A 71664-nucleotide genomic window follows, 5' to 3' on the forward strand; every position below is an offset into this window, starting at 1 on the left:
ACTGTCCACTCATCTTAATAGCTGTGTCCCCTCCTAGACTATGAGCAAGCTGCAGATGGGTAGGAGCTGTGCTTTGTGGCTCTTGGCTGTCTTCTCATTCTCTAGCATGAAGTAAATGTTCAAGCTGTCCAATAAAGAAGCCAAGGAGTAAAATCTGTGAGTCATGTGCTGACTCCACCCTAAGCATTGTGTGTGTGTGTGTGTATGTATATGTATGTATATATATATGTATATATACATACATATATACACACTATATATACTATACTATATATGATATATATATGTATATGTGTAATATGTACATATGTATACATATGTATATATATATACATATGTGTGTGCATATTTTTTATGGTGGGTGGGGTTCTGCTGTTCCTATTTGCCTCACTGTCTTGACATTGCATCGTAAGCGTGCCTTTGGGCCACCTGGCCAGCAAACTCTTGGGATCCATTTCTCAACTCAAGGTTACAGACATATGCATTCATGCCCAGATTTTTAGGTCAGTTCTCGGGATTCAAACTTAGATCCCCATGCTTGCTCCTACCCACTGAGCCATCGCCCCAAATCCCACCATGACTGTTTGCAAAAGACCTAGTTTGTTGAGGTCATAGTTTCCCCTACCCAAGATAAAACACTGACTCTTTGGAACAAGGCATGGGTCATGTTCCATCCCAGCATCCCTCACCCGATCATTCAGTCCTGACCTACGTGGGTCAGGAAGCCCGTGAAACTTGGCCTTGAGCTCCAAGCCAAACCACCCTTGAGATTTCTGAAACTTCAATAGGAATAAGAGAAATCATGCCAACTGTCATTCCAAGTTTCAACTAGATGATAAACAAAACAGCAAAAACCCAAGAAATAAAGGCAAAACCCAAGCCATGTGTGTCGATGCCCAGAAGCACTGGCTCTCTCTCTTCATATTACTTCTTCCAGGGACCAGGAGAGCCACAGCCTTGGGAGAATCAAAAGGCAGCAATCCTGACAGAGAAACTGGAGCCATAGCCAGTGTGTATGACCACTGATGCAGGTCACAGTCCTCAGCCAAGAAGAGCCGAAGCAGAAGACAAGAACGGGGCGGCCAGTGAGTGAACAGTGCCTACACCTGGCACAGCCACCACAGAATTTACCTCGGAGATGCTGTGGGGCCAATGGGGACACAGATTTGAACTCTGCATGTCTCGTGCTGTGACTTCTTTTGTATCTGTGAGATAATGATCAGCAACCCTTAGATGACGCCAGGAATGAACTCCAAGAAGAAGGACAACAGGAAGTTCAGAATACAATGAGGGAGAAGTGACAGAATCTGGACAATTAAGAATAGCAGCAGCAGCAGCAACAACAACAACAACAACAACCTCTTGGAGACAGGATCATGTGCGAGTTGCCACCATGGGTTGCAAGTGTCAAGAAAGAGCAAGAACTGAGAAATGAATTCTGGGACAGCAGGCAGCAGCAGACCTGACAGTGGCCGGCAGTGCCAAAGGCTTGGAAGCTTTCTCAATCCTCATTTAATCTCCTGGGGAAAATTTTCTCCACTGAAATGCATACTTAAGTCCACAGTGAGAATGAAGACTCAGACAGACTTTATATTATAGCCCCTTTACAAAAGGCCATCTATTCCATTAGTGAGCAGACATCTGTATTTATATAGGAAGGATTCCCTGGTCATGGTTGTTTGATCCTTGAGGAAATTGCTTCTGATTCATTCATCTGACAAATATTTATCAAGTAAAGCACCCTTCTAGGTGCTTGGGTTACAGCAGCGAACAAAATCCTGTGCTTTTCTGGAGTTTTCATGCTAGGGAGGACAGGCAGAGAATTCACAAGGGTTGTAAGAAAACAATGAAATCAGGGAAGAGGTCTTGGCAGTTGGGGTTGCTACCAGGAGGCCTCCCAGAGAAGGTGACACTGATCCTCTCCTCAGGGCCTGCTTACACTGAGACTGGAGAAGGGAGTGGTGTGGCTGAAGGGAGTGGCAGGGATCAACAGGAGAGTCCCAGGCAGAGGGGACAACTAGCAAGGGACAAGCATTCCTTGAAGTCTCCAGAAACCAACGCTCTACTTTGGGCGGAGCATGGTGGGGAGAGGTCCAGGACAGAGATGTCCTCGTGTTGTGTAGGCCGTGGCCTGAACAAGAGCCACATGGCAGCCATGAAATGAAGACTAATTAAGACTTCTGAAATGAGAGCAGGTTGTAGAGGCCCTCACCTTTAATCTGAGTACTTGGGAGGCAGAGGCAGGAGGATTGCTGTGAGTTCAAAACCAGCTTGGTCAATATAGTGGGTTCCAGGGCAAGCACAGTGCAACATAGTGAGTAGTGAGCCCCACCCCCTCTTCTCCCCCCTCAACTGCCCCTCCTCTCCAAAAAAGCAAAACATCCCTACACATCCACCAACTCACCTCACCCAGCATTCCCACTAAAGTTTTCCCAGCCGAGCTGAGAGATCATTTTCCCAAAATGCACACCCAGCATCTCTGCCAGAGATGGCCAAGACAGCACAGGTTGAAAATGAGGTGTCCCTTACCAATGTCAGGCTCTACCTGGATCTTAAGAACTACAGATTCTAGACCAAATTCAGAAATCAGTTGCAGTCCAGTTAAAAAAATTTGGGGGGCCCAGTGAGAACATGAGGGGAGAAGAAGGAGAAGAAAGGGCAGGAGGAAGGCTAAAGACTCGAAGACTGACTCAAGCCAGGAAAGAAAGCAGATACCACTTCCCCAGACTAATGCACACCCTGCCTGACCGGGCATAGGCACAGCCTGCCTGAGCTGTAAAACAAGGCCCTCTCTTAAACAAACAAAAACAAACAAACAAAGAAAAACAAAAGTTCAGGTAAAATTCCACCAAGATGTAAACTAAAAACATTGTAAATTAAAATCATCGGAAGTGTCTGCCAGAGAAGATAAAGAAACAAAGAAGATGGTTTTCAAGGGTGAAGAGGGAGAAAGGGAACTTGGGAGACTTGCAGGAGTCAGGGCTGGGACGGCTGCCGCTGGCCTGCTGGGCTGGCGTCCTCTGGCGTCCTGACAAGCAAGGTAATGTCAATAAAGCACTCCATACTGTCCCATGGCTCAGAAAGGCTAGGTTCCTGTCCATACCTCTAAGCCGCCCACTATCATTTTTTGAAAGAAAGAAGAAAAGGGGGGAGGCTTTGGACAAGCTGTATGATAGAATTCCATATTTGCTAAGCATGTAGACACATGAACTTAAAAAAAAAAAGGCAGCAAGGGGGCTGGAGCGATGGCTCCGCGGAAGAGCACTGACTGCTCTTCCAGAGGTCCTGAGTTCAAATTCCAGCAACCACATGGTGGCTCACAACCATCCGTAATGAGATCTGACCCCCCCCCCCTCTTCTGGAGTATCTGAAGACAGCAACAGTGTACTTAGATATAATAAATAATCTTTAACAACAACAAAAAAAAAGCAGCAAGATGAATGCAAATCCAAGTGTTGATGGTCACTGTCGTCCATGAATAGTGGTATTATGGGTAACGTTTTGTTGTTGTTGTTGTAATTTTGTATTTTTCTTTTTGGCCTTTCCACAATGAACTTGGACTCCTCAAGTTTTCTTTTGAAGGCAGGGAAGTGTAACATTGTAGTGAGGTTTGTCACTTTTCAGAAAGTCCCCATGAAGCTGCTTCCTGCTCCTGAATACACCTGGGAGCAGTTCCCAGGCCACTGGTCAGGCGTGCAGGCCGCCACTGGTCAGGCGTGCAGGCCGCCGTGGGTCAGGGAATCTATAGCCAGCCAGCAGGTGACTTAAGCCCTAAGTGGACTGGGTTGAGCACAGCGCAGGCTTTGGGGATCAGAATGTATCTTCTAATCTCCCTAACAAAACATGCTAAGCCCTCTGTTGTTCCATCATAAACTGCCAATAAAACCGTGTCGAAGCGGCCTACCTAGCTAGCGGCCTATGGATTCGTGTGTGCTTCCTCTGGGAAACCCTGCCAAATACAGCTGGGTTCACCTGTCACCAAGCACCAAATCAATTACCAAAGCAGAGGGTCCCTCCACACCGTCCTGTCAGAAAGACGCCTGCCAGCCTGCTTTTCACTGAGCCTCATCTCCCTGGAGCGAATTCACCTTCCCTGCCCACTGAAAAGCTTGGGGTGTACAATGGGGTATCAGATGACGTTAAACCATTTATCAGTCCAGGCCACCCTTAGACAGCATCTCACCAGCACCGATTGTTGCTAGACAGATTCATGGAATTCCCTGGCAACAGAACATAAATAAAGAAGTGTGCCCTGGAAAAGGGGCACCGGGCCGTGGGGTGGGGTGGGGTGGGGTATGGGGAGGGAGTTCATAGCTCAGAGGAGACCGGCATTTTCTTGCTACCTCATAGAACCTGGCACCTGACAGAAGAGCAACGTGACAAATATTCAGAGTGTAGTCTCTCACCATAGGAATTACCAAAGAAGCTAAAAACAGCAACAAGCACTGCATAATCTCTAACCTCAGGGGACAGGGAAACAGAAGCGCTGTGTCAATCTCATTTCCTTGTTAGGCGCATAATCATAAGAGGGGCCTCTTGTTCTGAGCACCACACTTCACTACCGTTTACTGGGCTCGGCCTTCTGAAATATTGAATTCCATAGCAATTTTATTTTTTGCTTTTGATCTTTACAGTTGTACTCATTTATCTATAAACATGAACTACTGAACCAATCTTATTAGAGGTTAAAGCCCCAGGCCATCCAGACAGAACTAAACCGGCATCAAAAAGGACCTCCCTGTGGACCTAAGGAAGGTTAAATCTCCATTACCTGCCTGAGATCCAGATTTCATTTCTCTTGTTACTCCAGTTTAGGGAGGGAGATTTAGGCAATTTCTTTTCCTGGGAGGGGACAGCAGAGGAGTTCTCCTGAGGTTAATTTTATAAGTCCTCAGCTCTTGTCAAAACATTGTCCTACAGGACACTTCTGTGAAGGAGACTTGTTAACTACCCTGCAAAGCAGTGCTTTTTATCACTTGACTAATTTTTAAAAGTAGCTAGTTCAATCAATTTTGGCAACTGAACTATTTTCTGAAATCCAGACTAGCAAAAACTTAGGAGTTAGACAGGGACAAAATAAGAGATTCGGAAGTCTCAGTGTAGGGAGACTGTCAGTCATTCACTAAGACACTGCCAGAGAGGCAAAGTAAGACTGGGGTGGCCCCTGGGAGGTCCCACCTGCCTTCCCTGGGCAGCAGGCGTTCACAGACTGCTCATCCCCCTAGGAATCTGGAGTGATCATTCTGGTTCTGGTAAGAAAAGTGGGCATGGTGCCGCACCTACCCCATCCAGGGGCGGAATGAGAGTCTGGATCCAGGGACTTGTTTCAAAGTTTATGCACTTTGTGTGGCTTGTGGAAGGGCCAGCAGCACGCGATGACTGTCGGAAACCCTAGGATACACACCTAGTACTCAGTCTGAATCTGTCAATCAAGAGCAGGGTTGGGGGAGCAGGAGGGGAGGGAAGAGCTAATCTTTACCCAGCACTCTCTGTGCTGAGCACTGGTCAAGTACTCAGAACAATGCTGCCCAGTGGACACCAGCATGTCCCCCTTCACACAGACGTGGAAACCAGCCCACGCAGGAACGCAGACCTGGTAAGTGAAACAGCCAGTGCGGCTCCGGGAGGCCTGGCTCCTAACCTCTCTGTAAGATCTGCTCCTCACAGTGTGTGCTTAGCACACTCCATGACCTGTCCCACTGGACTTTACTCCCCAACCCCCCAGGCTTGCAAATGAGATGCCTGGGACTTACCTAAGGGATGCAGGGGTGGGAGGGGGACGCACTGCTCTCAACTTTACTCTATAGAAAAGCAAAGCTGTATTGGAAAGCAGATTTGTGAAGTCCGGGACACTTAGGCGTGCTTTGCCAGCATCAACAGTGAAAGGCCTGTGTCCTCATAAGTTCAAGGACCAGACCGTGCTTTCCAAAAAAGAGGTACTCCCCATGAGTCTGTCTTCTCTTCTGCAGCCACAGAAGACCTTCCCTGAAGAGTGTGGACACCCGAGTGGGGGTGAAAACTAGGCTTCTTCATTAAAGAAGAGGGAACTGTCTACATGTTCCAGTGAAGGCGCGCCTGGGTTACAGAGCATACAGTCTGTGTGCACTGCTGCATCTGTGAGCAAGTCTGGATCAATCCCTCTGAACTTCCCCAATTAGAAGGAGAGATAAAGAGAAAGCATATCCTGAAATCAGCAGCCTATCACTTTTGATATTCATGGACTTTGCCCATTGGCTTTGCCTTACACGGTCACAGAAGGACATCTACTTGACTCTGGGGACATTTTTATCACCCCCAGAAATGGTTTTTATTCAAGTCTGAAAAGAGAAACATTTCTTTTCTCTGGAAGTTGCAGGAAAAACAGGTGCTCTTGTCTCCCTCTCGTTCCTTGGTGAAGGGATCACGTCTCCCCGTGTGCGGTTCCAGGCCTGTCCTGGGGACCCTAGCAACCCCACAGAATGACTTCAGTCAATAATGAAAGGGTCCAGGATGACATGGGGCAGCTCTATTTCTGTGGTGGGTCATGGCTGCTGCAAATTGAGAGGTGAGAATAGATGAAGAGAAAAAAAAAACTGCAACCGGCGAGCCTGTTTCTAATCCCAAGGATAATGTCTCCCTTCCTTCCTTCCTTTTTTTCTTTCTTCCTTCCTTCCTTCCTTCCCTTCCCTTCCCTTCCTTCCACATCAAGAAGACAATAAATTCCCTCTACCCTAAATCCAGTTTGACTTGGATTTCAGTCCCTTGCAACCAAAAGTAATAATATTCAGGACTGGAAGTTTAGATTGCTGCCCTGATCTCCCACAAAAGGCACTCACCTGTGCCGCATGCATTCTACTCTTAGAAAGGTCTGTGCCTCCTTTAGATGCAATAAACCTGTTGCTTAGAGCCGCAGTCCTCTGGGTTAGGTCCATGTCTTTCTTTTCTTTGTCCCTAGCACAGATGTGAAGGAAATGTGATTGCTCTCTAATTGCAGTAACTTTGTCCCCAGAGATGTGTATTTAGTCACAATGACAATGTGCTCAGGTATCTCGAAGGCATCCCTGTCTTCTCAGTGATCCGCCTATACTGTGATATGTACAATGCTGTTACTTCAAGCAGTGGTTCTGAAAATAACTATATAGTCAAGCACGATTGCTCATAGCTATAATCACAGCACTCAGAAGGCTGAGGCAGGAGGCTGGCCATGAGTCTGAAGCTACCCTAGGCCATACAGTGAATTCCAGGACAGACATAGACAGACAGACAAACTAAAGAGTTCTAGTTTGTTTTTGAGACAGGTCTTGTTTTGTAGCCCAAGCAGGCCTCAAACTCACGGCAACCTGCCCTTCCTTACAAACTGTTGTGAGTATAGGTATGAGCCACTCTACCTGGCTTCCTAGACAGTTATTTTAAGCTAGTAATGCCATGGTCTCATCCAGAGATTTGTTTTTAATTTAGAAGATGGGTCTGATTATCAGGATTTCCAACATTCTCCCCCCAGACAGTTAAACTGGTGACTCATTATGCTCAAGTGTGTCTTTAGTGATTTTTCTGAGTGCCAAAACCTGAAGAAGTTTGCCACCCATGATTTCTGACGGTGGGACTACAGAAAAGTGGGGAACGTCCTTAGCATCCTGTGGGATGCTCTGTACAGCTTATGCTGTGGGATATCATGATGTCTGTTGGTAGTGGACACACGCACTGGCCTTGTGAGTTACTGAGAACAGAAAGCTGTGCCCAGTGCCTCCGAGTCGTCCATGCACACAAAGACTCCGAAAAGCTTAAACAATCAAGATTTGACCTTTTGCCATGATTCGTTCTGCTAACTAGCAAAGATCATATAGTCTAGTCAATGGGACTATGTCAGGACTATATAGTAAGAAAGTACTGTAAGTCGAGGGACTTAAACTTGGACTCAGAGAAAAGTTTCCAGTGGGGAATTTGAGTAAAGGTAAAGGTGGAAACTAGGTAGGAACCCCAGAGATTGCCAGCAGCCAGCCAACCAGCAGGAGGTAGGAAAGAAGCAAATAGATTCTCTCTTAGAGCTCTCCCAAGAAACCAGTCCTGCCGAAGTCCTGGGGGTTGGGCACTGGGATCTTGCCTATTTCATTAGACTGAGAAAGGAGTAAAGCTGTGTCTGCAATGCTTTCAGAGAAGACTGCATAACAAGGGGGCTGACCCAGTGAATGGGTTTATCCTTTGGTGGGCTACTGATGGGCGTAGGATGGAGGTGGAGCCAGTTGTATGAAGTCAGTCAGTGTTCTAGTGGGCCTTATTTCACTCTCCAGTCTTCCCACTGCCCAGCATGAAGTTACAGCTCTCTCTCCTCACACATCACACATGCTCTGCGTGTTCCAACAGCCATGGTGCTCTGCCCAAGCAAACATGGTCAAGCAATTACAGACAAAACCCTCTGAGACCCTGAACCAGAATAAGCCCTTCCTCCTTTTTAAAGTGTTCTGATCGAGTATTACGTTCAGAATAAGGATCAAAGTAAATAAGACAGACAGGGTCTTCCTATGTTCTCCAGACTGGCCTTGATCTCTTAGTCTCTAGTGATCCTCCTGCCTCAGCCATTTTGTGTGGTTGGACTACAGGTACAATACAGCACTCAGCTCGACCTTTGGACTTCTAACCTCTTGAGCCTAAGGAAATACATCTCGCTCAAGATGCTGTTTGTGGGACTTTGCTCCGGCAGCCTTAGGAAGCTCTAGGAAGTGTCTGATAAAACAAAGCAGCTACGCCCTGTGGTCAGTCACTTCTGATGCCACCACAGCAAGGACAGTCTCCCAGAAGTTCAAGTGGCAAGCAACATTAAATCACTATTAAATATTTATTTATTTATTTATTTATTTATTTATTTATTTATTTAAAGTGTGTGAGAACAACTCGCTGTAGTCAGTTCCCTCCTTCTGCCACGTAGGACCTAGAGGTTGAACTCAAGTCATTACGTTTAGCAGTCATTAGGTTTAGTCTTCACCCACTGAACAATCCTTGACTGCCTAGCAAGTCATTATTAATCTTTGTGCAATCCATGAAATTAGCACCAGCTGCTTTACAAAGACAGAAGAAGAAATTTAAAATAAAATGACAACAACAAAAGAACCTTTATTTCCCAGCTCAGACGATAAACCCAAAGCATCTAGCAACCTAGATGGTGGAAAAATTAGTTAGAAAAAAAATATTTTTGAACTAAAGACATTTTTCTACTGGTTTCCAAAGCCAACAGAAATATAACTGTTCAGAGCAAATTTGTTAACAAGCTATGAAATACCCCAGGCACCCAGACAAATCCAGTTGCTTTGGGGGCTGAGGGACTGATGATACAGATTAATTTGGATATTCTGTGTGTTGTTACAAAGCCTAAAGTTGCCAATACCGAGGACTGTTTCACTGGCTCACTTCAGGAAACTCTCTGTGGAAGGCCAGGCTCCTGTGGTACTGAGATTAAACCTTGGCTTAAACACTAAGACACAATATCTTAGCCAGGGTTTTCCTGCTGTAAACAGACACCATGACCAAGGCAACTCTTATAAGGACAACATTTAATTGGGGCTGGCTTACAGGTTCAGAGGTTCAGTCCATTATCATCAAGGCAGGAGCATGGCAGCATCCAGATAGTCATGGTGCAGAAGGAGCTGAGAGGTCTACATCTTCATCTGAAGGCTGCTAGCAGAAGACTGACTTCCATGCAGCTAGGACAAGGGTCTTCCAGCCTATGCTCACAGTCACACAGCAACTCCAACAAGGCCTCATATACTCCAACAGAGCCACACCTCCTAATAGTGCCACTCCCTGCAGAGCATATGCAAACCATCACGGGCTGGTCTTTCCCTTACAACATAGTCCACAGGCAGGGAAAGAGGCAGCAGAGGCAGCATGGAAACTGATCTTGTCATAGTAACTAAAGCCCTGGACCACACACATTCCGTCTCTCTGCTATCCATCTTCTACGCGTTCTTTCATCCCATTTTGTTTTCTTAAATATCTCAAATATTTACTATTTCCATCTATGGTGATATCTGCTCTCAGGAGGTGATTTTTTTTTTCCTTAGGCATTGAAGGGAAGTGAAGAATAAGAAACTAAATGGTTAGATTTTCAAAACTTCAAAAGGGTCACTGGCTACGTTGGTTAAATCCGAGAATTTTCAGTTGAACTTTTTAAAATGAGCTGTGGGTGTGGGGAAATCTCTTCAACTCTTTGTTTTTTCTCTTTGCTTCAAGGGAAATGCTACTCACATTGTAATATCGGAAGTGTTCATGGGTGAAAGCATCCATCATCAAGACCCAATTAGGCAATGGTGCTCAATGCTGACACCTTTGAATCTGATAAGAAATAGACATTCTGCACACGGCTGACAACCTCTGGGGCCACGTGGACTAGCAAGGAACAGGCAGACTCCAGCAAAATGGATGGACATGAAGACTAGAACAGGTGGGGGGGAGAGTGAAGGGGATTGCTAATAACATCTCAGGAGCATGCATGTGTTCCCTGCACCACAGACTCTCTAGTCCTTGTGGATATCTCGGGGTAGGATCCTTTATGACACCCTGTAGTGAGATTGTCTCAAAACACACACACACACACACACCACATACACACACACACCACACATACACACAGCTTCCTTCTTCCCTCCATTGTCTCCCCCGCTCTTGGGGGGTCTTTTACTATTTACAAGACGTCTCATGAATCTAGAATACTATTGGTGAAAAGAAACAGTAATTCAATTTTTTAAAATGACTGCCTTTATACACTCTTTAAACGGATATCACTTGTCCAAACAGGTTCTACAGACCCTCCTTTACAGAAAGGAAAGGAAACTGTCACAGACTTCATTTGGAAGAGAGAATGACGAGAAGATTTGAGTCTCCCTTCAGTAATCTTAAGGCCAACAGGTAAGAAGAGCAAATGATGAAATTTAAATTCCAAACAAAGTTCCTTTCCTCTGCTCGGAGCTGACTGGGATAGGGCAAGGCTTCCTGAGACACTCTGCCTGTGTTCTCTCCCTCTAGCTGACTGCTGCCTCTCTGTCTCTGTAATCTTAGCCCTTCCTCCAGCTGCTTCCACAGCTCTTAAAGCCTCTCCTCACCCAGCAGGTTCACGGGGCCTCCACCATGTGTTAGGCACTAGTCTACATGCTGACTCAGCAGAAGGGAGTTATAATCTCACCACAATGGCACTTCATAGTATGACAGACAGTGACAGCACTAGGTAGGAAGGGAGGCGTGTGTGGGCAGGGTTGGAGGGGAGGGGTGACAAGAGAGGGACAGGGAGCCTAGAGACAGCCTCATTGAGACAGGGATACTACAGGAAAGCCTATGAGAGATATGCAGAAGAGCTGTGTATACACTCCAGGGGAAAAGCACGTCAGCTAAAATACCTTTGGCCTGTTCAAAAAGATCAGTGAGGTTGCAGTGGAGAGGAGAGCATGCTCTGAGAGGAAAAGGGTAGCCACAGAGGGGGAAGACAACGAAGGGGGGATTAGAAACTGATGGGCTGACTGTGTGTGTGTGTGTGTGTGTGTGTGTTTTGTCTTGTTTTGTTTTAAGACACAGTTGGTCTCTCTTCAGGGTGTCACAATGTAGCCCTATGACTGCCCTAGATATCACTGTGTGCACTGGATTGGCCTTGAACTCACAGAGGTCTGCCTGCTTCTGCTTCCCAAATGCTGGGATTAAAGACATATATCACCACACCCACCCAAAAGAAGCACAATTCTTTTTTAAAAGGATCACAGGGCTGCTGATTTGAAAACTGTCTCTCTGTTGCCAAACAAATCCTGTAAAAAAAAAAAAGTAATTAGAATCATTAAGACACGGCAGAGCACCCAACAACCCATTCTTAGCCACTTGGCCCCAGAGAATAAGATACCTCACCACGCAGTGGTAAGCACAGGCCTTTAATCCCTTTAATCACAACACGCAGGAGCCAGAGGCAGGCAGGTCTCTGAATTTGAGGCCAGCCTGGTCTACAGAGAAAAGTTCCAGGACAGAGAAACCCTATTTGGTAAAACCAGACCAAACAAAAAAACCAAACTAAACTTACCTCAACACAAAAAACCCTGCACAGTATTGTTCAGAGTGGCTATACATATGTAATTACCCCAGACTGTTCACAGCCATAATGTCCCACACAAAAAAATGACTGGCTAAAAGCATATGCCATCCATACCAAGGAGTACTGTGCAGTCATAAAAAAGAACAAACTATTGATGCGTGCCGCAAACATAGGTGGGTCTCAAAGGCACTGAGTTAAGTGAAAAACTTCAAAGGGGCGTTTATTTGATATAACATACATATTAGACAGCACAAGGTGTGTTCCTTGTAAAAACTAGATACAAGGCACCTGGAACTTCTCTATACCATCTTTCCAACCTCCTGTGAATTGAAAATAATCTTTAAAAAGAGTTCTTTTGTTTTTTTTTAAAAGCACAGCAGAACACACTGTTTCATCAGACACTCTGTCATGCCTAGTGACTCTGCTGATGGTCTCTTGTTGTCTTCCACTGGTTTTAGTTTTTGTTGTTGTTGTTTTATTTTATTTTATTTTGTTTTCAACTTTTCAAGCTCAGATAACTACTAGACATCCAAGTTATTCTTTCTGGGAAAGGCTTCTCCCTTCCTTGCCTACTTCCCATGGAAAATGAATGTATACATTTTGTTAACCTTCCTTTCTTCTCTTGATACTAATATGCGATTTCCTCTGAAACCAAAGTAAAGCCAAATAAAATCTCCAACACTTTTGCTTTATGTCTTGTTTTGTTGTTGCTGTTTGAGACAGGGTTTCTCTGTATAGTCCTGGCTGTCCTGGAACTCACTTCTGTAGACCAGGCTGGCCTTGACCTCAGAAATTCACCTGCCTCTGCCTCCCAAGTGCTGGAATTAAAGGCATGCGCCACCACCGCCCAGCCGTTTTATGTCTTTATAAGAGCCATGATTGTATCTTTTCTGGAAATGATCATCTCTGTTGTTTTGTTTGGTTTCTTAAGACAGGGTTTCCCTGTATACATAGCCCCAGTTGTCCTGGAACTAACTTTAGGACCAGGCTGGCCTGGAACTCAGAGAGATCCCTCTGCCTCTGCTTCCCAAGTGCTGGGATTAAAAGCATGCATTACTACTGCCTGGCTGAAAATTAGATTTTAAAAACATGAATCTGGTCATGTCACTCCACAGCTTTGGTCCACCCTGCAGGTAGATCAAGTCTCTGGGATTCTTTCTGCAAACCTGGGCCTGCGCAGCCTCCATCTGCCCTCAGCCTTTTGTTCTGCCTTTTGCCTGACAAGCCTAACCTCTTGCAAATCACCTCACCTAAAGGCTGTCTTCACTCTTTTCAAGGTCACCTTCTACCTCTACCTTGGAGTAGGTTAGAAGCTTCCTGAGCTATACGAAGAGGCTAAACAAGAACACCCTTTACCCACTTTTCTCAATAATTACGGCTCTCAAAAATTTGCAGGTTGGCACTAATTTATTATCTTCTCCTCATCCCCTCAACGGACTCTGGTATGTTTCGCCATCATATCCCTCCATGCCCACAAAGATACCTAGCACATAGTAAACACACAGTGAACATTTTTTATTAATTTCTGGGTGAATATATTTGGAGGCAGTGAGATCTGCATCACTCCATTTAAGCATGGTTTGTACAACCATGTAGTGGAGTTGTTAAAAACTACAAACATGGGTTCGATCAGACCGCAGCATTTCCTCTAGGCCTGCATGTCTACGACTCTGTAGCCACCACGCCCTTTCAGCACGCAATAAATAAAGCAAAGGCGTATTTCTCAGTCACTTCCTATGGAATGACTACGCACACTCCGGTGCCTGCCGCAGTATCATCTCGGCATTGAAATGTTGAAGCTAATCAGACATTTAATTTCAAAGTGGAAGGTCATTATCTTGTCACAAAATTTTATTCCAATTACTTTTTTTTTCTATTATACGAAATGAATTAAAAGTAGCACAAAACATTGGGAGATCAAACAGTCAATCAGAAGCTCATTAAATATCATTGAAATTGGTGCAATAAAAAGCATTTCCCATGGCTGAGTTATTATTTAAAAGCTATATTCTAGATGGCTCAAGGAATTGACAGGCTGCCAATCAAAAACTCACCCTGTCCATATATAACCCCTTGGCTTTCAAAAGGTCACTGTCTTGTATTTTTGAGATAAGAGTAAATATCTTTAAAAAAAAAAAGCATGAGTGTAATTACCATCTGATCGGTCTCTGTGAGGCCCCCAAAAAGTCACTGTCCTGTGGTTCAGACCATGGAGCAGAGCAAGATGTTTACTGTTACTTATGACTTTGTTAAATGCTTAGCTCTTTTGTTAAGTGCTTACCAAAGAGTTGTAAAGCAACAACTCGGCATTCAAGGGGAGAAGAAACAGCTTATTCTTAGGCAAAGACAGTGACCATGGGCTAGGACACAGATTCCAGCTTCTCTGAACAGCATGTTCCACTGTAGAAGAGGCTTTGTTCACAGCCACAGAGCATAGAAGGTGATAAGCAGACACATTTCAAGATCACTGCTAGAAAACTTCAGAGAAACTACTGCATGGCAGAAAGGAAGTCTTCTCTACAGGCCAAGATGTCAGAATTTTTTTTAGCTTTAGATGTGGCCACAGGTCCCCTAAGGTTAGTGACTCACTGTGAGATCTTAACCCGCTCACAAGGATGTTAAGACAGATACAGGGTTGAAAGTAAAGGACTAGTAAACGGCCTAAGGAGCCCAAGGTAATTTTGGCCCTGAGAGTCTGTCCATCAATCCACAATCACAGTGTTCTGGCCAGCCAAGGTCAAGCGGTTTGTAGGATCTTTAATAGAGGCTGCTTCTTCAGGGAGCTCTGCTCCACACATTCACATACAGTTCTGGGTTCAGAATAATCCATGTGGGAGGAGTGATAGTCACAATTAAAGGGGTCTACTTGGGAGTGAGTGCCCATGTTATGGTCTAAGGAATAGGTAATTAGAATTTTTTTCTTTCCCTCTTTTTGACACTGAACTCAGGAGGACCAGAGCATGCTGGGTAAGTACTCCACCAATGAGTTATACTGCTGGCAATTTTTAATTCTATCTTGAGACAGGGTTTCACTAAGCTGTCCAGGCCTTGAAGTCATGATTCTCTTATCTCTGTGTCCTAAGCATTTGGATTACAGGTGGTCTCAGCTAAGAAAGCCATTCTCTGTGACTCAGGCTACGAAGCTGCCTGTGCGTGGACATGAAAGGTGTCTGCTTTACATTTCTAATATGTTTCTTCTAGGAGACATTTTATAGGAAGCAAAGCTAAGCCACTGTCTTAATTCACTTCTGTGATACTTTTAACAGAATTCCAGAGAGGATCATTTATAAACACTAGACAGTTGTTAGGCGTTTAGTTCTGGAGACTTGGAAGTCCAAGGATGCAGGTCATATTGGCTAGGACTTCCCTTCTGTTTTATAACACATCAGACAGTGTACGGGTGAGGGAGTAAGACAGCTGTCCCTGAAGCTTCAAGCCTGCATACTCCACCCCCATCCATTCACAGGGATGGGGGGAAACCCCCAGGACCTAACCACCTCCTAGGGCCCTAGCTCTCAACACTGTCACACTGGGGGATTGTTGGTACTACATGATATTGGAAGACACATTCAAATCATCAGTATTGTGCCCCGCCCTCAAAAATGCATGTTATTTTCACATACAAATTACAGATGTTCATCTCAAAATCCTGCAAAGTCAAAATCCATTCCATTGCCAGGTTACAAGTCCAAAGTCCAAGAGTGGCATCTAAATCAGGTACTTTAATTCATCCTCAGGCTAAATTCCTTGCCAACCAGGAACTCAAACACATTATCGACTTCCAAAATACAACTATGAGCCAGGGATGATGGCTAAGGTCTGTACTACCAGTGCTTTGGAGGCTGAGGCAGAGGAATCACTTCAAATTCTAGTCTGGACTCTGCTACACAGTGACTTCTAAGCCACTCTAGGATACAGTAAGACCTTATCTCAAAACCACAAATATGATGGTTTCAATGAATGTTTTAAGTCCAAACCAACAGGGGGAACATTTAAATCATAGGACTCCAGAATAACCACTTGCCACCTCTTAGAGGCCCTAAAGCAGTGGTTCTCAACCTGGGGTTCACAACCCCCTAGGAGCTGTCAAATGGCCTTTCACAGGGGTCACATATCAGATGTTTGCATTATGATTACATTAGCAAAATTACAGTTAGGAAGAATGGTTGGAGGGGGTCACCACAACATGAGGAACTGTATTAAAGGGTTGCGGCATTGGGAAGGTTGAGAACCACTGTCCTAAAGGGTTTGGGCCCCACAAGTATTAGGTGCACGCTCTACTGGGATTCACTTACTGAGTTTTTCCAGAACAGGACTGGACACTAGTGGGTCTACTGTTTGGGGGTTCATGCCTTCTCTAAATACTGGCCTAGTTGGAATCTTCTGTACTAACTCTGGCCCTCTGACATGTCTCTGCCTACAGCTCCAAACTGTCAATAGATCTTTGAAAATTGGTCCCATAGCTTGTATTCTGAGTTGGCCCACACAGATACTTCCAAAGCTCACCACTTCTGCCCTTCTGAGCTAACCTAATCTAGATTGAGGCACATCTGGAGTAGCCAGGGAGTGCTGCCCCAGAATGTAGAAGCCTCCCAAGGTGGTTCTGGCTAGCAAACACCTTTCTGGAAACCTTGCCTTCAAAGTCCTAGCTCAGAAACACGGTTAAGGCCACTGTCTCGGTATCCGAGGACTAGATCTGGAGCAACTGAGCCCAAATAGTCTCTTAAATGGTTCCTGGCTACACCCGTAGTGTTCTCTCCTGGGCATGCTTTTTCCCTCTTCCCAAGCTGGCCAAACATCTCCCATCTTTCTGCTCCGCATCCCCTTCAGCTATAAACTCCATTTTAAAATCATCTCTCTCGTCTCTCAGGCAAAAGAGGCTGTGCAGCCTTCCGAAGGCTTTGCAACTACTTAGATATCTACCCTGCCAGACATCGGTGGTACTTCACGGCTCTTTATGTGCAAGTTTGCCTTCCACACACTGCTAAGCCAGAGTTCTGCAGAATGAAGATGACTTTTACTGCAGCTCATACCTCCTCATCCCCACCAGAGACGCATCAGAATGCCCTCCCTTCCTTGTCTCCGCCCTCCTTCTTCAATAGTGTCTGGGTCCGTGTTACAGGTCAGGCCACTTGATTCTGCCTCCTAAGGGGGTGCCAGACTGGGAGTATGGTGCTGGGATTACACTCGTGAACCACCACCAGACTAGGAGGATGGTGCTGGGATGACACGCGTGAACCACCATTAGCCTAGGAGGATAGCGCTAGGATTACACGCGTGAACCACCACTTTTCTTCCATGACTCAAAACTGCTCAACTAATTGAAAAAAGTTCCACACTTTTCCTATAGTTCTGAGTCATCTGTGGTTTTTTAAAACAAAATCCCAAACATTCGATTTACCAAATGAAGACTCAGGGGCCAGATACCATGCTAGCTCAAAGAGGCTGAGGAGCATCCACCTAGCTGACCTGTCTACTCCACCGATGTGAAGGGAAAAGCTCCCGCTTCTTCTGCAGGTTGCCTTAAATACCCTTCAACTCAAAGGCCCTCCTTCCTCTCTCCCGGGTTTCCTTATGAGCTCTCCCTACCAACTGGTTGCTAGTTCTACCTCCTACCCTAGTGCTGACTTTATGTCTGCAGCTCTGTGGGTTAAAGGTACGTGCTAGGACTGAGCTGCAAGGGACAGGATTTCCAATTCACAATTTTGGGGGACATGAGGTGATCAAATATCCTGCAACAGTCTTTACTAGAATCGCCATTAATATTCCCTTCATAGCAACCCTAGGCTTTTCTGAGTTTATTCTTCCTAATTCTTCCATACTCTACTACCTAGGCATTTCCACATTGTAAAGAAATTGTTAGCCGGGAGGTGGTGGCGCACGCCTTTAATTTCAGCACTTGGGAGGCAGAGGCAGGCCAATTTCCGGGTTCAAGGCCAGCCTGGTCTACAGAGTGAGTTCCAGGACAGCCAGGGCTACACAGAGAAATCATGTCTTGAAAAACCAAACAACAAACAAAAAAAACCTAACCCCCCCACAAAAAAAAACAAAGAAAAGAAAAAAGAAATTGTTACAACAATGCCTGTCTCATTACCTATACAAGGTATGTTTTTTGCTGTTATGACAGAATACCATGAACTAGGCAATTTATAAAGAATGGGAATTAGGTGGGTTTTGTTTGTAGGGGTTGTTTTGTTTCTTTCTGCAATTTCTTTTTTCTTTCTTTCTTTCATTCTTTCTTTTTTCTTTTTTCTCTTTTTTTGAGACAGGGTTTCTCTGTATAGCCCTGGCTGTCCTGGAAATCATTCTGTAGACCAGTCTGGCCTCAAACTCAGAAATCTGCCTGCCTCTGCCTCCCAGAGTGCTTGGATTAAAGGCATGGGCCACCACCGCCCGACTAAGAGTAAGATTCTTTTCATGTGCTTTGACATTTTCTTTCTTTCTTTCTTTCTTTCTTTCTTTCTTTCTTTCTTTCTTTCTTTCTTTCTTTCTTTCTTTCTTTCTTTCTTTCTTTCTTTCTTTCTTTCTTTCTTTTTAGACAGAGTTTCTCTGTAGTCCTGGCTGTCCTGGAACTCACTCTGTAGACCAGACTGGCCTCGAACTCAGAAATCCACCTGCCTCTGCCTCCCAATTGACATCCAGGGCAGCAACGTCCACTTAGAGTCTTCTTGTACCATGTGCCATACAGTAACAGAGGCATCGCCCACATGAGCACCCAAGAATTCAAACTCACTCCCAAGCTCTTTTATAACAGGCATCAATCCAAGCTTGAGGGCACAGCCCATATGGAATAAATGTGTGCCCTTGGGCCCCATCTCCCAATCTCCGAGGGACTATGTTTCCAACATGATTACAGCAACCACTCATTTGAATATACACTTTTGTAGAAATGGCTACTTGGGGAAACAAAATAAAGATGGTCCCTCCAGTCAGTAAAACATAAAGAAAGTATCGTTCCCAGTCTCTCAAGGTGTTTGAGCGGCAAGGTTGGCGTAAATTTAAAATATGTACATAAGGTTAGAGAGGTGACAGCACTTGTTGAACCAGAGGCCTCGGGTTCAATTCCCAGCCCCCGCATGGCGGCTCACATCTGTGCTACCCGTTCCAGATCCCACAAGCAGGGCACATATACACATATATGAGGCAACACACTCATACAAATAAAATTAATACATCTAAGAAACAATTTGCATAGAAGAGAAAGCTCCGCCCCTGGAACAGGAAATCGGTTCCTTACCAAAGGCCTGAAGGCTTTCTTCTGCTAAGCCCATCACTACCAACATGACCACCCTAATTTCTTTTCAAAAGCAGGGAGTTCCTGGCAAATTATCAGGGAGTAAAGTGGGAGGGAAAGATTTCGATGCAAAATTCAGAACTGCTCTCTAGACAGGAGAGTGTGGGGAGGCTTGTTACCATTTATCTCCTCAGTGTATCATTCAGTTTCAGCTGTCTCCGTCTGAGAAGCCGCCCCCCCCCCCCCACCTCTCACTCATGTGCCTAAGAACCGTCTCCAGGGCATCTCCTTCTCCAGCATTTCATTATCTCTTAACTGTCCCTCCCTTGCCCATCTCCCTTTCTTCCCAGTGATCCACGTGCCCTCATTTAGCAGTTTTCAGAAGCCAGGGAGAAGAGACGTTGCAAATAATGTTAAATATGATTAATATCTTGAATTCCTTGAAATATGACATGCATGAGTTACAATGAAACCTCTTTTATTTCCCCATGAAATGCTTTTGCATAATGAGAAAGAAAACGTCCTCTATGCCCTAATCAGCCCTGACAGTTCCTGGACTCCCAAATACTTTTATTTATGGCATTATTTATTTCATCTCTAATAAATGGAGGAGGGGCGCAGCACTTTCTGAGGAGCTTGCTGAGGAGAGGAAGACAGTCCAGAGTGGGTGGACACACACTCTGAAAATAGCAAGGGAGAGGAATCTTCCAATGGAAGAGAGATCTGGAAAATGAGAGGTCAAAGGTCTGGCCCCCCAGAAGAAAATGGGTCACTTTCCCAAGATTACAGGATAGCTCTGAATAAAAAAGTAACTCCAGATTGGAGAGATGAGAGTCATCCATCTAGGACCTGGACAATGATGAACCAAGTCGAAACCCAAGCTTGGGAGGAGGGGATGCTGGGATTGGAGTAGGCCGAAATGAAGGGTGCTTCCTTTGAGATTGGAAGGCGGGACTGGCAGGGGCCAAAACCCTTCCTTGTATTTGAAGAAACTTATGGGGGCATCCTCTGCAAACTACTGAGGTCTTCATCATTCAAATAAGTACTGAGATTTTGTGAGCCACTGAATCCTTAGCCTGGTGGTGCCAGGTAATATGAGCAACACAGGAAGGGACATCCTAGGCCACTTTGATCTTGCAAAGTATATGCATAGATAATAATAATGTTCAAAGCAGTCACCTTCCCAGAGGGAATCGTGAGGTCATTTGTCCCCTTTAATTGCAACGCCTACCAGCTATTTTAAATTCTGAAGACCCGCATGCACTCGTGCAACTCATTCACAAACTTCTCTGTGTGAGTTTGCATAAACCCCCTTTAGTCTTTCAGAGCCTCAGTTTTCAAATCTGTAGAATGGAGAGAAATGATAGCGTCTCTCTGCTCGCTCCCAGCTCCCTGTGGAGACCAAGTTTAACAGTATGGAAGCACTAGGCCCTGAGCGCTTTCTTGTTCAGCCGCCAGACCTGGGACAGCAAGACCCTAAGGCAGGACAAACCTCCCAGCGGCCTGTGCCAAGTCCTTCGAGATGTTCTTTTTCGGAAGGGGCGGGGGTGGGGGGGTGGGGGAGGGTGTAGCTTCCTTCTAGAAGAACTTGCTGTCCCACCCTTGCACTCTGGCGACCCCGCCCTAACTTCTAGGTACCACCCCCTTCGTGCACTCCGAGAGTTGGGAGGTCACGCAGGAGGGCGCCGGGAACTCCTTTCCAAAGCTCGGACCCTGCCGACAACTGCGGCCGACTCACGTCCACAGCGGAGAGACCCGGGACGCCACCTCTTCCACCTGTCCCCACCGGGACGCCCTCCAGGTTCCGTCCCCCCCCTCCACCGGGTCCCCTCGGGCCGCGGGCTCCCCCTTCCCAGCGCACCCCCCACCACGACCCCGTCCGAGGCGCCGATCGCGCGGGCCGCCCGGGCCCAGGCCCCGCCCCGCCCCCATCATCATTAGCAGATATTACCCTAAACACTTGCTCCTTACCTCCTTTCTCCCTCCAGGCATTGGCGAGGCGGGCTGTCAATCAGCGCTGGGCGGCAGCCCCCCGCGCGGGGGCTCGGAGATGCCAGGCTCGGCGACAGGCAGCAGCGGCGGCGGCGGCGGCGGCGGCGGCCACGGCGCAGACACACGCCTTCCCGCCGGCGCGCGCCGGGGTAGAGCAGGCGGCCGGGCGGCCGAGCCACCTCCGGATCCGCGCGCGGGGCGGGCAGGGCCTCAGACTCGGCATGGAGCCCGAGATGCAGGCGGCGGAGGAGGGGCCCAGCGCGCCCCGCATCTACAAGCAGCGCGGCCCCTACAGCGTCCTCAAGACGTTCCCCAGCCGGCGGCCGGCGCTGGCCAAGCGCTACGACAGACCCTCTCTGCTAGAGCTGTCGCCCGCGCGGCCGTCCCCGCTGCCGCCGCCGCCGCCGCCGCCGCCCTTCGCCTCGCTCGCCGCCGTGCCCATCAGCAGCAGCGAGCCGCCGCCGTTCCCGACGCAGCCGTCCTACCCGGCCGGGTCAGGCCGGGCCCCCGCCGCCGCCGCCGCCTCGTCGTCGTCGCCGTCCTGCACACCCGCCGCGCCCCCCGGCCATCCGAGGACTCCGGCGCCGCCACCGCCGCCGCCGCCGCCGCCGCTGCCGCTCGCGGCCCCCGCCGCGTCGTCGTCGTCGTCCTTCGCCGCCGTCGTCAGGTACGGCCCTGGCCCGGCGGGCGGCGCGGGCAGCAGCGGCGCGGGTAGCGACGGCGCCAGCCTGGAGCTCAGTGCAGGTACAGACTCCGCGGGCCGCAACTTTGCGGAGCTCCGGCGGTGGCGTGGGGGGGGGGGCGTGGGAAGCGGGGGGGGGGGTCCCGGGCAGGCTGTGCACGCGGTCCCCGTGGGCCTCGGGAGCGTGCTGCGCTCGGGCAGTACTAACTTCTGGAAGATTCCCGGCGCCGCGTTGGCCCGGGCTTCCGACGGCGCGCGCGCCCTAACAGGTGGCCGTGGGGTGCGGGCTCCTGGCGAGCACCCGGGAGGGCGGCGGGAAGGCTTGCGGACAGAGCAGGCCCTGGGCGGGGAGCTGGGGAGGGGACAGGCCCCGGGACAGCGGGCTGAGGCCACTCGGAGGAGACGCCCATTTTATTCCCCGCCACTTCACTTTTTCCCCACGCCACACTTCCCTTTCCCGCCTGCCGCCTGCTTGTCCTTCTCGGAGGTTCTTTGCCTCCGGGGAAGCTGCTCTTCATCCCTTTGAAGATCCCCGCCCCAGTCGAGCCGTCCTGGGCCACTTGGGCTCTTCCTGGGGTCTCTGGGTTTCTTGTCCTCTGTGCGCTCCGGTGTCCATGGCGCACAGCCCCCTGGCTTTATCCGTGGTTCTGCTGCTCTGGGTTGCGGGCGGGGTGGGGGGGGGGGGTAAGTGAAGGTTTTTCGTGTGGGCAAGGGGCCGCTCCACAGGAGGCATTCACAGAGCAGAGTTAACATCCCCACCCATCCTGTCCTTGAGACCCTGGTTTCTATGTCAGTGAGTCTCCAGGGGATCACCTACCCAGAGGTCAAGATGTTATCTCCTCTCAGGAATGCAAGCGAGCACTGAGCAAGGCCTGACCCAGTCTCTGCTCCTCCCGAGGGAAGGACACACAGCCACGTTTATGGGCTCATCAGAACTAAAGTCCCCTGCTCAGGCCTTTCAGGGCACTTAAGAGCCTCCTAGATTCAGATTGTCAGCGAGTCTAAGACTTAGTGTTGAATTTTTTTTTTCCTAGTGACAATAGATGGGCATTGTCTCTGAAGGAGTTATGGATGCCTATGCTAAGAGCTCTGCTGTTTGTCAATATTTTGACATGTGAAGGATTGGTTTGGAGAAAGAAAATCTAATTACAGGTTATAGTGAAGACTTGTTTCTGTCGTATCTCCAATGACTTGGAGATGTTACAGATTCTGAGTTGGAGTTCTTACATGGGCTTCCTTACTATTTCTGAGGTGGGTTTTTTGTTTGTTTGTTTTTGCTTCCATTGCTTTTGCCTTCATATCCCAGTGTGTTTTTATATTCATTCTTAGGTCTCTCCCTCCTACTTTCGTGTTCGTATGGCTTTTGGTTTTAAAACCGGGTCCTGCTTGGAATTTGTTATTTGGGGGTTCCCTGCTACTTCTTAGCTGTGCCCCTTACCCCAGCTTGGCGGTTTTTTTTTCTTTTGTATGTTGCTTTTTCACTCTTGTATAATAACGTTGGTTCCAGTCAAACCTTTGGGGACGAGCCCTTTACATGCCTGGGTCAGCCCTGGATAGAGCACTTCCTTCAATCTGTTGCTGTGCAGTCTTTGCCTCCGGAACACGCTAGTCTCCCACATCTTCCCATTCGCATCTGTAGATTGCTCTTCCCCGACAGTCAGGGTTATTTCTCTCAGCCTAGTTTCTGACCATCCTTTCCATGGCTGCTCTTGTTCCAGAAGTTACTTTGCTGCCTTTCCTTCATTTGGAAATTTTGGGGTTTGTTTTCTCCTCCCCTCAGTATTTTTTTTTCTAGTGTCCTATTTTAGTTTGTCTCTGTCACAAGTTAGAAGCCACTGTTGCTGAATCTAAGGATAGGAAGGATCCTTCCTTTTTTTTTTTAACCAGTTTTCTCAAGGCCGTTCTGGTTGGGACTTTCCTTGTGTGTGTGTATGGGCCTGGGGGAGTAGGATTCCTTTGTTTTTGGTTACTTTGGATTGTTGTTGGATTTTGTCTGTTAGTGAGGTCTTCAGGGTTAGGTCAGTAAGATGGGCGTGTGGGGCTGCAAGCCTGCCTTAGTGGTGTTGGAAAGATGGGAATTGGATAGTAGGTGTCTTCTATGTGTCACTGAGAATGTTCTGGATGCAGAGGGGGAAGCCATAGAATTAGGGTATTATTGATCGCTAATGAGTAGACTACCTCTCAACAGGCACAGCCACGTGAGTAGCCATCAGAGGGACAGCCACATGAAGTGCTGATTGGTTCTTTGAGGAATTAATGGTGCTACTTTGAGCCAATGAGCCTCTGTGCTCAGCTGGGCCTTTTACACGTGGGGGCGGGGCAGGTGAGGCTGCCTGTTGCCTTCTCTCTCAGCCAGGAATTGTGCTGAGTGTCCAGGCCACCTTGTCAGCTGAGAATAGTCAGACAGCATTGTGGTGAGGGAGCTCAGAGTAGAAGAGACAAGCGCCTGTCCAGGGTAAAATGCTGAAGAGATGTAAAGGCTTATTTACCATTAAATGCTACAAGCCACTGAGGGAAGAAAATATGTGATTAAAAATAGATTTTTTTCAACATTCCTATAAAATCTCATGAAGAGTATAATTTTCCTTAAAAGGGGTAATATGCCATGGTTTTAAAAGCATATTTTTCCTCTGTGGGAGGCTTAGAGTTAAAACCCACGTAGATCTTGATACGCAGCCTAAATTTGGCATCAGGAAATGGGAAATTGCATCTTTAAGCAGAGTACAATCAAAAATGAATTACAATAAATCCTATATAATTGCATAGGTCATTCTCTTTAATGAGATTTTATTAACCTGACTGTCAAGCTTTTGAGTCAGGCAGATATTTTATCTTCTTCAACTGATAAAAGTGTCAGCCATAAACCACCATATAAATATTCATAAATCTACACATCTGTGGCAGCCTATCAGCATCATTCTTTTGGACATTAAAAGCATTCTAATTACTTTCTGTCTAGCAGAGCTGAAATGCTGCCTGTTATAGTGTGTGCTTGGCAGGCTTGATTGCCTTTGTTTGCCATCACAAATAGCAGCGTCCTATTTTATATACCGATGGTCCAGAAAATATTCAGGGATTGACTGAGCAGGATGAAGATGAGGAAGTACCACCTGCTTTTGATAGCACCAAGTATATTAACTCATCTGTTAATTTTTGACACATCATTGATTTATTTATTTAGAAAAATTGCATTCTGTTTAGCTGTGTTGATGTGTGCCGTCATGGAAAAAAAAATTGGTTGCCTTTTTTTTTTCCTTTTCTTTTTAAAGGCATCCTTCACTGATTTAAGATGCTGGTTCCGTTTTCCAAGATGGTCTAATTTTCTAACTTCTGTCTTCTGTAGCATGCCATGAAGTCCTCTTAAAAAGAGGTTAACATTTTAAGGGAACCCTCTATTTTGAACTAGTTGGAAATCCTTTGGTGTGGCTACAGAATAGGTCACTAAAATTTTTCTGCTTCTACGTTTTTAATATTAATGTATTTTACCCTTGGCTGAGCTAAAAATCAAAAGGTTACCACTAATCTTGAGTGCTGTGATCTCCCTCGCAGAGGCGGAACTCTCTGAGGGCTCAGCTGTGCTGGGTACATTCTGTGCACAGCTTTCCCTACAAAGAAGGCTGTCGGGGCAGAGGAGAAGCGGTGTGGGGTAGCCTGGGTCCCATCTTCCTCTCGGTGCATGCCAGACTGAGGATGGATTAAAACCTCAAGTGCAGAAGAATCTCAAGAAATGGAAATCTTAATTAAAAAAAAAAAATCATGAGTTGAGGCTTTAGAATCAGGGTGGGCACAGTTGGCAGCACACTGTTATCTCCCAGTAGGCCGCGCTGTGAAGCACGCTAAGTGGTCATTCGGGGGCTTTGGAATTGTGATTTAACATTTTGGAGACTCTAGGGACGGATAGTCTTTAAAAGTCCGTTTATAGACTGTTGACTTTCTGCGACAAGAGAGGTTGTTTTGTTTGGTTTGGTTTGGTTTTTGTTTTTTTGGTTTTTGTTTTTGGGTTTTTTTTTTTTTTTGTTTTTGTTTTTGTTTTTTTTTTGGTTTTTTCGAGACAGGGTTTTTCTGTATAGCCCTGGCTGTCCTGGAACTCACTCTGTAGACCAGGCTGGCCTTGAACTCAGAAATCCTCCTGCCGCTGCCTCCCAGAGTGCTGGGATTACAGGCATGCGCCACCACTGCCCGGCAAAAAATCAACTGTGTTTTTTTGTTGTTGTTATTTTTCGAGACAAGGTTTCTCTGTATAGCTGTGTAGCTGTGTAGCCCTGGATGTCCTGGAACTCACTCTGTACACTCTGTAGAACAGGCTGGCCTCGAACTCAGAAATCCTCTTGCCTCTGCCTCCCAAGTGCTGGGATTAAAGGCGTGCGCCACCACTGCCCGGCGACACAAGAGATTTAAAAACAAAAAACAAAAAACAGTTAATAAAATGAAAAATCCATGCTCTTGTTTTGCTTAGTCAAGGCTCCAGGGTCGGCAGTCATCCTGTCGTACTCACAGGGACACAACTTCTCTCTGGGTCTTAGTGGTAAGGAACAGTTCTTGCATTTCTGACTGACTGTAGGTCTTTCCAGAAGTTGTGGTGCATATGAGTTGAGCCCCCCCCCCATGCCCCAAGTGCAATGCTAACATTTTTATCACACTCTTCTGTATGTTGGTGTAAAAATGTACTGTCCAGATATGTCAAGGCTTTGAAAAGAGGGAAAATTCAACCTTAACAGTTTACAGTCGCTACTTTTTTATAGATGGGTTCTGAGAGCAAATTCAAAATCTTTTAAAATCTGCCTTTCTAAATCTGCAGGCAAAAGCTATTCTGTGATCATCGTTGTTCTCTGATTTTCTGAGTGCACTTTAATAGATTATCTTCATAATGTAGTATATTACATAATGATTTTTTCTCAGCATGTTATGAGTTTATCCTTCAATTAAGAAAACAAATCATGCTTGTCCCTAAGTCAGATTTTTTTCCCCTTAAAAATCTATGCTGTAATGTGATTCGTCAATATGATTAAAACTACTCAGTGTATTGTAGGACACTGAGCAAATGTATTTGAGCAGCTCTCTAGAAGGTTCTGTTTTAGCCTTTCCCTTTGTATTCCTCCCTTTTGTCAAGGTTATGGAAGAGGAGTATGAGGCGTAAATCAATTGGGGCCAGGTTACTTAAAATGCAAACAGTAAATACAACGTAAGGTCTTGTGCGGGATTATAGGATTAAACAGAACGAAAACCGCTCTTGTGGTAGAGGTGAACATCCCCAATCAATATCATCCTTTGATTTTACTAATAAAAGAACAAAAACAAGGAAGTAAAATAGCAAGAGTGAGATACCTCTCCGCTTGTGCGCGGTTCAGTAAAAAAGAGGCACCCAAGGATCTGGAGGACTTTGGACAATGGTATAGAGCAGGACTCAGTGCCTACATCCATGACCAGGCTTGAGGTCAGGGTTTTGAGCTGAGCCATGGTGTTCTCTGTCAACCACGTTTTATCTTCACTGAGATGGTCCACCCTCCTGAGCTCTGGCCCCATGGTGTATATATTTGGCTAGATATTTCAAGTGAGAGGGGACCAGCATAGGCCTTCAGAGAGGTCTGTGGAAAGATTCCTAGGCCTTGACCTTGTCATGGGAGAATCTAAGGAAGACTAGGTTAGTATTGATCCCCAGATCAGGATGTGGTCTGGAGAGAGGGTTCAGTGGGTGATCTGCTTGCCTTGCAAGTGTGTAAAGCTAAATGCTGTAGCATAAGCCTGAACCCCAGCACCCCTAGATAGCGGACAGGAGAAGAGAATGGAGACTCTGGGTGTTGCTGGGCAAGGCTGGTATATGAAAGACAAACCTGCTTTCACCCCTGCCTTGGTTGAATAAGTTTGAAAGCACTATTAAAATGAAAGGTTCTGTGTTGGAGGGATTGGGGGGAGTGGAGGCCAGAGGTCAGCACTGGGTGACGTCCTCAATTGTCCATTCTGTTCTCTATGGTTGAGAATTCATAGGAATAATACAAGGAACCAAAAAAATATGACCACGTCTATACCTCATTTCCCCCTGCCAGCTTCTTCCTGTCTCCTGACCCAACTTAATGTCTTCTTTCCTGTAATAAGCCACTAAGTCCAATTAGCACCATCCATATGTGTGCATGGGGGTGTGGCAATGCACTGGAGCATGAGCACCTCCACAAAAAAGCATTCTCCATGAGCTATCAACTGCCAGTAGCTAAGGCATGGGGCCTTTTGAGTTGGGCAGTTCTTGTACTGACAGTCTCCCCATTTTCTTGAGATAGGGTCCCTCACTGAACCTGGAACTGGCTGGTTAGCTATACTGTCTAGCCAGCCAGCTCCAGCTGGCTTTCTGTCTCTGCCTCCTCAGTGCTAGAGTTATAGGCATTTGCTGCCCACCCCCTGTCTTTTTCTATAGGTGCTTGGAATGGAACTTATATCCCCATGCTTGCACAGCAAGCTCTTCTCCTAGAAGTTATCTCTCCAGCCTTTACCTTGTTTTTAGACAAGGTCTCACTGATCAGGCAGCCAGAGAGCCCCAGAGTAATCCTTTGTCTTAATCTCCCAGTGACGGGATTCCAAACATGGACACACATCCATCTCCTATGGGTGCTGGAGATGGAGCCTGGATCCTGTGTGTGTGTGTGTGTGTGTGTGTGTGTGTGTGTGTGTGTGTGTGTGTGTGTGTTTTGAACCACTTTATCTGTCTCCCTGTCCCTCAGTGGGTAATATTTGAGACCCTGTAATCACCTGAATCTCCCACCTCAGTGTCGTTTGTAGTCCTCTCCTGCACAGAAAAGTTTGGGCTCAGAATTCCCCAGAACGGTAGCATTGTACAGACTTGGGGAATGGCTACTTCTGTATATTGGGAGCGGGGCACTGCTGGGATGTCTTTATGTCTTCCTGTTAAGTAATTGAAGCAGGGCCCTTGGATCCTCTTGCCCAACACCTACTTCATTAAAATGTACTAAGAAAGAAACCATGGTAGACGTGGACTTTTAGACAGCAGTTCAGTGTCTCTCTGCCTTGTGTCATTGCCTCCCTCCCCACCCCACCCCCCACCATATTTTCTGAGAAGGGGCCTCACTGTGCTACCCAAGCTGGTCTCCAACTCCTGGGTTTAAATGATCCTCCTGTTTGGTCTCCCATGTAGCTGGGGCGAACCTTCTGTAGCACAACTCATGGACAGCACAGACTGCTAGACTTGTGGTTTCATTCATCATCATACACACTAAGTTTTCTAGGGGATTTTTACTACATCTGTCATCTCTACCCCAAAGAAGACCTCATCTCACTGTGTTTTACTTAAAAAGAATCCTTTTTTTCTTTCCCAGACCAAATAAAACACAAGTATCTAGCCAGTATTTTCACAGAAAGCCAGTAGCTAGCTATATTTTTGTCATCAATTAAGAGTTTCTGGCACCTGAGTTCTCCAGTGTTTTGTCTGTTACCATTAATCTCGTAAAGGGAAGGAGAAATGGGAGGTAGCTTCCTCCTGCTGAACACCCTGAAAAGTGTCACTCTGAACTGGTGAGATCTGCTTCTACATAGTGGTGAGGGGAGGAGAGGCCACTGCTGTCGTTCATATTCAAGATGACTTTGGACAACCCTAAATAATGCTTTCAGAATTTGGGAGTGTAAAATACTCGCTGTGTGCCTCAGTCTGCTGCTACCTAGGCCCAGTCCTGGAAGCTTCTAGCCTCCATTCCGTCTAATCTAGGCCTAGACCGTTTTCAGCCTCTGAGACTTCTTGGCGCTGGATGAGCTCACCCTTTCTAGTTCTTGTTCATCTCTAGTTGGCTGGTTCCGCTCTGCTCTTCTGGCTCAAAGCTCCTCCGCACGCTCATTCCATATGGCTTCTGGGCTTCTCCTGAGCTGCTCTGTCTGGTTGGTCCCAAGCTGACTCGAGCCGTGTGGTCTGATCTCGCCCCTTCTCAATTCCCTTGCTCATTCTGTCTTCTCCTGAGTCTAGCTTCTTCTCTCTGCAGCCTGTCTCTGTACAATCATTTCAGTAGAACTGCCTCCTTTTCTCTTTCTCTCTGCCAAACCTTTCTCTAACTAGTCACTTTGTCTGCTGGTCGATTAGACAGCACTTTCAAACATGGCGCTTCCTTCTATGGACTTACTTACTGTGTGTTCGTTGTTTGGGATTAAAGATGTGTACTAAGGGTGTCTGATTTCCAGACAGAGGGATTAAAAGTGTGTGCTAAGGCTGAGCCACACCAAAACTAGAAACAGGTTCTTTTCAGTAAATAACACAATCTCAGGGTTCATGGTATGATCAAACACTCTGCAACATGGGAGTTTTTTTCTTTGTCTTTGCAGCAAGTTGATTGGTTTCTCTTTGGTTTTTTACTTTCCCCTGCTTGATAGTGGGTTCAGGTATGCGGGTTCTGTGGCCCCCACCCGTGCCTTTTCCCGTTTTAGGAGATTTGACAGTCCGGTACAAATGGCTCTGAAAAGAGAAAGAACCCATTTTCAGATAGAGTTGCTGCATCTCTCTAAACGCTGACCTTGACAAGGATTCCAGATTAGGGAGGCTGTTGAGCCCAGGTGTTGGTGACAGTTTTGTTTCATACTCATCCTTTGCCTATTGAGCTCTCTGAGCTACCTTAGCTTTCTAGTGAGCTCATCACAAGGACTTCTCTCTCTGCTCCAGTTTGCATCTGGGAGCTGTGTGGTTGTGGCAGGGATTGTATCAGCTGATGAATAGCAAGGGCAAGAGGGCACTCCAGAAATAGCAGTAATGATTGCAGTAAGACCGCCTATCAATGAGGAATTGAGTCTGCAGTGGCTGCTCGATTCATTAGATAAGGATGTTAATGAAGCCAAGGCTGTGAGTTCAGACCTGTGCAGACCAGACAGGGAGATCTTCATGTGGTTCCCAGGCTTTTCTTGGAATAAGGGGAGGGGGGCACCCACTGGTCACAGAACAGTCAGGAGCTGTGCATCCTTTCTGTGGTGGCTTCCCTGGGCCTTTTGTGTTGTAACATTAAGCTAAAAATGGAGGACCTTGCTTCTTCCGTGCCTGGCTGTTCGTCACTGATGTCTCTCTTACTCCATTCCAGAGAGCCGGATGATCCTGGATGCCTTTGCCCAACAGTGCAGTCGTGTTCTTAGTCTCTTAAATTGTGGAGGAAAGCTTCTGGACTCCAACCACTCTCAATCCATGATTTCTTGCGTCAAGCAGGAAAGCTCTAGTTACAACGAAAGACAGGACCAGTGTCACATCGTGAAAGGGGTCCCGAGTCAGACCTCTGACAACATAGACATAGAAATGCAATATATGCAAAGAAAACAACAAACTTCTGCCTTTTTGAGAGTGTTCACTGACTCTCTCCAAAATTATCTGCTCTCGGGGACCTTCCCCACCCCGAACGCCTCGTCAGTCAGCGAGTATGGCCACTTGGCTGACATGGACCCTCTCTCAGCCTCCCCCGTGCACACGTTAGGTGGCTGGACCTCCCCAGCGACGTCTGAGTCCCATGGTCACCCGTCCTCCTCCACGCTGCCGGAGGAAGAAGAGGAAGAGGAAGAAGAAGGCTACTGTCCTCGATGCCAGGAGCTAGAGCAGGAGGTTATCTCGTTGCAACAAGAAAACGAAGAGCTCAGAAGGAAATTAGAGAGCATCCCAGGTACGTGTTCACACTGCTTGAAGACGGTGGCAGCTCAATCCGTGGTTGTCTCAAATCCGCCTCCGTGATGGTGGTGGGGCCGGGATGCTGAAAACTTGAAAAAGCAGGTCGTGGAAGATGTCCTTGGCTTGCCCAGTCCAGGCAGGAATTCCAGGACAAGAACTAACTTGTCTGTGTTAGCTTCATGTTCTGGGGTTAAGCCCTGCAGGCCACAGTCCTCGTGAAGGATGTCTCTATTGGTGTATAAGTAATTCCTATATGTGATACCTTACATTGATGTGCATTAACTGTTAGGAGTAGTCTGAGAACCCTTTAAAAGTGGCCTGTATTTAAATATGGCATCTGTGTCCCTGGGGTACAAATGCAAACAAAACCATCTTTGCATTAGCAGGATTCTGTGCTGGGCAAAGAACACGATCAGTTCTGTCCATCCCTTTCCCTGGCCTCCTTTGCTAAATTTCAGCATGAAATCACTTTGCATGCGGTCCCCTCTGTGCAAAGTTAATTTAGACATTTCGAACTAGTAGATCAAAGATAAACCATTAATTGAGCTGACCATAAACTGTGTATGGCCCCTGGTATGAGGCATCCCTCTTAAACATCCTCAGATGTCTTCAGAGTATTAGAATTGGAGATTTTAGGACAAGACCTGAGTTTTTGTTATTAAGGCTTTTCCCTCTGCTGTTAACAAAAGTGCATGGGGGCTGGAGAGATGCCTCAGCAGGTAAAAGCACTGGCGGTTCTTCCAGAGGGCCTAGGTTCAATTCCCAGCATCCATACGGCAGCTCACACTGTCTATAGTTCGGGGGTTCCAATGCCCTCATACAGATAGAGATGCAGGCAACACCAATGCACATGAAATGTAAATCATTTAAAAACTTTGAAAAAAAGAAAAGCACTAATTTCAGTTGCTTCTTTGAATTCGTTCCTGTGTATGTGGGACTTATATTGACACCAGAATTATTAGCTAGAACAAGATCTCTGAGCTGTTTTAATCATGTGACCCCCTCAAAGATGATCGAGTCAGGGCCACAGCCTCACAGTCTACACATTTGTGGTCAGCTATATATCCCAATAGCTGCATTTTATGTTCAAAATAGGAGAATTTATGGATTTTTAAGACTGATACAATACATAAATAGAAGTTATAGCTTCTGTTTAAGCCTGGTGTGTGTGTGTGTGTGTGTGTGTGTGTGTGTGTGTGCGCGTGTGCGTGTGCGCGCGCGCGCGTGCGTGCCATACAATTGGTAGCTCATCTAGAAATAAGAAACAATGAAGAAAGTTTGTTGGGACACATAGGAGAGAAAGCCAGACCGGCTATTAAGATTTGCCCAAGCAGAGCCAGGTCTGGTGGCCCATGTTTTAGTACCAGAACTTGTGGGTGGAGCCAAGGGGATCAGGAGGTCAAGGTCATCCTCTGCTACAGAAATATGAGGCCAGTATGAGTTATGAGTTATGTGCAGCCTGTCACACACACACACACACACGAGTTGCCAAATTAAAAATTAAGTTGTTTCCCATCTTTTATTAAAGGACTTCTCCAAATGGAGCCGGAATTTGGCTCAGAACGTTGTCGAGTCTGGCTCAGTGTGCTGGTCTTGGAAGGAGAGACAAGACAAGTAAACCACGTGGGGGTCAGGGCACTCAGGATGTTCCGAGCCAGGCTGTCGTGCCTACAGGAAACATCCTGGGGGAACCCAGGAGGCCGTATGGAACCACACTGTTCCGTGTCTCCCCCAGTCAGGAAAGGTGGTCACACCAGCTTACTGATTTCACACCTGTGCCGGCCTGCAGCGAGGCTCCACTCACTCTTACGTTTGCCTCCAGCAGTTGTCTTACCCTCAGTCCTCCTTTTTCTCAGGGGACAGAAAATAGGGTCACAGGTGGCTGCAGAGACCAAGCCGGCCACTCACAGTGCATCCCATAGGCATGCCCCTGGTGCTGCCAGGCTAGGTGCTGCCGACCACACAGGTTGAGAACACCAGGCTCCTGCTGCCTTGATAGCCACTGGAAGCCTCCCTCCTGGGCCTCGTCCTGGGTCAGATGTTCCAGCGTGTGGGAAGAGGTGGCACAGATGTCAGAACATGACTAATTCCTAGCCCTAACTATGTGCCAATGTTCTTGATATATCAGAAATTTGGGGTTCAGCCAGGCCAGGTGCTGGTGTCAGGGATAAGTCATTGGTGGCCTCTCATGATGAGTCACTGGACATCCCAGAAAGGTGAAAAATGATACAATTTCTTCAGCACTCTTGATTAAATATCGAATGACGCTGGCTGAAAGGAGTCTAACGGTCACTAGAGTTACCGTGGATACCTCGGCCTTGTGAGAACTCTTCATGAACCTTGTACCAATAGCCACTTTACACAGAACTGTAATTGCATTAAATATGTATGGAGAGCTGGGCTTGTTGGCACACATCAGTCCTGACACTGAGGCAGAAGCAGGAGAATCAGGCATTCTAGGGCGTTTTCAACTACATAGCAAAGCTGAGGCTTTTGGGGCTGTGAGTCCCTATAGTCAAACTCTGTGGATGCCCAGCAGTGCACATGAAGGATCCAGCTATGAATTATGCACAGATAAAAATGAGTATCGGGAAAAACACCCAAGCTGGTTGGTGGTTACCTGTCGAATGTGATCACTATCAGGGAAAGAGAAAGTGTCACCTGAAGATGGAAACTTGACCAGAGAGCAGGGGAGGTGCTGTCCTCTTGCCCTCCTCCTAGTCTCTGGATGAAGAGCAAATAAGGCAATCATTCAAGAGTCCATTCTTGACTCTTAGTGACTATAGTTTTAGGAAAACTATGCCCCTAGACACCCACTTGAAGAGCAGCACAGTGACAGGCTGGTTACATGTGTATGTTCAAGCAATAACTCTGTATTTGTCCTAGATATAGGGCATTCCCGTCGGAAGACCGGGGCTGTTTTGTAGAGTCTACTCCATTTGATAGCCAGTTTGGGACAGGACACGCAACAGATGGAATAAGGAAGGTTGTAATCAATTGACCAGTTGTACCAAGTGTCTTCGGGTTCTCCTAAAGGTACTGCCAGGGGCACGGGGGCTTCATTGTCTTCCCTGAAGAGCCTTTATAATGGAGCAGACGTGAGCTAAAGGGGGTGAGCCCGGCAGCCCACAGGGAGAAGTGCTTCACTTGCATGGTCATAGGGGAAGATGTTAGATCTAACCCAGGAGAGGTTGGGGAGGGCTTCACCAGGGTTTTGTGTTGCTGGTGAAGTGTGGACAGCCGGAAGCTGTAGGTGTTCAGGAGTCCTTTCAGATGGAGACAACTCACCCTGAGGAACCCACATTGGCTCTTTTCCTTCTGTGTCAGATCACGATAGACATTTGGAAGTTTGTCCAATTTGTTTTTTAAATTTTTGATAAGAAGTGAAAACAAACTTAAGAAGCTACATGGGCTGGAGAGATGGCTCAGAGACGAGGAACACTGGCTGCTCTTCCAGAGGTTCTGAGTTTGCAACCACAAGGCGGCTCACAACCATCTGTAATGGGATCTGATTATGCCTTCTTCTGTCATGTAAGCATACAGGCAGATAGAGCAGTCATATACATAAAACACATAAATAAATCTTTTAAACAAGCTACAGTGAATGAATGAGTGAATGAATGAGCTACTTGGACCAGGAATATGAAGGGCTGGGAGGTTATTTGGAGGCAGCGCTGGGTGCAGCTCCTCAGGGGAGAGGATGTCTGGTGAGGTGCGTCTAGTGAGCTCATAGTCACTGTAATTAAGCGTGCTCCTGAGGATGGATATAAAATACCCATATTAATCTGACATGCCAACGAATGCAAGCCGTATTCTCCCCTATGCACCTCTTAGAAGAAGAAACTGAGAAATCTCAGTTGTCTATACAATTATTTTTTAATACAAAGTCCATAGATAGAAAAATAAGGAAAGCTGTTGGGGGAGTGTTTGTTTGGGTTTTACTTTTTTATTTTTTCTGGTTTTCAGGCTGGCCGCTGTTTCACTGTACAGCCAGTGGTAGCCTTGAACTCCTTCCTTCTGCCCCTGGAGTACTGGGGAGTGGTTCCAGGGTTGTCTGCTCCTCTACCCACTGTATGAGATGCTGGAGAAAAGCCCTTCATGACTGCTGGCCAAGCACCATAAACCCTGAGCTTGAAAACCTGTCTTTAAGGTCGCAATGTACACCAATTACAATTCCTTTACATTTATAAGTACCAAATATACAGAAGATAATTTTTAAATTAACTTATTTACTGAAATTAGGTCTTATTGTGTAGCCCTGGCTGGTCTGAAACTTGCTGTGTAGACTGGGCAGGCTTTGAACTCACAGAGATCTGCCTGCTTCTGCCTGAGAAATGCTGGGACTAAAGGCATGTGCCACCATACCTGGCCGTATATTTTTGTTCTCTGCACTTTAGTTTTTTTTTTTATTTGTTTTTTTTTTTTTTTAAGATTCCACATATAGGCTTGCAGATGAGCAGTCGCTGCTCTTGCAGAGGACCCAGGTTTGCTTCCCCGCACCCACAAATGTGACGCCTGTGTCAGGGGATGTGACTCCCTCCTCTGGCCTGCCTGGGCACCAGGAACACAAGCTCCTTAGAACTCAGTAACACTCCACCAAACACGTCCCTTTGCCTGTTTTGCTGTTGCAGAAGAGCCATGTCATCTCCATGTCACAGTGAACACGGAGTGTGGGTTTCTTCACGTGCTTATCCTGTTTTCTTTAAATGTTCTCCAAGAAGGGAGATCCCAGGGCAAGAACAGTAGTGCTGTTCTTGACTTTAGAAACAAACCTCCGTGATCTTTGCATGCCGGGGACAGACGTCACCGTTCTCACCCACTGTGGGCACCGTCACCAGGGTGTGCTATCTTCTGAGTCTTTCATTCCAAGGCATGGAAAGTACGTTTGAGTTTTGTCTTCTTTGTCAGTGACTTCTGAAGGCATGTACGACTGTGCTGGCTCTTGCCTGTTCTGTGTGGAGAAGGGGGGGGCAGGGAAAGAGAGGGGGGTCTATTGCTGGCCTGTAGCTCACACTTGGGCTAGGCTGGGGACACTTAGACAAGCCCCAAGGGACCATCTTTCATCACCACACCCAGCTGTTTATGTGGGTGCTGGGACTGGGAAAACATTTTACTGACTGAGCCGACTTTCTCTGGTAGGAATTTTATAGTTTTGGATCTTATATTTAGGTCTTCTCTGTAGTGTTTATGAGTTATAGTCTATGAATTGGTGGTTGAGTTTTGTGGATGGTATAAGGTTTTTTGAGCACTGAGGAGAGATGGCTGAGAGGTTGGCACACTTGGCGCTCTTGCCCACATCAGCTATCTGTTTCCTTTCATCTTACGGGCAGGAAGTTGACACCTCATAGATGGGAGAGCAGCTGTAGATGGAGAGTTATGTCATCCAAGCCTTCTGACTGGATGTCCAAGTTGTAACCCTCCACCTGAGGTCAGTGTTTATTGTCAGCGTAGTTGTAGTGTGTGGTCACCAAAGAATTAGCCAGTGAGTTGGCGAACACTGTGGCATTACTTGTAGCAGAAGTACAAAGCGAGGGCCCTCCGAGAGCCTCCTGTACAGTGCCTTCAACTAGTAAGTCTGTGACCCTGTTTCTCCTGTGCTCTGGGCACTTGAGCATTACGGTAGCGAGCCATTTTAATAGTGAAATCCCAAACAGACTTATAAGGAACAACCCTAAATAAACGGTGACAGGGACACTTGTTTCCAGCTTAAGAACTGAAACCAGGCGATCACAGCTGGGACATTTGTCAGGCGACTCAAATTCCAAAGTGCTCTGCACAAGGCTGCAAATGGCTTGCAAAAGTTCCGGTTTGGGGAGTTCCTAGCATACCTTAGCAGGCACGCAGATTTGCAAACACAGAATCCAAGAGGGAGTCGTGACTCTCCGCACTACAGATAAGGAGCTAACCTCCTCAGGTCCCACGGTGTCATCATTTAAGGCCAGACAGGGAACTAGGTACGGCCGGCTTGGGGTAAAGGGACTTTGTACAAGCAGAAGCCCCTGTAGATTCCTGTTCCTTGCTATTGCTGCCTGTGATGGCTGCCTGTGATGGCTGCCAGTGTTCGCTGGCAGTAATTTGCCCATTCTGAGCTTTCCTTAAAGCAAAGTTAACAATATTATAGGCATTTGGAAGTGTTAAATTCAGTCACTCTGCTCATGAACACTTAGTGTCACTTTGAAGAGGAAGTGTCCCTGAGACTAGAGGCACAGCTCAGCAGTTAAGGGCACTTGTTTCTCTTCCATAGGACCCAGGTTCAGTTCCCAGAACTTCCACGGTGGCCCACAGACATCTCTAAGTCCAATTCCATGGGTTCCAGTATCTTCTGACCTCCATAGGCACCAGGCACAGATGTGGTGCACACACACACACACATATGCACATAAAATTAAAAAAAACACATAAAATAAATCTTAAAAGTTGAAAGAGAGAACTTGTTTCTGATGTGTGTAGAGCATGTCTGTAATCCAAACACCAAAAAGGCGGAGTCAGGGCAGAGTCCAAGGCCTCCTGGGATACACAGCAAGACCCCATCTTAACCAAGAAAGCACAAAAAGAGAGCTGTTGGGTGCCTAGCAATACAGAGACTTGAAGGATCCCCCAACTTATAAGCACTGTCTGACTTCAGAAAGGGGCCACAGCGCCTGTTTGGGGAGATGGGGGTTCTGTGACTACCTGGATCTGAAGGTGGCCTTGAACTCCCAATCCTCGGCTTCTCACAAGAGCGGAGGTTACCGGGCATGTGCAGCTGTGCTTGCCACCCTACCTGAACATCTTTGCACTTTCAACCGTCAGTGCCCACAGTACACCAAGTGCCCAATCTCATTGGACAGTTGGAACTCCTGGGCAAGCAGACACCTGTCCTAACGGCTGTTCTTTCCACTCCCAAAGCATGCTGCCCCCTTCTTGAGAAACTCCTGAACATTCTTCAGTGTCCCGTTCAGGCAAGGCCCTCTGTGAGAGACCCTTCCGTGTCCCTGCGCACACCTGGATACTTCTGTTAAAGTCATTTTCAAGCCTGTGCTTACCAGGAGTATGCCTTATCTCCTGATGTCCTGATAAGGTGAAGGGTCACATATGGTGCTTGAGGGCAGAAACAAACCTATCATCCTGATGTCCCAGTTTCTGTTGAAACAAGGCATTGTCTTCACCTGAGCTCCAGCCATGTGACTGTGTGAGACTGATACTTAGTGCTAATCATTTGATTTAAGGTATTTCGATTCGGGAACTTATTTTATGTTGGAGAGACGATATGATTGGGCTACTTGAAGATTATTAAACACAACAGATACCTGAGATTGTCAGCAATAAAGAAAATCAACATTTCTATAAAATGATTGAGTAATATTTTGAGGGGGAGTTTGAAGTCTTTGACTAGCTAGGTAGATAAAATAGTTCGTGAGGAGCAGAGATAAACTGAACTGAGGTGGCGGCCAAGTGCCTAGGCCTCTGAGAGATTCTCTAGACTGCTACTTTGTTAAATCCCTGGTAGCTCTCAGGATGCATTGTTTCTGTTTCCCTTGCATTACTTCAGTTGGTCCTCACAGTAACTGTGTGGCAGGTCATTATCCCAATTTTACAGGCATGATAACAGAAGCTCAGAGAGGTTGAGTAACTTTGCCCAGGACCACAGAGGCAATGTCAGAGTCAGCCCATAGCCAACAGTTACTGTAGAACTGCTAGGTTGTATTTAGCTGTCTTCCCTACTGAGGGAAGCAGCCGTAGAGACTAGGGGTGGAGCAGGGGTCTCTTTGCTATTGTCCCAGATCTTCCCGTTTCTGTGTTTTCCTTCCTCAGATTATGTGAAGAGCATTATGGTGCCGTGTCCTTCTTTAAAGGAAGGAAGGCTAGGTATGGGCCGGGCGCTAGATACACCTTGTATTCTTTTGTGAGCCTCTTTTCTTCCTCAGTGGTTTTATGGGACAAGGTGTTACGTGAACTTGGAGAGTCCTCTCCTCTTTTCCCAAGTTCTGGCGTTACAGATGTGCAGCACCACACACAGTCTCTCCCTCCCTTCAGCGGAAGCTTCTGTATTTCTCTTCCTCATTTCTCAGTCAGTGGAATGAGCAAGGGAACAAAGGAAACCTGCCCAGTGGGTCACAGGCTCTTCAGCACCCAGAGCGGTTTGCTCAGATTCTCATTGTGCCCAGGAGACAGTTCTGTTTAAGGCCTCTGGGGGGCGCCTATCTCTCCTCTCTTTAGAAGCCATAGGAACGTGGCAACCTTACAGGCCACTCGGGTCCCTAACTGCAAGTGACATGTCCTCGCTTGGGAACTCCCCTGTTGCCCAAAGGGGTAGGTACATTATCAGAGTAAAAGCACGGGTGGTTTTCCATTACTTTCTGGCTGCGGCCTTCATGGCTCCTGGGCAGGCCTGACAGCGCAGCTGCGACAGGTCACCCCTGCCTGCGCTCGCCAGACTCCATTCTCAGGACTGACTAAGGGTTTGTTGTTGTTTGTTTTGTTTTGTTCCCCACAGAAAGCATTTCACTTCATTCTGCAGCTTCCCTGTGTAACTCTAGGCAAGTGTCCACAAATGTGCCAGCCAAGAGTTACTCTGCACAACCCTGCAGAGAATATCGGGTGGCCTCTGTCACAGGGGAGATGACAAGGGGAAACCTGGAAGGTGGGAGGAGGGGAATCCAAGGGTCATTTCAGAGTTTGTAAGTTAAAAAACAAATGATTATATTTATGTTTGTGTGCACGTGCAGGTGCCTGTAGAGAGGAGGGCATTGAGTCCTCGGAGCTAGAGATAGCAGCAGTTGTAAGCTGCCCCAAACCTGAGTCCTCTGCAAGAGCAGCAAGGGCTCTTCGTCCGAGCCCACCTCCAGCATCCACCTCAGTCTCTCCGACAGTTGGTTAGTGCGAGCACACTCCAGGGCTCCCTGGCCATCAGCTCTATCTCCAGTGTCAGTACACAGGACTCAACGACACTGGAAGACGAAAACTTGGTGCCCTCTCTTCCCAGCACCCACCAGCCGGCCTGGTTAGCGCTTGCTCCACAGGCTGCCGAGATGTCTGGATGCCTGTGCAGAGGCAGGGAGTGAGCTCCCAGCCGCCACGGCTGTGTGGCCAACACTGGATGTCTCAGAGGCAAGGAACAGCAGCTGCTTCAGTGGCTTTTAGACAGTTTTCAGTGGCTGTTAAGTTATTTCCACTATAAAAAAGATTTTAAAACACACACTAAGTGTATCTCTTACCTAAAATCCTTGGGGCCAGAACTGTTGTACCATTTTCCTCATTTGGGATTCAAGGATATTTACATATACATAATGAGATGTCTTGGGGGTGAGGTTTAAGTCTAAACATGCCATATATTCATGTTTCATATGTACATTTTATATGTACAGTATAATTCAGTTACATTTACCTTTATGAAAAATTAATGTACACGTGCTTTAACTGCAACCACACCGTATGAGGTCAGGTATGGAATTTTCCACTTGTGACATCATGTTGACTCTAGAAATTTTCAGATTTGAGGACAGTTTGGATTTTAAGTGAAAGATGTTCACCCTGTACTGCTTTTCATGAGAATGAAAACAGAGTGAAACAAAAGCTACCGTAATCTCACAGCTGGGAGAGGTCATTGTGGGAAACACCGACTTCTTTCCCATCTCTATTCTTTTGTTTGGTTTTGGTTTTGGTTTTGGTTTTGTTTCTCGAGACAGGGTTTCTCTGTGTGGCCCTGGCTGTCCTGGAACTCACTCTGTAGACCAGGTTGGCCTCGAACTCAGAAATCCACCTGCCTCTGCCTCCCAGGTGCTGGGATTACAGGTGTGTGCCACCACGCCCGGCTCCCATCTCTTTTCAATGTACATATCAACATCATTAAAGTTATACTGAACTTCATATTTTATAAGCTGTCTCATAAGTATTTCTGTGCTTAAATTTAAAATTCCATAATCTCAAAGCCAAATATGGGTCAAAACCCAGTTAGCCAATGAGAATGTGTAAATGTCGCTGCAGTTCCCGTGCCACACGCCCGTCGCAGGATATGCCCTTGCCCTTCTCAACTTTGCCGCCTTAGAAAGGAAGGTGGAAAGAAAAGACTCGGGGTGTAGCCCAAGCTGACCTGGACCTCACCACCCTTGAGCCTCAGTCTCCCCAGAAGAGGTGTACGACACTGTGAGGGACTCTTCTGCTCTGCTGCCGGTGCACATTCAAAGCCAGAGGCGTAGTCCCAGCCCCACATCAACAGAGTGCGGCGAACTTCTAGATGGTTGGTGAAATTAGGGCACCTGACATTCCCCCCCCAAATACTTTTTGTTTTTGTTTTTCCAAGACATGGTTTCTCTGTGTAGCCCTGGCTGTCTTGGAACAAATATGTAGACCAGACTGGCCTCAAACTCAGAGATCCATCTGCCTCTGCCTCCCAAACGCTAGGATCAAAGGTGTGCGCCCCTACTACCCATCTACCTTTTTTAAAGGCTTGGTTTTTTTTTAAATTATTTATTGTATTTTTATGAGTACACTGTTAGTGTCTTCAGACCCACCAGAAGAGGGCATCAGATTCCATGACAGATGGTTGTGAACAACCATGTGGTTTCTGGGAATTGAACTCAGGACCTCTGGAAGAGCAGTCGGTGCTCTTAACCGCTGAGCCGTCTCTCCAGGCCCCAGCTACCTTTTTAAATCAAGCATTGTCATACAACATATGTTGATCATTTTCCTTCCCCTAACTCCTCCCAGAACACCCTCACCTCAACTGTGTGTTCTCAATCTCCCAGGAAAACAAAAATCAAATAAAAAATCAGGACAAGCAAGCAAAAGACCAATAAGACAAAACCAAACAAAATGAGACAGAAAGTCTATTGTAAAAGACATGGAGTTTGTTTTGTGTTGGCAGCCACCCCTGGGCGTGGGGCTTGCCCTGGGCTATGGTTGATAGACCCAGTGACACTCCACTGGGGAAACTGATTTCCCTTTCCCCGCAGCTACCAATGGCAAGGAACTTCTTGTTGATAACTAGCTATTGCTCTTCCTCCTCACAGTGCCCTGCCAGACCGTCCTAGATTACCTAAAGACAGTGCTGCTACACCACAACCAGCTCCTGCCGCAGCCCGCAGACCAGCCCACCGAGGTAGGAGTGGGTCTTCGGGAAGAGGGGTGCAGGCTTGCAGGTGGAATTTGCCTCAGGCGCAGCCTGCTGACTGGGAACTTTGTGGATCTGCTACTATGGGCACGCATTCTGAGGAGGATCATGTGCAGATTTAATTTACAAAGGTTCATCTGCCCTTCGAAAGGAAGGAGAAACTGCAACTTAAATTGCATAGGCAAGTCTTCCCCATTCCTTCGGTGCAGGAAAGATGGAGATGAAGATAAGTCAGCGTGCCGCACCTCAGGTGGAGCCCTGGTCTCCGTGTGCCTCGTTCTGGGGTGTCTAACACTAACAGTCTCTGGGGCTTTAATAGTTACATCTCAGACGTGGTGGCACAGCTGTTCTCTGTCTTTGAGCCACAGTAGACGCAACCAGTCTCCAGTCGTCTAAAGCAATCATCTCTTGATGCTAAGGATGGCTTAACAGACTACATTTTTACAAGATTTTCAAAGCTCAGTCTTGAGTATGTTACTACCTCATGTTCTGAAGACTTTAGAACATGACTGAGTCACCCTCAACTCCTGTGCTTCCTTCATCTGTCACAGCATGCTCCCAAAGCCCCCTCAGGCTGCACCCTGATGGCACACCACCGCACAGCTCTTACACTCTGCCTGTCCCTGTTAGCGCCTCCTGGAGACGCTTCTCATTCGCGCATGGCAGGTGGTTAAAGTGTGAGGCTGCTCTGTGTGTGTGCTTCTACTCTTCCTTCGTTTTCATTGCCTTCCCACCTTTATAGTATCACTACCCTCACCACTCCCAAACCCACCCCCACCGGCTCCCCACATGCCCTCCCCAGCGCCTCTGCTGGGTGTCTGGTCCAGGCTGCTCCCTCAGGCTCTCTCCGCCATGGTCTTCTCGTCAGCCCTGCGTCATGGCTGCCTCTCTCCCTATCATGACTCCATGCTCATGACCCTTTTGTCCACCTGTCTGGCTTACTTCCCCCTTGCTGTCTGCCGCTTCTCTGTTGATTTTATGCCACTCTTCCTCCTCCTCCTCCTCCTCCTCCTCCTCCTCCTCCTCCTCCTCCTCCTCCTCCTCCTCCTCCTCCTCCTCCTCCTCTTGTTCCTCCTTTTCATCTTCCTCTTCCTCCTCCCCCACTTCTCTCCTTCCTACTCCTCCCCTTTCTCTGCCACATGAAGTCATTGCTCGGGCTGTCAGTGGGATGCCCACGCCCCCCCACCTTGTTCTGTCCATAGGACACCCAACCTGCCCATGAAAGACTTCAAACCCAGGCACAAGCTCCTGTTACTTGTCTCCTTTCTGGTCACTCTTAGCATTTTTTAACCTTTCTCCACTTTGCACAATGCAAAGTTATCTTGGTAAATTAAAGATCAAGCCTAAATTAAATTCTATAATTGAAGACCACAGTTACTAACTTACATCTTATGATTTATACAAGTGCAATGTGTGCTTCCTCCAGGAAGTGACTGAATACCTGTGCTCATTACAGCACATCGTAAGTTGAAGTCAGAATTGGCCAACTTGTAAATCTATGCCTACGATCAGGCTACAAGTCTTTGAGAACAGTGAGGGCTGTTTACAGTGTTTCTCAACAACAGGATAGGGTTAGTAACCTGCTGTGGCTAACTGAGGTATCTAATCAGCACCGCCAAAACAGAAAGAGACTGGGAGGGAGGCTCAGCTGGCTCCGTGCAGGAGCTTACCTTCCAAGCATGAAGGCTTGTCTGGACACCCGGACACCCACAAGGATAGCAAGTGTGGTTTGTGGTGGCATTCAGCTGTAACCCCAGCCCTGGGAAGGCAGGACAGACATAACCAGTCAGCCTAACCTGTCTGAGAGCTCCAGGTTCAGTGGGCGGCTATCTCAGAGTTAAGGTGCAAAGACTAGGCTTGACGTATGCCTTTCAGCCTTTGATCTCGGCACTCAGGAGGCAGAGGCAGAGGAAGGAAGATCTCTGTGACTTAGAGTAGCCTGGTCAACATAGTGAGTCCCAGGACAACCATGGCAACAAAGTGAGAGCCTGTCTCCAAGAAAAAAAATTTAAGGTGGAGAGTCAGTTAAAGAGAATCCTAACATAGAGTTCTGCCTCCTGTCCGAGGCGCAGGCTTCGCTCAGGCGCCACCCCAAGACAGAGGGAAGAAGAGATTGCCTGGGTTTCCTTGGATGGGGCAGATTAAACTTTATTGCCTGTCATCACCATTATTACCATACAATTTTTATTATCTTTTCAGGCACCTGAAAAATTTTCTCATTTTTATTATTTATCACATATCTTTTAGCTATGCTAAAACAGGATTATAACTCTTCATCTGTAACCCACAGGGCATTCTGAGTTGTATTTGGGGCTATAAATTACTGATTCTCTTTCTTCTTCTGTTTCTTGATGAAAATTACCTCCAAATGGTAATTCTGCATTTTATGAGACCAATGTTTTACGTTGAGCTGCCGTGGTGCAGGACTTTTCTATGATTTTCTCAAAGATTTGGGAAAAGTACCTGTGTTGAATTGCCAGCTCCCTAAGTCACAAACACCCTCATCTTAAAATAGTTTAGCAACATAGCGCAGTATTGACAGATGAGTGAGATACTCAGCCTGCAACATAGCGCCATATCAACAGATGAGACACTCAGCCTGCAACACAGCACCATATTAACAGATGAGTGAGACACTCAACCTTCCCCCAGCTCCTCACTTGGAGGGGTGACTCTTGGAAAAGGTTACAACCTTCATAAAATAGAGCCAGAACCTTTCCGTGCAGGTTACCCAACCCAGGGAAACAGGCATTAGTATATCAGTAGTAGTAGTAGTAGTAGTAGTAGTAGTAGTAGTATCATTATCATAAAATGAGCAGTTCAAGAAATAGCTGTGCAAGTTTCCTGTGAGGCTGGTAATGCATGTATTCATAGGGGTTGTAAGAGAACAGATTTCTTTTTTTTTTTTAAATCTTCATTTTTAGTTTTCATGTGTGGATATTTTGCCTGTATGTCTGTGCACTGTGTTCATATAGTACCCCCAGAAGCCAAAGAGGCCTATGGGGCAGGAGATGGACAGACACCTTAACCAAAATTGGTCATTTGTAATTGTTGCTTTGCTTTGTCAATGCTTTTGAGACAGGATCTCACTCTGTACTCACTCTGATACTGTCCTGTATCTCACAATATAGCTGAAACTACCCTTGAACTCCAAGGAGTGTAGACTCTGGAGTACTGGGGTTACAGATCTGAGCCCTCATGGTTGGGGAGTATGGTATCTTGATCCTATTTTGACAGTAAAGAGCTGGAGTTGAGATAGTCCTCTCCCCAGGCTGAACCCATGGCCTAACCTTATTTTATTTTATTTTATTTTATTTTATTTTATTTTATTTCATTTTATTTTATTTTATTTATTTTGCACATATATATGTGGACTATCTGTTTACTTGGTCCCCTCCAGCCCTGGATTAGAAATGGTTCTGAGCTGTGGTGTGAATTCAAGCCCTCTGGAAGAACAATAGGTGCTCTTAACTTTTGAGCCATCTCTCTGGCCCCAGTCCCCTACCCCATCCCAGACTTTATAATTGTACTACCTGGGGTAAACGCCTCAGGCTCCCCATTAATTGTTCAGTAAACAGTGCAGCTGGTTTTAAAGGGCGTCTGCAAAAGTGCTTTAGAGTGAGTGGTTCTGAGTCAGTTTGGAGTCCACCCACTGCCTGGGTTGAGTGGAGATCCACTGAGTCCCTTCCTCTGTGTCCATAAGAACACTGCCTTACCGGGGGTGGTGGCGCACGCCTGTAATCCCAGCACTTTGGGAGGCAGATGTAGGCGGATTTCTGAGTTCGAGGATAGCCTGGTCTACAGAGTGAGTTCCAGGACAGCCAGGGCTATATAAAGAAACCCTGTCTCTGAGAAAAAAAAAAAAAAAAAAGAACACTGCATTATCTTCCAGCCTGCTAGCCACATTGCCGACTTGCCTTCCTCAGCCTTGTGCGCTGCCCAGGACTGCACACACATTGCACTCTCAGCACCTCCCACTTAAGGGCAGGATGGACTGAGAGGACCTGTGGAGCCTGGGCTCCCGCTGGCGTCTTACCACACATGTGCACAAGCTCTCAGAGCCAAGGGCTTTGCAAGCTACCACCTGTTGTCTACATAAGGCCAGTGTGTGGTTCCTGTGTTTTGAACTTTATTCCAAAAAACTTTCGGTAGCTTTCTCAAGTTAGTAAGACATAGAACTCAATTCTATGTTTAAACCTAACCTGTCCCTAAATGCAGTACACAAACTATAACCTCAGCTCCCTTCCTTACAGGAAACCAAGTCCCATTGTCACCTTCAGGAAAGTGTGGGTGCAGGAGTTTCTATGTGTTGTGGTCAGCCGCTGGCTGACCCTAGTCAAATCCAGTCCCCACCGCTCTGCTGGCTCTCCTCACACCAGCACCCTCTCCATGGTTAAATAAGCAAGCACATTCTGAAATAAAACCCTGTCAGACCCAAACAGTACCAGATTTATAACTGTAATAAATTTTCAGAGTTGTAAAACTGAATGAGTTTCTCTTTCTCTCTCTCTCTTTTTTATTTTGTACACCTTAATTACTGGGGAAGTACATTAAAACTGAGATCATGGGTTAATTAATTTGTCCTGGACTATAGAATTTTATGGACAGCCAGAACTAAAGTAATGGTTGCGTGGGTGCAGTTGACTAAACATGGCTTATAAACGGTACAGAAGTTGGGTAATTGGCCCCACTGCAGCTGGTTAGCTTGGGGATTTTACAGCAGTCATAAACTAGGAAGGTGAGAAGCCAGAGCATTTTTTGGGTTGACTCAGGCATTCGCAGAAGCTACCATTTGAGAAGAGCTGTTTTGTTTTGTTTTAGTTCTCTCTTTTAAACCCACTCTTTTCATGGTTTCACTGTAACACAATGACAGCCGTGCGTTCGGTGCCTTAAACACAAGCCGTGCCTATTAAAATAGACCAAATAGACCACGGGTGCGGTCCTCTAAGAACGGAACTGCCAGCCAGAGGATGAAGAGGCTGTTTGATCACACTCTTCAAAGTCATTTTTGCATATTTAATAGATTGAAAGGGAAAGTTACAGGTTATATTTAAATAGCGTTCCCTGTCATTGGATCTTGACACATTTTAACCTACCTGTTAAAATACGAGTTATAAATAGCTCCTCTTTCAAAGGTGTTCATTATACCTCATTGGCTCTTGTTATAGAAAATGCAAATGTAATTTGAAAAGTGCCCGTTCTGAGTGTGAGCAATTACGCGGGCTCTTCAGTGCCCGCTTCTTTGTCAGCGTAGCCACTTGGTTAAAAAGCGTGTTTGCCTTTGAAATGGAGATGCCTTTGGCTCCTGGCTGGCTGGCTGGCTGGCTGGCTGGCTGGCTCGGCAGGTAATGAGAAAATATTTTCCTTTTCCAGGGAAGCAAGCAGCTGTTGAACAACTATCCTGTGTACATAACGAGCAAACAGTGGGACGAGGCTGTGAATTCTTCCAAGAAGGACGGGAGGCGGCTGCTGCGGTACCTCATCAGATTTGTTTTCACCACCGATGAGCTTAAGTACTCGTGCGGCCTTGGGAAAAGGAAAAGGTCAGTGCAGTCAGGAGAGACAGGTCCCGAAAGACGCCCTCTGGATCCAGTTAAAGTCACGTGCCTCCGAGGTACTGCATCCTTCCCCTCAGTGTCACCATCCGTGAACCCATTTCACTGCATTGGCTGCGGCTCCCCACACAAGTGTTCAGCCGTTACTGTATTTCTTTTTTTTTCTTTTTTTTTTTCTTTTTTTAATTTTTGCACCGAGACCTTCTAAGCTTCATGTGGCCCATCTATTTGGTATCGAGAAGCTCTGTAACGATCCTTTGCTTTAGCCTCCTTCTCGAGTACTGTCCAAAGGCATCGCATAGCACCTCATGTGTCACGCTTTCAGTTCAGATTTTCCTTGCTGCCAGAGAAGGCCACATTCAGCAGAACTGGAGCCAAGGGAGACACGCACAGGGAGAGAATGTGTGCTGTTCCGTAATTGATAAGGTAGCCTGCTTCCTTGAGCTTGCTTGTTAGGAATACTTACAAAGCATACCGGAAGTAGGCTTTATCCATAAAGCCTACTTAGATTTTAAAAATACAAGGCTGCTATATTCAAAGCGGAGCTTCTGCTTAGATAGCACAACTCACTGATATTTTAGGCAATTGCTCTGGTCAGTTGCGGTCAGGCAGAGGTTGGGGAACTAGCAGGTGATGAGGCAGCTTCCAACAAACACAGACAAATAGAAACATGACGAGGCCACCAAACACTGCCCCGGGGTGTAAAGCAGGAGGCACAGCAACAGGCCCTGCTCAGTTCAGGACCAACTTTATTGACCAGAAAGACATGTTGCTTCAGTCTGGCTAGGCATCCAAATTCTTCCTAGTGAGAAAGCCACAGTTTATTTAACATAAACATACTTATATCGCTTTGACGACCGGAAGGCTTGTCTCTGCTCTCACTCAGGATGTAGCCTTTCCCTAGACAGTGAGCTCCGTAAGCCCCGCTGCCTGAAGAGCACTCATCCTGCTGGGTCGCCGCTGGGCCTCTTTAGCTCACCCCACAGATTTAAGCTCAGCAGAGACTGAAGTCTTGGTACACGCATGACTCTCAACCATTCTAGATCGTTCTGATGCAAGTGGCCAGGTCTGGAGACGCCACCACCACCACAGGAATGCAAGCATTCACTAGTGTCAGTGCTCTAAAGCAGTCCTGGAGACCAGTCTAAACTTCCAGCATGCCGAGGCTGTTGAAAAGTTCTAGAATCTATCTTATTTAGCTAATTGACTGCTGTGCCTCTTATTCCCCAATATCACCAGAGGAGGTAGAGTTGCTCACAAAGATGTGGTGGCTTGCGCTTCTTATTTGTGTAATAAAAACTAGAGCAGCTCTATCCCTTCTGGGGAAATGATTCTCAGTACATAGAATGCAAGCTTGAGGGTCTGCATTCAGACGACCCATCTCAAACGCTGGGAAGGACACTCAGGGTGGACACTTTGTTTTCACCAGCAGATATTCCCTAAAGAGTATAGGTGACTTTGGTCTTGCACTCGAGAACCCTGGCGTGGGGTGGTTGGATGTAGTGAGTGGCGCTGTCATTGCATTGTTCTGAACGTCCGTGCAACATTTCTGACAGTGCCTCTGGTGGCTAGACTGCCTTCCTACCATCTGTCAAAAAGCCAGCTGTGTTCTCTCTCTTTTTTACTGTTGTTTCTATTCCCACAGAATTCATTAGGATGCACTGTACCTCAAACCCTGACTGGTGGATGCCCTCGGAGGAGCAGATAAACAAGGTGTTCAGCGATGCCGTCGGCCACGCCCGACAGGGGCGGGCAGTGGGAACTTTCCTGCACAACGGGGGCTCATTTTACGAAGGGATGGATCACCAGGTTTCCCAAGATGAGGTCTTCAACAAGAGTTCACAGGATGGATCTGGGGACTAGCGGACAGGATCGTCCCAGTGGTGTTTGGTTTCTTGTGTAAGAGCTCCAGTTGTGAATGTCCACTCCCTTGTCACTTAGAGTCCAAAGCATGTTATTCCGTCGTACTTTACACATTCTCGAACTTAAAACTCTTGACCCACTGCCACAGTTCCCAAATAGGAATCCACTTTAGGATTTTGGGGGGAAATCTCTAGCACCTGCAGTAGATTTGGGGTGTTATACCACAGAGGAAAATGTACAGTCGACATGAAGTCATTTCTAGCTAGACAGTGAGGGCGTCTCCAGTCCCGGATCTTCAGGAAAGCCTGGCCTCCTCAGCAGAGCTGGTCTCCAGGGAGGGTTCAGTTGGGATTCCTGCACACGGGGTGGGAGGACAAGCAGCAGTTTCCTTAATCCGAGTAAGCTGTCTTCAATTTCCTAAGACTTGATTTCAGAGTTCTCAGTAAGGCGTAAGCTAGGTGACAGACACTAAGCTTCCGTCTGTTTTAAACTCTTCTGGTAAGAAGCCAGAGCAGAGGCCATGTCTATAGAGTGCTCAAGTGGAAGTCGGCTACTTTTCTGTTACCTTACAGACAAAATTCACTGTGTCAGTCCGAAAGGCAATCCCACTGCTGTGGTTCACAAGCAGGAGATTCTCTTTATATCTTTAGGAAACATCCAAAGATTCAAAACCATTTTCAGATGCCTCATTTCGTAAGTTCCTAACGCATGGCTTCCACAGCCGTAAGTCGTACTTCATTGGCATAATGCCAGGGTGGTGGCTTCAGTGAGGACCTCCGCGAGCTAGCTGTTTGGTAAGATCACACACACAAGGCATGAATGACGGCATCTGCTGTTGATCAGGGGTCTGGTATTGTAGATTCCAGTTTCAAGGCCGTTTTGACAACTATGCAGTGGCTTGTAGGTGATTTCTCTGAAATTTGAAGCCTTTTCTGGGCTGAGTGAAGGTTTAGAATATAAAACTGTCTCCCAGTGTCACGGGTGGAAACGCCCCCATCCAGCTGTGCCTCCCTTTCCCACAATTCCTCCTCAGTCTAAGCTCTGAGTTACTCTCTTCTGCTTCCCTGCTTAATTTGTGGAATCCACATATAAGGTTAGTGATGCCCTGGGAACTATTTCCTGGTAAGGGCTACAGAGGTGCTGTAATTGTTACTGATGAAGATTAAACTTTGACATGAGAAGACTGGCTTTATTAAACGAATCAAGATCACTGTTTATGAAGGTTATGAGTGTCCTCTACGAACACAAGAAAGAGCTTTGAAAACGGTAGAAATTCAGACTGTGAGTACCCATTTGTAAAAGGACTTTTGGGGAGGCCAGTTTTGTCAGAATAAATCACACATCTTTTAGATTCAATATTTAACATCTGATTTTGAACAAATCAGTTAAAATAGTTTAGAAGTAAAATATTAAATGAGTAAGTGAGCTGTCGTTTACAGTGGACCCAGGACGAGTGTCTCTGGCTGTCCAAGGGAAAGGGATGTTGCTTTTTTCTGAACTATGAAAACTCTCCGGATAACATCCAAGATGGCATTAATATGGATAGTTGATAGCTTTTTGCTGGTCTGGAGCGCTCACTGTCATCTTGTTAAAATCCTCATCTGTTGTACCTCAGACTTCTCTTATTGCTGTTTATCCGCACTGCTGAGTCCCGTTCCTCTCTTTGGTGGTTTATTTACTGTCTGCTCAACCTCACTGAGTTTGCAACTTTACATAAGTTTGGAAAGTTAGCAGGAGCAAGCTTCACGGCCGTGGAGCTTTAAGGCCTTAATATAAGGAATCAGAAGGTCCCCGCAGAGTGACCTGAGTTCCTCCTCCACCTTTGTGAAGGCTCTGACCTCAGCACCAGCTCTGGATAGCATCGGGCCCTGGGATAAGCCCTGGTCACTGAAGCCACCACTTGCCATCCCTGCATAGGCTGAGAGTAGCTTTAGTTGAGCCTGTGCTGTGCCGTTCAGCCTGCATCGCCTTCCATATCAAATGTAGCTTTAAGGAAGAGGGTATGTAAATCATTTGTGGGTAACCGTATAGATGCACCTCTCAAGTCCACTGTCAGGTCAAGATCAGCAACCGGAAGAGTTGATCCTTGAGAGAGGGTTGCGTACTTGGCATTAAATCTTCCACTTCACTTGTTGAGGTTTTGGATCATGTGATACATCAGTCCTAATTCACCTTTCGCAGTCTTCACTTCTGGTCTCATTAACTCAGGATTTTCCCAAACGGCTTACCCGTTTGGTTAAACTCTCCAGCTCAGTGGGTGTGTGGGCAGGGACAAGACTTTCTTTCCTGTTTTATATAAAGAAGGGGAAATCACCTAGAGACAAGTTCTCGGCAATGATATCCCTCCACCAAGGATTCTTCCCACTGCCTCAGATGTGCAGACGGCAGCCACTGCTTCCTGTGCTGCAAGGTCTGGATGATAAGAAGTGCAGGGGACTCCTGATGAGCTGTTGTCAGTTCCGTCTCAAATGCCCTGGTCACATGCTTGTCATAAACGCGAGAAAACTCCATAGTGACCAAGCACTGTTGCTGGAGCACTGTTGCTGGAGCCCTGCTCAACATGATGTTGAAAGGGGTATTTCTTGGTGCGTGATCCAAGGTCTGGGAAGTCTGACCTAGGAAATCTCCTTGGGTGGAGCCTGCCATCGCGGTCCCCGCCCCCCCCCCCCCCCCCGTCATTGCATCATCTCTCTCGTGGGGGCTGCAGTTCCTCTTGCTGCTGGGCATGTTGTCCCTGCTACAGCAGCAGTGTTTAGCAACTGCTTTTAAAGGATGCAGCTCACAAACTTTCCTGTGAAAGTTTGAGGGTGCCTTCTGTGCATCCATCTTGGAGTCCTCTATGGTGAAGGGTCTTCACAGTAGCTGACAGGAGCATTTGGGGCACCAACTCTTTGAGCCTTTGACTTCCCACAAGTATAGGGCAGGGAACCTCCAGGACACCTGTGCTAAGCTCTCCCTGCCTCTCATTCTCGGGGTGAATGTCTGTTCTCTTAGCAGTTTCTCACGGGTGACTAGTTCTGAAACAGTGGACATGACACTGGCTGTTGATCACACAAGTAAACTAAGGACTACAGCACTGACCTCAGCCCCGTAGCCAGTCTTCTCAAGTACTTGCCTGTAATCACACCTGTAATCCTCAGCCCAGTCAAGTGTCCATTTTCCCTGCCTGTTTATAGGATTGCTGTTAGCAGCGTTCAAACACAGGTTTGTTCCAGCACTCTGCTGCCTCTTTCCCCTCGTGAGGATCCATTGAAGGCTGGGGTGCTACTCAGGTCATGGTGGTTTCCTGTGTGGTCCCCTGAGTGTTAAGTCAGCCTGCGGATGGTGCCACTTCTGGCAGAGCTCACTTTTAAAACTGGCTACCCTGATTTCTCCACATGCCTTGAGTTTGTTGTTTAGAGGTCTGAAGGTGCTATCGACTTGGTTTGATAGTAGTCACACACATTTTTTCACATTCTGGTAGTCAAACACATTTTTCCACAATGCAAAACCTAGACCTCTTGTCGACTTTTAGAATTACCCTGTGCCATTCAACGCTAGTTGGAAGTAGACTTGAGTTAAAAATATCTCAGGATGCAGCTGTGCCCTGTCATTGGTGAAGAAAATGTGGTTGCCAGGGTTGTGTAACTAAATGTGGCATTTTTGTCGGTGATTAGGTAGGTCCGGAGTCCCAGTATCAGAGGCTCCATGGTTCATAGCGACGCTTTTGTGGCTTATCCTTCATCTTCCACATTAAAATGCCTGCTTCTCACAGGGATTTAAACACCCTAGGGCGCAGATCTTGCCAAGAGAATGATGACCCTGGACTGGGCTGTCCGGACGGAGACCACCTGTGGAGCGGAGCAGTGTCTTATATTTGATGAGGCCCCATTTCTCACCAGCCCGCTTGTGTGTTTTGAGCCTCTCATGGTATCAAGAAAAGTGTAGCTGTTTCTACAAAACCCTTAACTCTGTTCTTGTCTGTCAGAGCATTTAGGGACTGTCACCACGTGTTTGCCTGAGGTACAGAGCAGAGGAGTAAAAGTGCTGATCTCTTGGGCAGGTGTTGAGGGAAGCTCGTGCCCCGCTAGTCGCTGTCATGAGTGGGCGGCTCAGTGACGTGCTCTGAGACAGACGAGGCCTTTGTCAGGATGATGAGGAGACACGTGACTACAGCCTCACTGGATAGCTACTGTACATGGTATTGGGGTCGGCACGGATGGCAATCGGATTGTGGTTTCCACTCAGTCCAGTAATGATTCTTGAATTATTTGCTGTTTACACACAATAACTCCTAAGCTTAGGAATCTGCAGGTGTGTGGTTTCTACACATCCCTGCCATTTAATGACTGTGCCTCTTCTGAAACCCTGAGAAAGTGGATGGAACTGCTGGGAAGGTGTGAATTATGTCCAGAACCCAAACATCACCCTCATTTGAATTCTATGTTTTGGGGTACAGGGGGTCAACCATTATTCAGTATGTGCTCTAGACTAACCCTGGCACCCACTGACTACCTCCTTAGTTTCTGTGTAGACCAGTTGTCTTTTTTTAGTTTAAATGTCATTTTTGGTGACTTAAAATATTAAGTGTATGATTTCCTCAGCTAGTGCTGTATCATCTCACAGTACAGGTCTGTGTTAATCTGTGACAGCTTTCACGTGTGGGTTTGTAGAAATGTAGTAGTGGTTTTGCACATACGGTGTGAGTCTTGCTGCTGTATGCTTAATGTGGCGACACTTGCCAAAGCTGCTTGGCAAACACGTCAAAAGGGATGCTTGAGTCACAACTCTCATGCAAATGTGTCGCAACAGCAGTGTGTGTCGTTATGATGTATTTTTGTAAACACAGTGATGGCTTCTTTCAGTCATATAAGTACTGGATAAAAATAACCACTTGAAACACTGGAGGGAAATGTCACCTAGCTGATGGCAAAGCTACTCATTATCAGCCAGGAGCATGCGTGTGTGTGTGTGTGTGTGTGTGTGTGTGTGTGTGTGTGTGTGTGTGTGTAACAAAGGGAAGAATTGACATCAGCAATGCGGAGGGCAAAAGTAATACACCATCGAGTTAGAGGCCATTCGCACTCCCCATGGTATTTTGTATTTTAGGAAATACTGAGAGAACTGGAATTCTCACACTAAATTACTGGCCTTGTCAGTTTGACTTTTGAAGACAGTGGATTACCAAAAATTTTGCTTTTAAGCTTCCATAGGTGGCTGTAAGGGCTGTATCTCCTTGTTGAATCACCGTCCCCCAAATTGGAATGAAAGTATATCTGCTAGCGACGCTCATTCAAAACCCTGGGTTGCTCTAAACAGTGGCAGCAGTACACGCAGCCAGATGCGCCTCAGCATTTGCAGAATGATCCGGTTCCCATTGGAAATCTCTCTCAGCAATAGTAATGACAGCTACCTAAGTGTGACCCTTGACTTCTGTGTGCTGGTGGCTTTGATAAGCACTTTAAAGCATCCTCTCCTTGTACCTTCCCAGCTGCCCTAAGAGCTGTTCCTGCCAGGGTGCTCACCCGAGCTCTCTGTGAGCTCAGTAAGCAGAATGGCCATGGCGGTCTGCCCTAGTCCAGCATGGTTCTCAAAGTCTGCCAACACTTTGGAGTGAACGTTTTCTGATTTTCTGACGTTATGAAGGGAAAGTTGGTATTTATATCATTAAATCTGCTTTGTGGATATGCAGGTGCTTAAATAACAACATGTAAAGCCCAGGCCTCCAGAGCTCTCGAAGGGCAGGCATGAGGCTTGGCCTGAGTGACATCCGGTGAGGGAGACCAGAAACGCTTAAAGGAAGTGGACATATCTGAGGTCCAGTTCTCTCCTACTTTTCTAGATTCCCTGTACAAAGATGCAGGGACATAAAAGAAAACATTGAATCTTGTAATTAGATCATCTTACATGACACCTGGTGGTAGCCTTGGCTATTGTCCAGTGTTCCCATCTCTGTGAGGCAGCCTCTGGTGACATTTCCAATTTGGCAGGACGGGAAGTCTTAACTGACGATGTCACTGTGAGAACTGTAGAGGAGATTGTGTAAAGACTACAGTGACCTGTTGGTTTTGCCCCTGTAGTTCACGAGTTACCATCCTTCGAAAGCAGGCCAAGGCCACCATGAGCCTGGCTTGTGCCTCTCGGGAGAAAGGCCTGCCAGAGCAGGCAGGGAACTCAGTCACTGCCCAGCCTGGCCTACCCAGGCTAAGGCTCGCCATCACGTTCCTCCTCTGCAGACCGGCATGTAGCAGCTAACACTGGGGCCAGTTGCCTTTACTCTATTTTCTATGATGAATACTTGTGGAGAAACTGTGACAAATCCATTGATCCTAATATTTTTATTGTTGGAGTCTTGTGGCTTCTCTGAATAATTTCTATTTGATTGTACTGTGTAGAATTCATACACACTAGGGATATGTTAATAAAGCTAAAATGCATAGTATAATATAGAATAGCAAAAAATTTTTGTGAACAATTTATATAGAAGAGTAAGTTGTTTTTTAAGTGTTAGACCATTTCTTTTGGGAACTTAAAATGTTATAAGAGTTTTTTAAACATTCAATATTTTTAATTATAAGAGACATTTGTTACTAGAGCTAATTATTTCGGGTGTTCTAATTGGAATATTGATTTTCTTACCTCATATACCTCTAGAATGCCACATGTTCTGTTGGGGGTAAAATTGCACAATAAATGTCAAATTATCTGTTGAATGTTTCAACTTGATTTTTTTCGTGTGTGTGTGTGTGTGTGTGTGTGTGTGTGTTCACAAGTGAGGTGCATGTGCATGAACATGTGTATACATTATGAGGCATAAATTGATATCAAAATTTTCCTGTGTTTCTACCATATTATTTTTGAGGCAGGTCTCACAATCGATCGCAGAGCACATTGATAAAGCTAGTCATGCTGGCCAACTTGCTGTGGGAATCGATCTCTTGTCCCTGCCTTCCAGACCCGGAGTTACAGACAAACCACCACCTCCCCAGCATTTGGTGATGTGCTCTGGGAATCTAACCTCAGGTCGTTTCATTTGTACAGCAAGTGTATTATCCACTGAGCCATCTTCCCAGCTCCTAACTTGGGTTTTTGTTTTTTTTGGGGGGGGGGGTGACCTCTTTTGGCAATTCATTGGTTGCTTATTTGTTTTAAAAATTCTAGTTTCTTGTCTAGAGTCCTTTCCTCCAGAAGCCAAGGCTTTCCTGGTTGTCTCAGAATGCAAGGAAATGTTCTGTACTGAACACCCAAATAAAAGCCAGCAAGAAGGCTTGGCAGGTAAAGGCCACTGCCCCCAAGCCTAAAAACAACCAGACTTTGATACCCCATACGTACATGAAGGAGGGAGAGGGCTAACTCCCATAAGGTGTCCTCTGACTGCATGCCACTACAGCTGTGCTAATAAATGTGATTGAAAGAATTCTCTGGTCTGTTATGTCAGAAATTATTCTGACCTAGTAAGGAGAATGGGAAGCAACCTGTGAGGTCTAGGAGCCACCTGGAAACTTGCTATTAGGAAGTCCCTGAAGCTGCAACTCACAGCCCCTCAAAGTGCACAGGTCTTGGCTCTGTGTGACATGTGACCAGTGTGTCAAGCACAGAAGCACATTGGCTGTGGTTAAGTAGGGACACAGTCGTGGCTTCCCACTCTGCAGAAAGTGTCTGACATGACCACCGCAGAAATATAAAACTGAACAAACCTTATTTCACGAGCCAGGTTAAATCAAAAGTTAAAGTTTCATGTTCCAGGGAATAGAAGGGTGTTTTATTTTTACTCTTAAGATTCGAAATTTTTGTCAATGGTTTTGTCTTAAAAAAAAAAAAAAAGGAAAGGAAAAAGTGTTTCAGTCCAAATAGTTTTGGTTAGAATTAGAGTTCTTGGTTAAAGTTGAATGAAAGTTACTCTCGGTCACTGGAGGGATTGAATATAACTAGGTATATCCAGCGTAAACCTGACTCAAAGAAAGCAGCTAGGTCACAGGCTTCAAAGTCTAGTACAAATACCAGTCACTTCTATGCATCAGCAATAACTAGTCTAAGAAAATTAAGCAGTTTCCCAGATAGTAGCAACAGAAGAATACTGTATAAGTTCAAACAATGCAACCTATAGAATCAACTGAACACTTGAACGATGCAGAGCTGCCCCAGAGTGAAGGAATGGACGGTCTGGATGCAGTGCTCACAGCTCTGGCCTGTAAGTGGCAGGCTGCTGCGGCCAGGCTAACTGCCGAGGGAGGGGTCCTAGGACTCGGGAATGGGAAGGCCACAGATCCCTATCAGTGAGAGCTACATTTATGATCATTAACCAAGGTGCTAGAATGGTTCCATAGAGGAATAGCCTTAGGTAACACAAGGCCACAGGATAGCCTGTGCAGGATGAAGTGGGATCAAAAAGCCCAACCCTTGGAAGGAGCTCAGAGCTCCCCTCACAGACACGCCCAGAACCTAGACTCCGTGGTAAGTCTAGATCCCCTCAAGTTGAAAGGAAGTATCACAGAACCCAAGAAAAATCAAACTAGGTACACAGGTGTTCGTAGCCTGTGTGTACGGCAGTGAAAAGCAAAGCAATACAGCTAGCCACGTGATGAAATGAACGTGTTGTTCTTCACAGTGGACTATGACGTCATTAAGGGCCAGAGTGCAGATAGCACGGCTTTACATGGATGAATCTTGAAAGTACAGTGAGTAAACAAAGTGTGCATGCCCGCATGTGCACACGCATGCACTCACACACACACACACACACACACACACAGCTATTCTACAACTTCGCTTGCATGAAATGCCCAGGAGAGTCACAATTGCAGAGAGACACCGCTTAGAGTGCTTCTCAGGACACTGTCGACCTGATTAAGAAGCCTGATGCAATATGGCGCCTTTGAGCTTGGTTATACGCTCAGAGCACATTTGTCCAGAGCCTGATATGCTTAAGAAATGGCATTCTTAGCTCTTGGCAAACTAGTGTAAGCCAATGGCTGCGTAACAGAGAAAAAAAAGATAAGGATCTATTAATGATGAGAAAATCCCACATTCCACTCAGCAGTTTGTTTCCAAAGGTGAAGTTGTACTGGGAAGGGGTAATTGGTCATAAAAGGCTGTGACTGCCAAAGACAGTTTGACCAACATTTACACAGCACTGTCAGTTAAAGCGTCTTTTCCTTTACGGATCGGTGTCTGCCAAATGCTGGCTGGGTCACTTTCTCCTCCTCTTCCTTTCCCTTTCCATTTTTAAGATCTGTTGGTCAGAATCCACCCAGGCAGTCTCAGCGAAAGCACGCCTGGTGGTCAGCCAGCAGCTGCAGAGAACACCTGGTTCTGAGACTTCAGTAAAGTCAGTCTGACTTCTGAGGCCAGAAAGGCCAAGCTGGGAGGGCGTTGGCAGCTGGGGCTGAAATTGTAGAGGGCTCCCTGCTAGGAAATAGGATCTCTGTGACATCCAGGGAACACGGCAAGGAAGGAGCCAGATTGGGGATCACATTGCAACTCCCCCTTTCCTTCCCATCTCACAGGAGATATGAGACGTGAGGTTTCTCTAATTGAGCACACTGGAAACCTCACGGTGTGAATAATCCCGTTTCCAGCCATCTCCCTCCCCCAACACATCGAGGCAGAGAAGAGAGAAGACACTAACACAGATCTAGGGGTGAGGCCAGTGACCAAAAGATTTCTGCTCCACTTCATTGAGATCCTGAGAGTCGCTTGGTCCTTTGTCATTTGAATAGTTGACAATTATGGACCGATAGTTAGCCTTTCTGTGATCATTCATCCAGTCTCCTCAGCCCGTGGGGAAGCTCTAACATCACCATGGGGGAAGCTCTGTGGATGAGGAGGCTGTGGAGGAGCTCTAGCGTGCAGAAGTAGGAGGCTAACAGCTCATCAATGCTGTTGTCCTCTCGGTCCTCAAAGACTTGAGAGCTGGAGAGATGGCCCAGAGATTGAGAGCACTGACTACTCTTGCAGAGGTCCAGAGTTCAAATCCCAGCAACCACATGGTGGCTCACAACCCTCTATGATGAGATTTGGCGCCCTCTTCTGGCACTCAGGTATAGATGCAAGCAGAGCACCGTACATAATAAATAAATGTTTAAAGAGACTTTCAAGTCTGAGGGTGTGATCATGAGACTGACTAAACAATTCCTAGAAGTCTCCCCAGCTCTGGCTGACCCAACAAGAATGGAACTTTCTCTGTGGCCTCCCAAGGCTGGGGCTCATAATCTCAAATATGCATATGAATATTGATGAGGCTAATGTTCATAGGCAGTCTTATGTTCATACCCAGAAACCAATGTAAGAACCCCATGTCACTGGCCTTGATGTCAAATGATGTGGTGAGACCTTGCCTTTAGGGGATGCAGCGAGGGGCAGGACGGGAGAGAAGGCTCAGCTGGTAAGGATGCTTGCTGCCTTACAAAGGGCCTGAATTTGGTTCCCAGCACCCTAATCAAGTAGCTCACCACACCACCTGTAACTCCGGTTCAAAGGGACTGAGGCCTTTTTCTGGCCTCCTTGGCTACTCACACATGCACAGGCACATACAAATACACATAACATTTTAAACTTTTTTTTTTACTTCGGTGTTTTGAGAATGAAAAACACCACAGTCAGGGGGCTGGAGAGATGGCTCAGCATTAAGAGACCTGAGTTCAGTTCCCAGCAACAACATGTGGTTCACAACCACCTGTCATGGGATCTGAGGCTCTCTTCTGGTGTGTCTGAAGAGAGCAATCGTAGACTCACATACATAAAATAAATAACATCTTAAAAAAAAAAATAACCGCAGCCGATGGTTGCTATTTAACTGCATTTTAAGTTTGTTCTCCATCTTCAAAGTTCTGAATTTTCTCTTTCCAGGTGTACTGCATTTTAGCGTTTCTGTGTTCTTGGGATGGGATCACTTCAGCTAGTCTATAAAGTACCAAAATGACATGGTTCCGGTGGACTGACTAGAGAACCCGTTTTCAATCATGTAACCAACAAAACAACATACTGTGGCTTACAACTGTCTTTCCTTTACTTAAATGCAGGAGTCGAGTTTGTGAGACTTGCTTGTTAACTTGTGATAATGAGAGTTTAAAGAGTGAGATGATCTTCTTTTTAAAAAAAAATCCTTTTTTCAAATTTTTTAAATATATTTTTAAATACGCTGGGTTTTGAAGTCTGAATTAATAGAATTCTCCTCATAATCTCAGTACTCAGAAAGCTGCATCAGGCGGGGTTACTGAAAATTCAATAGAGCCTGGGCTACACAGCGGGATTCTGTGCTGATGCCTCCCCTACCCCAATGCAGTAAATGTGGGCTCAGTCGATGAAGTCCTGAGATGCTGCTGAGTTCAGTCCCCAGGACACACATAAAAGGCCAGGCAGTGGGGCCCCGGGGAGCAAGAGCACACGCTGCTCTTGAAGAGGACCCACGTTTGGTTCCCAGCACCCACATCAGACCACGCCCTTGCAGTCACCTGTGACTCCGGCTCCACAAGGTCTGACACGCTCTTCTGACCTCTAGGCACAGTTCACACTTCCTCATGTCCCCTCGTGAACACATTCACATACACGTAATGTTTTACAGTAAAATACCTTTAAAGCCAAGCATGAAGGAGTATGCTTGTAATCTCAGCACCAGGGAGGCAAAGGCAGCGATGCCAAGGGCCTTGCTGGCCAGCCTAGTCTACTTGGAAAGCTCCAAGAGACCCTGTCTCAAAGCAAGATGGCCGGCACCTGAGGAATGACATTCCAAGGTCGACCTCTCGTCTCCACAGAGACAGAGCACATGCATTTGTGCATTCACACCAAACATCAGGCTTGCGATGTTTGTCAATTAAAAATGCAAGTTCGGGCAGTTGATACGGAAAGTGGGGGTGGGGTGGGGTGGAGGGGTGGGGGTGGGGCTGCTACTTTGACGAAATGAGTAGGTCTGGATAAAGCATGTGTGAAATAAAGTAATTCTTGTACTTAACAGCTGTCAGTTTTTAACATATTGGGTTAGATCATGGTTTCGAGCTAGAGCTTTGATGTAAACAATCATCCTTGTTCACACACACCAAAAGTAGCTTTGCTTCATGGCCTCTCCCCTCCCTGTTTATGTTTGTTTATTTTGTAAAAAAAATTAATATTTGTCAAGACACAAGACTCTTTAAGAATACCACTGATGAGGGGCTGGGGGGCACTAGGCTGGCATGCAGGGAGCCCTGGGTTTGGGCTCCAGCACTGCTGTGTAAACCGGCCTTCATGGTACGTCCCTGCAATCCCAGCAGTTCGGAGGTGGAGGCAGGAGGATCTGAAGCTCAACATCGCCCACACCCACATGGTTCAAGGATAGCCTGTGCTAAATGAGTGAGTCCCTGCCTCAAAAACGTCATCACTAATGGACTGGAATGGTAGGGGCTGGAAGAGTAAAAACACTAACTATATAGCGGGTGTTGTAACTGTACAGCGGGCAGGCTATGTAACTATACAGCAGGCAGGCGGTGTAACTGTACAGCGGGCAGGCGGTGTAACTGTACAGTGGGGTTTCTGTTAATCAGGTTCCTCTTGATAGTGAAGCTTAAAGCACTTTGCACTTTCCATCAGACTCTAGGGACAAACTCAGAGCTTGTTAAGAGAGGGGCAGCTCAAACAATAAGAATATCTTCTGTATTTTCTAGTCTGTCTTTGTGGGGCTGTTTCTGTATTTATGTGTGCGAATGTGTGAGTGTATTTGTGTGCCTGTGTATGACTGCTTATGTATCTGTGTGTGAGAATGTGTGTGTCACAGATGTGTGTTGGTGTCAGTGTACATCTGAGTATATGATTGTGTGTGTGTTTCTGTGTTGTATACGAGAGTGTTTATGTGTGTGCATGTTTGTGTCTGGATCTTGTGTGGGTGTGTGCCAGTGTGTGAGTATGTCTGTGAGTCTGTGTGTGTGAAAGTGTATGAGGATAGCTATGTGTATGTTTCTGTGTCCTACACGGTTATATATTGATATGTATGTCTATGTGTTGATATGTGTGAATGTGTATGTCTGTCTTATGTATGCATGTGTCTCTGTGTGACAATGTTTCTGTGTATTGAATGTGTGTATATATATATGTGTGTGTGTGTGTCTTGTATATATTAGTATGTCTGTGTGAATGTGTATATGTGTCTGTGTGTGGTGGTGTGTCTAACTTCATTGTGTGTGGCTGTGTGTCTAGCTGAACTCTGAGTGAGTATGTCTGTGTGTGTGGTGGTGTGTCTGCACTGGGTGTGTCTATCTGCAATCTGTGTCTGTATGTGTGGTGATGTGTCTGACTGAACTTTCTGTGTGTGTATCTACAATCTGTGTCTGTGTGTGTCATGATGTGTCTGACTGTACTGTGTGTATGTTTGTCTGAAATCGGTATGTCTGTGTGGGTGGTGGTACATCTGACTGAATTTGTGTGTATATGTCTACAATCTCTGTGTGTGTTTGTGTGTGGTGGTGTGCCTGACTGCACTGTATATGTCTGCAATCTGTGTGTGTCTGTGTGTGATGGTGTATCTAACTGCACTGAGTGTGTGTCTATAATCTGTGTGTATCTCTGTGTGTGGTGGTGTGTCTGACTAAACTGTGTGTGTGGCTATAGTCTGTGTGTGTCTGTGTGTGGTGGTGTGTCTGACTACACTGTATGTCTGCAATCTGTGTGCATCTGTGTGCGTGGTGCTGTGTCTGACTGAACTGTGTGCATCTGACTGCTTGTGTGTACCCACATGTGGTGATTCTCTCTTTTAGCTGGCAATGCAGAGGCACACTCAACTCAATTATAAAACCAAAGAATTGGGTTGATTATGGGACTGTCATTTTTTTTGCTCATAGCTTTTGGATAGGTGTTTCTTTCTATAGTGACAGAAGAACATCAAGCCCAAACTAGACACATACTGTGTAGAATATAATAGGTAAAAATTGGTAAAGATTGAGGCCTTTCCTAACCCACCTCTTTCCTTAAGGGGACCTAAGTGGAAAATCTCTGTGAACCCCCAGAATCTATGGGGACAGTAACTTTTCTAATAAGGAATGTGTCTAACACTGGTGACAAGTTGGAAGGAAGCTATTGTTTTCCAAACACTATTAACACCTGACCAGGAAATTACACAGGAAGAAAAGTAGCAATCTTCTAATGACAAGAAAATTATGGGCTGGAGAGATGGCTCAGCGGTTAAGAGCACTGACTGCTCTGTCAGAGGTCCTGAGTTCAATTCCCAGCAACCACATGGTGGCTCACAACCATCTGTAGTGGAATCCTATGCCCTCTTCTGGTGTGTCCAAACAAATAAAATTTTAAAACAAATTTAAAAAAAAAATTTGCTATAACATAGAAAAGCAAGACTCAGAAAATTCTAGAACCTTCTGAATCCATGCTATATACTAACCTGTACACCAGCTGGACAAATGTAGGATGATCCAGCCCAGTCCCTAAGGGTGAGCTAGCTGAACGCCTCCCGAGAGCCTCCCATTTCCCCATGGCTCCCAGGAATCCTAGGGCTGTATTTCTTGTTTGTTTGTTTGTTTGGTTGGTTGGTTGGTTGGTTTTTTTGGTTTTCCTGAGACAGGGTTTCTCTATGTAGTCCTGGCTGTCCTGGAACTCACTCTGTAGACCAGGCTGGCCTCGAACTCAGAAATCCACCTGCCTCTGCCTCCCAAGTGCTGGTATTACAGGCATGCACCACCACTGCCTGGCTTAGGGCTGTAATTCAACTGCAGTTCCCATCACCCACTTGTTTGGATTGCTTGAACCAGCAGACACTTCCTTCTGGTCTCTGTATTTGTCTGTATGGATTTAATTATTGTGAGTCCTCTTCCGTGTATTCAAATGCTTTCTGGAATGTTAAGTTGCAGTCCTCAGACCCCTAAACTAACATCAGAAGTGAGATCTCTCCTCACTCTTCCCTGCTCCCTACCCTCAACCCTTAAGACACTAACAAAACCATCCCCAGCTATTTGTGAAGCTTCTTCGTGTGAGTCTGGTGTGTCAATCATGATTCCCTCCGGGCTTCGGTACCTGTGTCTGTGGTGAGGAGGAGAGTCTGGGCCATAAGGTAGACCTTGGAACCTGCCTGGGAGGTGGTGGGTCTGAGCCCTCCCTGTCACCTGGGTCCTGGTAGAGGGCCTTGGAATGGAGTGAGGCCTGTTCTGAGGAGCTAGCGATGAAGCAACTTCAGGAGGGAGAAATAGCTGTGGTTCCAGCTGCTGAGGGTCTCCGGGCTGGTTTGCAATAAAAGTGGAAGTTAGTCTAACGACAGATATTATGAGACTAATTCAAACTTTGAAGGTCAAGACCCTTTTCCTACATGAAAGAATACACTGGGCTTTCCAAGAACTTCTTCGGTTTTTAAAAGACGTACTCTATGGCCCCCGTGTTAGGAACGCTACCAGAGCCTTCTCTGCACAGAGCCATTTTCTTTTTTTCACTCTGGGTCTTGAGCCCATGGCTGTACATGCACTAGGCAAATGCTCCCCACAGCCATGACTTCTTTTCCTTGGGTATTATCCTATAGCCGTCCAGCAGCCACGGGCAAACTGGGTTCACCTGGAAGGGAGGCTGAAAATAAGGGCCTTGATCAGAACTTTATCTTGGCTTCATTTTTCTCTCAGCCCCTACCTTATTTCCAGTCTCCCTTTCAGGTAAACCCAGTTTGCCCATGGCAGCTGGATGGCTATATTATCCTATGGTGTTTAATTTCTTCCAGCATAGACTGGAGAGATGACTCAGTGGTTAAGAGCACTGACTGCTCTGTCAGAGGTCCTGAGTTCAATTCCCAGCATCCACATGGTGACCTACAACCATTTATAATGGGATCTGATACCCTCTTCTTGTGTCTGAAGACAGAAAGAGTGTACTCATATACATAAAATAAATTATCACTGTGTATAGTATAGGGATGCATTGCAGCGAGAGATGGTGTTCTAGAATATTACAATGCTGTGCCCACACTGCCGTCTAGAACAAGAACATCAGAAAGCTATGGCTAAGACTCTCCATAAAGACTGTCTTTATTCTACTCATAAACAGCAGTGTGCTGTAATCGAGAGGAGGCAGTTTGGGGATCCCCCCAAATCTTAAACTCTAATGTACAGACCATCTCAAAACTATGCTATGCACAGTTTTTAATTAAAATAGAATATTTAAAAAGTGATACACACTATTGGAAAATGTAAGTCTACAGAGCTAGAGAGATGGCTCTTACACACTTGTTGCTCTTTCAAAAGATCAGAGTTCGATTCTCAGCACTGATGTCAGGCAGCTCACAACCCCCCGGAACTCCAGATTCAGGGGATCCAATGCCTTCTTCTGGCCTCCTTTGGGCACCTGCACACATGTTCACAGACATACATACATACATTTTTAAAGTCTTTTAAAAATGAGCAGTCCCCACCCACTTTTTAAAAATTTATTTATTTATTATATGTAAGCACATTGTAGCTGTCTTCAGACACTCCAGAAGAGGGCATCAGATCTCATTACAGATGGTTGTGAGCCACCATATGGTTGTCAGGATTTGAACTCAGGACCTCTGGAAGAGCAGTCAGTGCTCTTAACCGCTTGGCCATCTCTCCAGGCACCCTCCACCCCCCCACCCCCAACCCCACCCCACCCCACCCCACGCGTGCGCACGCGCGCGCGCGCGCGCGCGCGCGCACACACACACACACACACACACTTTTAAAGTAGAGCATCTGGAGTGTGGGTTATTTGTTGCTCCTGTGGAGGTCTATGGCTAAGACAGTCATATACCAAAACGTTCATAAGTCATCTTCGTTCTTAAAAATAGTTCTTAGTGAGACCCTGTCTCAAAAAAACAAACAAACAAACAAACAAAACAACCCTCTGTGCCAGGCACGGTGGCAGACATCAGCTAAATCTTGGCAAGTTCAAGACCAGCCTACATAGTGAGTTCCTGACTCGTGTGTGTGTGTGTGTGTGTGTGTGTGTGTGTGTGCTCTTTTAGCAATGTGAGACAGGATAAATAGCTTTAAAAAACAGCAGCAGTTGCGAAATGGCAGCAGCACTGGAGAAATGGCTCAGTGGTCAAGAGCACTTGAGAGAATTGGATTTAGTTCCCATCACCTACATGACCATTCATGACTTTCACTAACCCTGGTTCAGAGGATCCAAAGCTCTCCTCTAGCCTTTTCGAGCACCAGACATGTACATGGTAAACATACACACACATGGGAAAAACAGTCATACACTGTATACAATATAGCAAATCCTTTTTATTCGAAAATGTTTTCATATATTTTGATCGTATTTCCCTTCCATATCTCTTCTCAGAACCTCCCCAACTCCCTACCCACCTAACTTCATGGTCTCTCTCTCAAAAAGAGAGCCAAAAAAACCAAAAGCTAAACAAACAAATAAAAACAGGTAAGACCAAAAACAAAATGCCCAAACACAATAAAACAAAATAAAAAAGACCCACTCCACGCCAAATATGGAGTTTGTGTTGTGTTAGCAGCTACTCCTGGGCATGGGGCCTGCCCTGGCATGTATTTGATCATTAGACCAACTCACATTTCATTGGGGGAAAAAACCTGATTTTTCCATTTCTCACCAGGTATCAATTGCAAATAATTTCTGAGTTAGGAGTGAAACCCTGTATCCACTTCACCCTCTCAGTGCCATGACTGGATCTAGCTTGAACCTTCACAGGTGTGGTGCATGTTGCCATGGTCTCTGCACCTTCATCCCTGCAGCAGGCCCATTGTGACATTGTTTCCTTGGCCTCTGGCTCTTACAATCTTTCTGACACCTCTTTCACACAGTGCTGGAGCCTTGGAGGAGACAGGTGCTGATAAAGCAGCCTGTTTCAGACAGGGTGCTCCAAAGCCTCTCATTGTCTGCATAATGACAGTGGTGGGTTTCTGTATCCTTTCCCACCCACTGCTCCTCTGATGAGAGCAGAGAGATGCGCTGATCTACAGGTGTTATGAATATGTCATTAGAAATTGTTTTATTGCTATGTTCCTTTAACACAGTGGTTCTCAACCTGCAGGTTGTGACCTTTGAGGGGGGAGTCAAATGACCTTTTCACAGGGGTCACCTAAGGACCATTGGAAAACACAAGTATTTACATTACAATTCATAACAGTAGCAAAATTACAGTTATAAAGTGGCAATGAAAATTTTATGTCACCAGAGCATGAGGAGCTGTATTAAAGGGTCCCAGCATTAGGAAGGTTGAGAACCACTGGCTTAGCAGAATAGCAGTAATATGTTTTCCCCTAGATCTATAGTTTCAGGTTCTTGGCCACATTAGCACTGTCAGCTATGAGGTCCCTCTCATAAAGTGGGCCTTAAAGCTCATCAAAAAGTGGTTGGTTGCTCTCATAACATTTGTGCCACTATTGTATCAGTGTGTCCTGCAGGCAAGTTGTTGTTGTACATTACAGTGTTTGTAGCTAGGTGATAGTAATGATTACCTTTCTCCTCCAGTACCATGCCAAGCACCTTCCAGCACCATGAATGATATAGGGTGAAGCTTGAGTTTAGTACCAGCTCAACTTCTCTATATGTGTTGTCATTAGCAACCAGGCCTTACCGTCAGGTTGTGGAGAGTAACCAATAGCCAATAGCTTCGGCAATAGCCTGTGATGTTTCAGGGGAGGGGAGGTCCATGAGACCTCTTTAGCCAATGACTCAACAAGATGTAACTCATTCCAGGCACTGGAGATTTTACTTGGTGGCATAATATGTATAGCTATGGCATTGGGTATTGATACAACTTCATTTAAAATATATTGTAATGCTATAGTAATCAAAACAATATGGTACCAGCTCCTAAAATCCAGAGTCATGAAGTTCCCAGTGGGGGAAGGAACTTTTTCTAACAAATAGTACTGCAACAGCTAGACATCCAACTTGCAAAAAAAAAAAAAAAAATGCATCTAAACACAGACCTTACAATCCTTCCTGAAGTTAATTTAGCTACATGGGAAATACAAAGCTATAATACTGCTAGAAGATGACATAAAAATCTATGTGCTCCTGGACTAGACAATGACTCCTTAGGTCTGACAACAAAGATTATTTGTGAAAGAAGTCACAGCTGACTATTAAAATGTTATACTCTTGCTGTGAAAGATAATCTTAAGAGATTAGCATATCACAGTCTGCCAGAAAGTATTTACCAATGACTATTTAGAAAATACATGAAATCCTAGGCAGTGATGTTGTACGCCTTTAATCCCAGCACTTGGGAGGCAGAGGCAGGCAGATTTCTGAGTTCGAGGCCAGCCAGAGTGAGTTCCAGTACAGCCAGAGCTATACAGAGAAATCCTGTCTTGAAAAACAAAAAAAACAAAACAACAAAACAACAAAACAAAAAACAAACCCCCCAAAAAACAAAAACAAACAAACAAAAACCTCCAAAAACAAAAACAAAAAAAGGAAAAGAAATAATAAAATACATGAAATCCTAACGTTTAACTAAGAAGATGCCTCAGTTTCAAAAATGGGCCAAATACCTTAGTGGACAATTCACTAAATCTGCTACCCAGATGCTAGTGTATTGACACAGCTCAGATGATAGAGTGCGTGCCAAACATGCACATAGCCCTTCGTTCAACCCCAGCACCCCATAACCTGGGGGTGAGGGTGCAAATCAGAAATCCCAACAATGGGAAGGCCAATGCAGGGGGATCTGAAGTTTCCTATCAGCCTTGGCTACATAGCTCATTTAAGGTCAGCCTGGGCTACTTGAGACCAGGTCCCCCAAACAAAACAAAACCAGGCCACTCCCCAAAGAACAGCTGAGATCCGGGACACAGAACTCTGTTGAGAATGTAGCATCAAGAACACTCACCCACTACTGATAAGAAAGTGAGATAACCGGTTCTACCATTCTGAACCAGTCTGGCTCAGATAACCATGCAAAAAACCATGTTAATTAAGCCCCTGAAACTGAAGTTTTACATCCCTAGAACAACTCACACTAACGTTTATGGTAGTTTTTTCTTAATTTCCTAAACATGGGCCATATCAAGAAGTCCTCCGAGGCTGCATAGATAAGAGCTGTGGTACAACCAACAACAGAACTAGTGGAACAATGGAGAACAGCCCTGGGAATAAGCCACTGAGTTACGGAAGCGTGGGGCAGGCCTTAAATACACACAACTGGGCCAAAGAAGACAGCCTCGGAAGTTTCTTTGATTCGAGCCATATGACATTCTGGAAAAGTTGAAAGTACAGAGACAGGAAACGGGTCGGTGGTTGTGAGGATCTAGAGAAAGGCAGGGATGAATAGATGGTTAGAGGATGTCCAGGAACTGAGATTGCTGTGTACGCAATTATGATGGAGGTTGGGGCCTGGAATGGGCGGGTCAGAGACCTCAGCAACTTGGTCAAGATCAAGATCAGGTTGGGTTATATCTTGGTGGTAAGTGACTTGCCTAGCATGGGCAAGACTCAAGGCTCAATCCACAGTACAGGAAGGAAGGGAGGGAGAGAAGGAGGGAGGGAGAGAAGGAGGGAGGGAGGGAGGGAGGGAAGGAGGGAGGGTGAGCTATGTGGATACATGTCATTATAAATTTGTCATCGTGCACAAGAGCAGAAGTAAGACCTAAGGTAAATTTGTGTTTATGAACATCATGTCAGAATAAGTTCATTCGTTGGGACAAGTGTTCCAATGAGCTGTTGATAATGGGTCAAAGCTTTGAAAGTGGAGGCAAGACAGTGTAGACAAACTCATTACTTCTTTAACTTAATGACACCACAACAGTTCTAAAGATACCACACACATTTACATACACACATTATACATACATACATACATACATACATACATACTTACATACATATGGCTTTGTTCCAAGCATGCTCATGTTGGAAGGACTGGTTGGTTGCTAAGCCATACCACTATTGTAAGCACTGCAGCATTGGCAGTTTTGGGCGTCGTGGTTGCTTGGCAGCTTCCGAGCCTGCAATGTGTGTGATGGAAGAAGGAACTGCTGACTCTACTGAGGATGCAGCTGACAGTGAACAGTCGCAAGACCAGGCTCTAAACGTAGACGGCAAACAGGCAAGAGAACTCACAGCAATTCTTCATTGTGAGTTAAGCAGTGTGTGTGTGTGTGTGTGTGTGTGTGTGTTCATGTGTATGCTTGTGTGTTATGACTGACAATGGGCATCTTTAACCCCTCGAAGTCTGAATTATAATCGTCTGCTGTCCAACTGTGACAGTCTCCATTTTCCATCCCTGTCCTCTGTGCTGCTACTGTTGTAGACTTTAATTTTTCAGGCTTTTAGAGGATTTTAATTCAATTTCTTTGTGATTAAAGAACATATTTGGTGTGATTTAAGCCCTGTTAATTTCATTAAGACTTGTTTTCATAGCCAAACAGATGGTCTGTATTGGCAGATTTTTCCACTTGCCCTTCAGAAGACTGCTGCTTTGGGGTGGAAGGTGCTGGCGATGTCAGAAAAGAGCGGGAGACGTTGCTCATGCCAGGCCCCTGCACACTTTCTGACTACTTATTCTGCCAATTGTTGCATAATGCTGTCTTGGGATTTTCTGTTTTTCTTTTCAGTGCCATAACTTTTGTTCCATGTGTTTTGAGATCCTGTATCCACACATAAATATTTAGGATTGCTTTGCTCTCTTGAAGAAT

General features: G+C 46.2%; 1 protein-coding gene across 2 annotated transcripts; it reads left to right on the forward strand.

The window, feature by feature from the left end:
* The first annotated feature begins 21416 nt into the window (after positions 1–21416).
* Bend4 (BEN domain containing 4) lies at positions 21417–56778 on the forward strand. Of its 2 annotated transcripts, none has more exons than XM_052198744.1 (5): positions 21417–22010; positions 31005–31571; positions 42568–42656; positions 48042–48282; positions 49869–56778. In XM_052198744.1, exons 1-5 carry the CDS (start codon positions 21488–21490, stop codon positions 50084–50086), a joined length of 1638 nt encoding a protein of 545 aa, XP_052054704.1. In that variant the 5' UTR covers positions 21417–21487; the 3' UTR covers positions 50087–56778. The 2 variants fall into 2 exon arrangements, with proteins under 2 accessions (XP_052054704.1, XP_052054705.1); XM_052198745.1 differs by having other exon boundaries at positions 48042–48211; positions 49869–49960.
* Positions 56779–71664: the final 14886 nt, after the last annotated feature.

This window comes from Apodemus sylvaticus, chromosome 11, assembly GCF_947179515.1.
Source record: "Apodemus sylvaticus chromosome 11, mApoSyl1.1, whole genome shotgun sequence".
Lineage (NCBI taxonomy): Eukaryota > Metazoa > Chordata > Mammalia > Rodentia > Muridae > Apodemus > Apodemus sylvaticus.

Coding starts and splice junctions, on each gene's coding strand:
- Bend4 (XM_052198744.1), top strand. CDS start 21,488: ATGGAGCCCGAGATGCAGGCGGCGGAGGAGGGGCCCAGCGCGCCCCGC. Junction 22,011..31,004: donor CAGCCTGGAGCTCAGTGCAG/GTACAGACTCCG, acceptor ACTCCATTCCAG/AGAGCCGGATGATCCTGGAT. Junction 48,283..49,868: donor TAAAGTCACGTGCCTCCGAG/GTACTGCATCCT, acceptor CTATTCCCACAG/AATTCATTAGGATGCACTGT.